A 72,089-nucleotide genomic window follows, 5' to 3' on the forward strand; every position below is an offset into this window, starting at 1 on the left:
TGCACTCTTTCATAAGAGTTGGGAAATTTTCAACCATTTTTTCCTTAAATATTCTTTCTGCTGCTCTTCCATTTTTGTCTCCTTCTGGAATTCTCATGACATGTATGTTGGTGTGCTTCATGGTATCATTCAATTCCCTGAGCCCCTACTCAATTTTTTTCCCCATTCTTTCTTTATCCATCTTCTGTCTTTTCAATTTCAAATGTTCTGTTTCCTAATTCACTGATTCACTCTCCTGCCATTTCAAATCTCTTGTTATGTTTCTAATATATTTTTTAATATACTTTTATATATTTTTAAAAAGATGCATAGATTACATAAATGTTACAAAAAAAACATAGGCGATTCCTATATGCCCGTATACAGGAATATAAAAAATATAGGAGATTCCTATATGTCCACATATAGGAATATACCCCTCCCACATTTTCCCACATTAACAACATCCTTCATTAGTGTGGTACATTTGTTACAATTGATGAACACATTTTGGAACATTGCCACTGAGTGTGGATTATAGTTTACCTTGTAGTTTACACTCTCTCCCACATAATTTTGTAAGTTATGCAAGATATATAATGGCCTTTATCTGTCATTATAATATCATTCAGGACAATTCCCAAATCCCAAAAATGCCCCCATATTACACATTTTCCCTCTCCCTCCCCTCAGAACCTCCAGTGGCCATGGCCATGGCCCCGCATCAGTGATATAAGTTCTTCTATTGCTGGAATAAGTAAAATATTGGTAAAATACCAATAAGTCTACTTTATTCAATCATTCATTCCCTAGTCCTGAGGATTCTGGGTTGGTGATGCCCACTCCACCTCTAATTAAGAGGGAGCTAATTAGACCCCATGGGGCAGATAGGTGGGACTACCTTGCTTGCAGTTGCAGACTCTCTCTGTTCCTTGAAATGGTCATTGTCCATCATCATCTCCTTGCTAGTTGTCCTGGGTGAGTCTGATTGGTCAAGCTTCACAGTTCAAACTTGCCAATCTGAGGTCACTCTTGTCCAAGGAGGAAACAAATCACTGTTCCCCTCTGTGCCAGTGGTAGCCAATCCCAGTCAGTAAGGAGGGTACTTGAGAAGGCAGGATATGTTACGTTCTCTGCTGGCTTCCAGGTGGAAACAATAGTATGGCCGCACCCAGCCAGGATGGGTGGAAACCATGGGACAGAGGACCAAAATTGCCAGGCAAAAGCTGGATCAGCATTGGACTGTGTCCCTCTCTTTTCCCATTCTTAGGGGAGTGGACCCTGCAGCCCTCTCAGTCTGTGGTAACATGCCAGGGATCAGACTACGCAAAGATGTCTGCCCTGAGAGTGGAGTTTGGGTACCAGCAGCAGTAGTGGCCTCAGTTGCTCATAGTTCCTCACTGCAGAGTCTCATTCTCTTTGTCCCACTCTTTTCTGGGTACTGCCCAGCACTTCCCTGGTCCCCAGAGCCCTAGAATAGTTATTGCAGAGTTTTTGCCTGTCCTTTAGCTATTTTTCTGGAAGACAGTATGACTATTTGAAACTGGGTGGACCTCAGAAGATCATATTCTTAGAGCTAATCCATTCCTATGCACATAAACCTATTATAGGTGAGATCTTTTGATTAAATTACCCCTGCTAAGGACCTTTGATTAAATTGCCTGACTCAAGGTGGATCTTAATCCTCTTTTTGGAGTCCCTCATAAATTGAGGAATAAAGGTCACAGACACAGAAAGAAGGCCATAGAGACAGAGAAAATCCTCCAGAAGTTGACTAATCCAGGAAAGAGAAAGCTCACAGAAGAAGCAGCCTGACACTGCAGGCAATGAGTCTGGGTGGAGAAGGCAGAAACCAAGACTAGCAAATGCAATCATTGTGCCTGGCCATAAAGGAATCCAAGACCAACAGTAGTTGGTCCTTGAAAAACAGTACCTGATAAAGTCTTGATCTGGACATTTCCACAGCCTCAGAAATGTAAGCTTTTAACCTAATAACTTCCCATTGTAAAAGCCAACCCATTTCTGGTATATTGCTCCTAGCAACTTTTAGCAAACTAAAACAAGAAGAGAGTCCTGTAATTTTCTTTTTTTTTTTTTTAAGATTTATTTCATTTATTTCTCTCCCATTGTCTGCTCTTTATGTCCATTCGCTATGTGTTCTTCTGTGTCTGCTTGTATTATCATTAGGTGACTCTGGGAACCGATCCTGGGACCTTCTGGAGTGGGAGAGAAGTGGTTACTCTCTTGTGCCACTTCAGCTCCCCTGTTCTGCAACGTCTTCTTATTCTCTCTCCTCTTTGTCTCTTGTTGTGACATCTTGCTGTGCCACCTCTCTGCATCAGTGGCACTCCTGCACAGGGCAACTTTCCTGCACAAGGCTGCTTTTCCGAGCAGAGCCTCATTCCATGCAGGGTCACATTCCCGTGTGGGCCAGCATTCCATGTGGGTCATCTTGCCATGTGGGCCAGCTTGCACTCACCAGGAGTTCTTGGGCATCAAACCCTGGACCTCCTATATGGTAGACAGGAACCTGATTTGTTGAGCCACATCCATTTTCCTCCTGCAACTTTCTAATCCTACATCTCCCTGAAAGTCTCCGCTGTTGGAATTTTGATTGAATCTGTAAATCAGTTTGGAATCTGTAAATCGATTTGGATAGATTTAACATCTTAACAATATTTAGTCTTCCAACACATTTATCTAGGTCTTTTTTGATTTATTTTAGCAATGTTTTGTAGTTTGCTGTGTAAAGTACTTTGCATTCTTGGTTTGATTTTTTCCTACTTATTTGATTCTTTTAGTTGCTGTTGTAAATGGAATTCCTTTCTATATTTGCTCTTCAGATTGTTCATTACTAATGTATAAAAACAGTACTTTTTGGGGGTTTTGATCTTGTATTGCCACATTGCTGAATTCATTTATTAGTTATAGAGAATTGTTGCAGATTTTAAAGGATTTTCTGTTTATAGAAACATGCCATCTGCAAATAGGGACAGTATCATTTCTTCCTTTCCAATTCAGATGTCTTATATTTCTTTTTCTTATCTAACTGTTCTAGCTAGACCTTCCAGCACCATGTTGAACAACAGCAGTTACAATGGGTATCCCTGTTTTGCTTCTGATAGAGGAAAATCTTTCAATGTTTCACAATTGAGTATGATGTTAACTGTGGACTTTTCATGTAAGTCATTTATCATATTGAGGAAGTTTCCTTCTATTCTTAGGTTTCTAAGCATTTTTATCAAGAAGGGGTACTGGATTTGTCAAATACATTATCTGGATCATTTGAGATGTTCATATGGCTTTTTAAAACAATTTCATTCTGCTAATGTACTGTATCACATAAGTTGATTTTCTTATTCTGAAACACTTTCTCATACTTGATATATATCCCACTTGAACATGGTATATTATTCCTGTACTATGAGGTTGGATTTGTCTTGCCAGCATTTTCCTGAGGATTTTTGCACCTATCTTCAAAAGAGATATTGGTGTGTAATTTTCTTTTCTTGCAGTATCTTTGTATGGTTTGAGATTGAGGGTGATTATGTCATAGAATAAGTCAGGAAGTGTTCTCTTTAATTTTTGGAAGAATTTAAACAGGATTAGTATTAATTTTTTTTGGAAAGTTTTATAAATTTGCCACGTGAAGCTGTTTGGTCCTGGGGCTTTCTTTGTTGGGAAGTTTTTTATTACTGATTGTGGTGATTAAGAGCTGTGTATACACCAGAAAAACATGTTCTTAAATGTTATCCATTCCTCCAAATGGGAATCCACTGTAAATAGGACTTTTTGATGAGGTTATTTCAGTTAAAGTATGGCCCACCTCAATCAGAATGGGTATTACTGGAGTTCTTAATAAGAAGAAAGAAACTCAGACAGAGAAAAATCTTCAGAGGGAGAAAAAGACAGAGAGGGAGCAGCCAGAAGCTGAACATCAATGGAACCTGGAAAAGAAGGGAAATACTAGGAGACATCATCATGTGCTTTGCCATGTGACAAGCTGAAGACCAAGGATCACTAGCAGCAGGCCAAGAATACCAGTTTTTGAGGAGAAAGTGTTGTGTTGATGTTGCCTTGATTTGTACTTCTATCTTAGCCTAAAAACCATGAGCTAATAAATTTCCATTGTTAAAGACAAACCATTGCATGGTGCTTGCTTGATCAACCAAGGAAACTAAAGCAGATTTTGTTCTTAGGAACATAAGATGCTGCTATTGCACACAGCAAAAAATGTGGAAATGGCTTTGGAATTGGGTGATTGGTAAAGCCTGGAAGTATTGTAACATTCTTGATAGAAACAGCATAGATTGCTTTCAACTGACTGAGGGTAGAAATATAGATACTAAAGGTGCTTCCCATAAGGCCTTAGAAGGAAATGACGACTTTGTTATTGGAAACAAAAGAAAAGTCAATCCTTGTCTTAAAGTGCCAGAAACTTGGCAAAATTGAGTTCAGATGTCAGGTGGAAGGCAAAACTTGAAAGTGATGAAATTGAATGTTTAGTTGAGGAGATTTCAAAGCTAACTGTGAAGTACAACCTGGTTACTCCTTGCAGATTATAGTAAAATGTGAGAGAAAATGTACAAGCTTAGAACTGAATTTTTGGGTACAGTGAAAACAGGAACTGATAGTTTAGAAAATTTTGTGCTTTCAGAAAGTGAGTCACCAGAGACTAGTGCTCCATGTGAGGGTTTAACTGAACAAGAAACTTTCAACCATTTCAGGGCAAGTGAAGATTGGAAATGCAGTTGTGTAGGAAAGATCTATGGAAGGCTCTGTTGTCTGGTAGTGGACCTCTGTGGACTACATGCAAAACTGACAAGCTAAGTGCTAAGGATTGTTGGCAACCAGCCCCAGAATGCTGTAGTATTTTGGGAGAATGCATCACCTTGATGCATTGATTTGGAATTTCTCTTAACCTCAAAACCATGAGCAAATAAATTCTCATAATTTAAGCTGAACAATTGCGTGTTCTTTGCTTGAGCAGCCAAGGAACTAAAACATAGCAAGGAAAATTTAGGGCTATTTGCTAAGTTTGTCCATTTTGTAGGTATCCTACTGGACTAAAGGTACAATTTCAGCAACTAGACTCTTCTACTCAAGCACAAAATTTACAACTATTAAAATTGATACTAAGCCATGATAGGTGTCAAGGAATAGCTTCTTCCATGTTTACAGTAATTATAAGTTTTCAACTACTATTTTAGGGGTTTGATAGTCAATGATTTGCTGTAAAGCAGGAAAAGAAAGATATTAATAAATATTATTACCAATATGAAGATAAAAAATACGATACAGAGAGAGTGAAAGTCATGGCCAGTTTCACCCAATCATCAGTGAATGTGTCAGCACAGGATGCACATCATTTTTTTCCACTGTGTAAGCTACAGCAGTTCCAAATCAGGACATAAGAAGAAGGACTGAGGTAGGTATATAAGGTTTCTCCAGTGAAACAGAACTCAGAGGAGATATGTGTATGTATATAAATATCATGAAATTTATTAGAGGAATTGGCTCATGTGACAGTGGGGATTGGCAACTCTGAATTCCCCAGAAATGAGTTGGCTGAAGTAGAATTAGATATTCTTTCTAACAGCTGAAATCATCAGGTCTCACTTTAAGACCTTCAATTGATTGAATGAGACTTTTCTCATTGCTGAAGGCAATTTCTTTTTCTGATTTTAAATGTAATCAGCAATCGATGCAATCAACTGATTGATGATTAAACCCACAAAATGTCCATATAGTAGCAATCAGGCCAGTACTTGCTTGGCCAAGCAACTGGAGACCCTAACTTAGGCAAGTTGACACATGAGCTTAGACATCACAATAGTTGTGAGATAAAGGGGAAAAATAGTAAATACTATATTTATGGCTGTAATTTATTTTGACTTTTATAAGTTTGTGTTTCCAAACTATAACAGTCAATTGTCTCATAAAAATGAGAAGTCTTCAATATGTCTATTCTAAAAACAAAACACATCACTATTTTTCTTAAATAAAAGATCAAAATTTAAATGCCATTCCTATGTTTATAATTCTCTTAGAAATTAATAAAGGGCTTGCCTTAAGCAAAATATATTATAAATATTACAAATCACTTTAGTAAATGAAATAACTTCTAGGATGATGGATAGTACATATTACATGTTATGAACTCAAAGAAAGCTCCTCTTCCTACTGAATTACCTGAACGATGACGTATTAAATCTTAACTTCACATTAACATTTTCATCAGACTATTGTTTTTCCCAGTCACTGACAATTTCACACCAGCCATTTTCTGATCAGAAGGAATATATGTCTTCATCTTACAGAAGTATGTATGCCATAAATGTACTTCCTGGTTTTAATAAATTCTTGTCATTATTTTTATATTGGAGACATTCTTTAAAAGATGTGGAACAAGTTGCTACATGGTGCATCATGGGAACACAGGCTCAGGCACAACAGAAACTTTCAACAAAGACCACTTTATCATTTACAAAGAGTCCAAAAGAGCAGGGAAAGAGATCCCATGGTGGCCATTATCCAAGGGAGGCCTACTGTTCAGATCCGAGTTGTGGTGGATGGCAGCTCTGCATGTTCCACTTCACTGTGAAGAGGAGAGACAAATCTGTGCTGCTCAAGGGCAGTGGTATTTATGCAAGCCAGTGAGAGGGGACACTGTCACTATTTCCCACCTTTATAAGCAGCTAGGGCTGCTTGTTTCCAATTTCTGGGTTTAAGGTATGGTCAGGCCTTTTTATTAGATCCAATATCTCTCCCAGGTTATGGAATGGAAATACCTGTACACAACAGAAAAGCAGGTGTGGGAGTAGGAGAGGCCTGGGAAATGGGTACTAATTGTGTCTATGACTACTCTAGCACAAAGCCTTCTTACTTTCTCTTCTTATTTAGACTCTCTTCTTCAGCTTAGAGTACTTTTCTTTCATTATTTTTCAAATGGGTTCCTTTCTTTCACTCTTCCTTTTCACTAATAAAATTACTATTAGATGGGTCTTGACTTTTCTAGATCTATATTGTGTGTTGCTTTGCTCTTATATTTTTTCAACTTTTTGTCTTTTTTGTTTTTTATTATATATTTGCTCACATATTCTTCTGGAATACTAGTTTAGCATAAACCAAATTCTGACACTTATATTTTAACTTTTATTTTTAAAGACTTATTTTTATTTATTTCTTTTCCCTTCCCCTCATTGTCTGCTGTCTGATTCACTGTGTGTTTTTCTGCATCTGCTTGCATTTCCTGGCAGCACAGGGAAACTGCATTTCTTTTTTGTTGCATCATCTTGCTGCATCAGCTCTCCATGTGCTTGGAGCCACTCTTGGGTGGGCTGCATTTTTTTTCACACAGTATTGCTCTCCTTGTGGGGTGCACTCCTTACATGTGGAGCACCCCTATGCAGGGGTGTCCCTTCATGGCACAGCACTCCTTGTGCGTGGCAGCAGCACTTCACATGAGCCAGCTCACCACACAGGTCAGGGGGTCCTCAAGACTGAACCCTGAACCCTCCATATGGTAGACGGGTGCTCTATCATGGCTGAGCCATGTACACTTCCCTCATATTTTAACTTAAATGTCTTTTTTGTATTATGATTCCTCCTTTTTCATAGTAGCCTTAATTTGGTTTGTAGATTCAATAATTTAGTGAACTTCACTGAGATTTTTGTTGTTGTTTTGACATCGTTTTACAGCTTATTGTTTTCCATTTCTTCTGGGATCACTTTTCCCTTTGTTCATCTCTTCTCTTTCATGATCCTTGGGTTGTTTCATTCTTATTTTTGAAGAACCAAAGTTATTAATGAAACCATCATAGGATTTTTCCCCCTGTATTTGTTTGAGTATGTCCACTAACAGGATTCTTGTGTTGAATGGAAGAATGAACTGTCTATTCTGTGATCGAGTTTGGTGTAATGATGACAATTAAGATTTCATCTGGAGCATTTGGCAGAAAACAGACAAGTTGGAAGAACCCTGACAATGATCAAAGTAAGGAGAATTATTATGGGAGAGAAGTGTAATTCCCTGAGCCACCTTTCCTTAATTATTCTTTCCATGCCCTTTGAAAGACCCAGTTAGATCAAATTTAGCTCTGTTCCTGTATTTAGACCAACAGTCAAACTGTGAACCTTACCTAGAAAGATCTTTCTCTATATTTAAATGTCTCGAGGTTAAATGTCTCTTCTGCTTGCTATACTACATACTTTGAGAAGTTGAATTGTCTACTTGTTCTTCTATATGGGAAGTGAATTTTAATTGATTGCTTTAAAAATTGGCCCTCTATCCATTTCTTTTTTTTTTTCTTGTTTTGGAACTGTTGCCACTGAGACTCTTTTTCTCCAAGGAAAGAACAGCTCATATATCTAGAGTGATTTTGTGATTTTCTGTTATGCTTCTTATACCTTTTTTTTTCATTATTTCACTTCAACCTCATTTCAGTCTTTGAGCCATGTCACGCCTTCTTATTTTCAACTTTATACTATATTTACTCTAAGGAAGTGTCCTGAAGATGAGGCAGTAAATGCATGTGCTAAGTTTACCCTTTTGAACTATTCATTGTATAAACTACTTTTGTAATTGCTGAGGATAGCTAATTTTCTGTTAAGAGTCAATTATTTTATTAACATCAAGAGTAACACATTAGGGTGTATTTTTAAATTAATGCCTGTTGCGGTGTTTAATGTACTTCACCCCTGTTTTCTCTTTAATGTGGAAATCCTAAACATACCGTCTTTTTACCTCCCAATTTTCCAAAAAAGTCTGAATCAACGTTTTCTTCTTTTTTTTAAGTCAGTGAATTTAAATAAGATATTTTCAGAATGCAATGGTCACTTATACCAAGATGCTTTTAAGAGAGTCTAACCTCAGTTATAAAGAGATTTAATGCAAGACTCCAGTTAAACTTGAAGGACTGAGTCACCCCTGTAATAACATGTTTCTCTGAACCACCGCAGGGCATTCTTTGCCATTCAACCTCTACTTTGCATCAGGTGACTAAAGGACCAGCAGGAAACAAAAGCAAAGGTAAAATACACTTTTTGTTTTATTTGAAATTTTAAGAACTGTTTTTAGAAATATCTTTCTTAGGGGAATGAAAAGAAAACTTTTTTTTTTTTAATTTCTTGATACACCACAATTTCTTTTCTAGCACATCTTACTTTATTTACTTTTCAAAAATGGCATTGTTCTAATGTGAGATTGCTTTTGTGAACCTAGCACCCTAAAAATACATTTGTTACCGAGAGTTATAAATTAAATTTCAGATACTTTTTTATTTATTATACACTTGTATTTAAAAATTATTCTTACTTTAATGACTATTCAAGGCATGTCTCATTTCTTTTCTTCTACATACACCGTTTCTTTGATAAGCAGTTTCTTAAACTATGATGGATATTCATAATCTAATACTTACTTTGTAATAGCATCAAAATGTATTCTCTGAAGAAGGCTAGTAAACCAGCTATAAATAAGCAATAAGAACACTGGACTTTATGACAGAATTATATCATTAATATGTTTCATAATTGATGATATGAAATTCTTCAAGCTAATTTTGTAGACATAAATGTTGTCCATTAACTTATAAGTGCATTTCTTTATTTGATCAATATTTTTGCCTAATCTGCAATGAAGTATGTTTTAAAAGATGTGTTCCATAGTTGTTATTCCTACTCTGATGGGTAGTGTTAGGACTGTCATTTAGAACAAACATTGTCGATTTTAGGAAGCATGTAACATTTTTCACAGATGTTCAGAAAATGGATATTTTATAATAAATGTAGGTTTTAATTTTTTCCAAATATTAATATAAGTGTTTAGAGATGAGAGTCAACAGGCACCTCAAATCAGAACATTTCTAAGACACCAGGAAAAAGAGATAGATTAGGTAGATTAGATAGATAGATAGATAGATAGATAGATAGATGTAGGTTGAAATTTAGATTTTCAGAAAATAAAGAATAAATACTAAAGCAATGTGAACAAGGTAAAAATCATTTAATTCAATGGAGAGAGAATATATTAGTCAAGAAATTTTCTTAATTATAAGGAAAACACCTGTCCACCTGTACATATATCAAAGATTATTAGTTGAATAATAGTGTTTGGACAGTGAAACTTAATATCTCTAACTTTGTAGAAAGATCCAGAGTAACTAATTTTGATCTGTAGACTTATTTTTTTTCCAGTTTCCTCACAATAAATATACAACAAGACAATAACCTCCCAGGAAAAAACTAATATCTCCCTCTATAATTATGTTGAGTCTTTATTTCACCTGTTTACATAAAACCTCTCTTCCTATACTTCTTGCCTGTTTTCTCTTTTATAGCAGCATGAAAACCTCTTACTGGTCATTCAGGTCAAATTAGAAAAGAATGATACTAGGTTGCTTCATGGCTTTTTAAAATTCCTCGAGTAAATTTGATATACATTAGCACTGTTATTACTTGGAATACTTATCTTACTAACATACACTATGTGACAGTAGAAATATCTAAGAGAGATTAGTCACAGGAATTATTTCAGTCTTATTTTTAAGTTAAAATTCATTTTGATGATGGCAGGAAGATCTGCTGAAGTATCACAGATTCTTAATGTTTAAGTAGAGTCATGGGTAAAGAGTTGAAAAGGTGCTAAATGGAGAAAGTTAATCTAAGAAGTAAAAAACAACTGTACATGATTCACATGCAGAGATTGAAAGTTCATGTTCTTTATAATTTAAAAAAAATTTTTAAAAATTTTTTATTTATTCCCTCCCCTTGTGACTTGCTGGTTGTTTGCTCTCTGTGTCCATTTGCTGTGTGTTCTCCTGTGTCTGCTTGTCTCCCTTTTGTTGGGTCATCTTGCTGCACCAGCTCTCCATGGGTGCCAGCCATCAGTCTCCATGGGCATAGGCCGTCAGATCTCTGTGGACATGGGCCATCAGCTCTCCGTGGCACACGGGCCATCAGCTCTGGCGCGTGGGCCAGCTTGCCTTCACAAGGAGGCCCCGGGACTCGAACCCCGGGCCTCCATATGGTAGATGGGAGCCCAATCAATTGAGCCACAGCAGCTTCCCTTCTTTATAATTTTTGAGAATCATAATCATAATACACTTCTTAGCAAGTAAGCTTCTATGTGAATCTGATTCTTTCTCAGAAAGAGCTTTAGAAAATTCAATAATTAAAGTTATATTTATACTTGACTAGCATCTATAATCACTTGTCTTTGCATTACTTTGGCACATTCCTTGAATTTTTCTGTGTATGCTAGAATTGCAGATGCTATGAATTTCTAACAGGAACCATCTCCTTTCTTTCTCTATTTGTCTTTCTCTTTCTTTTTCCCTTTCTCCCTTTCTTCCTTTTTTCTTCAAAATAAAGACTCTTAACCATAATGACAAGTCCAGTGTTCATAATAGATCCAAGTAAATGAAACTCTTATGTATATTTGAAAAGAGTCCCATTATTTAGAAAGCAGTATTTCCTAGACAGTGTGTTGCATGGTTCAAGTAATGGCTAGTGTTCTATGCTGGGACTGCTTCTGCAACCTTTATTGCAGTATTATCCCAACCCAGAATCAGTGATAGGAATATCTCAGAATGTCATATAAGGGGACCCTCCCAAGGCTTACATTTAGAAATTAAAATCTATTTCAAAATATTTTCAAATTATATGGCTTGTGTATGTAGATTGCATTTAATTAAAAGACTTGCACAGTCTTGAACAAATGAACTTATGTTTAAGGAATTAAAATGTATTTCACTTTCATGGTTAGTATATGTTATTATAACTGATGCAAAAACTCAACTTTTTTTTTTACTATCCAAGGGCAGCAGAGTTCTTTTATTGAGTAAAAGGGCAACTAAATGCAGAAGTTCTCTAATGATCTTTTTAAAATTCATACATATTAATGATAAGTCAATATGTATATTTGGCATTTTAAAAAGTTATTTTTTAAGGGAAGTTGCAGCATAATTCACTTTACTACATGATAATCTATACTATTTGTTATTAAAACTGAAGGAAATCAGACTGATTCAACTGCAATATCAAGAGTTTCTTTAATTACCCAGCCCTGTAACTGAAATAGAAGCTTAGTACCTTAGAAGGAGAAACAAAATACCTGCGTCACTAGTGACAGAACATAAATTCAAAAGGGAAGGACAACACATGCCAACACAATTTCGACAGCTCTTTCTTTATGTGCCACATTTTAAAAATTATTTTATTTTGATAGTCTTGACTATTCAGGTTTACTGAAAGCTGATAAGGATATTTCAGGTAGTTTAATTTAGGTATTTGCTTCATGAGTGTGAACTAAGTGGACATAGAACATTGGCTGTCAGTCCTAGCTACACATTAAATTTAGTCAGGGAGCTTTGTGGAAAATGCCGATACCTAGGAAGTAGGGGGTCAAGTGGCCTGACATGGGCTGTTGGGTTCTGAGTGGTGAGGAGGGTGCCATGCAGGGTGTGTGTGGGTGAGGAGAGTGTCTCTGTGGCCAGCACAGAATGTCAGAGCCCCAGAAGCATGACAAAGGCATCTGCATGGGTGGTAGGAGATACAGTGCCAGGGATGGAAAAGTTGTTACACAGAACAACTGATCAAAAATGTAAATATACAGAGAGTAATGGAGCCCAAGTTCACCCTATTGGAGGGGGGAGTAATATATATATTTATGTAATGTTTATATATGTGTGTGGATATATGTGCTCCATGTGCATGTATGTATATGTTTATTTCTATACATGTACATGTATATATATACATGTGTGTATCTATATGTATGTGTGTGTGAAAAGATTTACAAAATAAAGTGTAAAGAGAGAAACAATAAAAGAAAATAAAAATAGTATCATAAAAATTGAAGAATAAAAAACAAGATCAGAAGTAAATGCTCATTTAAAAGGTATAATTGGGTGAAATACAAAGATATTGAAGGGCTTAAAAAATCCAAGAAAAAATCGTCTGAAATTGAACAAGTTTATTCAGTTCCAGCTCCTGAGTTATTTATAATTAGGTTAGATAAGAGGTTTTGAGGGGAGGAAGACGGAAGTACAGGTATAACATGGGGCATTTTGGGGACACTGGACTTGTTCTGCATGACATTGCAGTGATGGATACAGGCCAGTATATATTTTGTCAAAATCTATAAAATTGGGCAGTGCAAAGCATAAACCATAATGTAAACTAAAGATGATGGTTAGTAGCAATGCTTCCATATTTTTTCAACAATTGTAACAAATGTACCACACTAATGATAAATGTTATTAATAGGGGAAAATGTGAAAGGGGGAAGGGATGAGGTATATGGGAATCATCTACATTTTCGATGAAACTTTGATGTAATCTAAATCTTCTTTAAAAATAAAGAAAAACAATAGATTAGATAAGTCACTAAAAACTTACAAGTTAGGGAAATGAGAAAGAACAACCAATGCAGCTTTTTCATATCTAATTCCTCCATAAGTTTTCATCTGTTGTATCCAGAGTTTTGTTACATTTTACAATCAAAAGGCTTATTCTACAGCATATTTTTCCACTTGTTATAAATAATGTATGGTATTGTGCACTACAATTTGAGGTGTTTAATTATATTCATCAATTTCTTTAAGCCTATCTTCAGTGTCACTGCTGAATACTTGCTAAACCATTAACCACTGTTAGTTTACTTTAGCATTGATAATCATCCAACCCATAATTAGCTGCTAATACCCTTCTGTCAGAATAAAGCTCTAAATTAAAGCTCTGGCTGGTGCTGTTCACTTCCAATTAAAAAAAAAACAAAACAACAAACAAACAAAACAACAACAGCAGCAGCAGCAAAAATCCCAAACCCAAAACAAAACAAAAAACCTTCTTATTTCATTAAAAGGACTTTTTATTGCCAGGTGGTAGAAAAGCAATAGCATTAAAGAAATTATTTTTGTAACAAATCCAACTCAGGTGTTAGCTTTGCTAGGAAGCCAGGCCTGATTCTCTATATAGTCAGAGTCAATTTGTATCTTCCTTTGGTTTTCAAAGAACTTTATTAGTTTTTTAAATTAAATTAATTTTTGAGTTGATACTACATCAACAAAAAAGAACACCTCCCGAGGAAATCTCCCTGTATTAGTCTCCTAGGGCTGCCATTACAAAGTACCACAAACTATGTGGTTTAAAGTAATGGAAATTTTTTCCCTCACAGTTTTGGAGACTAGAAGTTCGAAATCAAGGTATTGGCCAGCTAGGCTCCCTCTGAGGTTCTAGGGAAGAATCTGTTGCATGTTTCTTTCCTGGCTTCTGGCAATCCTTGGTGTCCTTTAGATATCATCAAATTATATCTGTCAAGACCCTATTTCCAAATAAGGCCACATTCACAGGTACAAGGGGGTAGGGCTTGAACAAATCTTTTGGTGGACACAAGTCGACCCACAGCAGGCCCCAACCCCTGCCCACTTCTCTCCCCTAGTCACCTGTTTCTCCTCAAAACAAGGGGATGGTAAGCCGAATTCACTATGGCAGGCTGCAAGTAAAGAACTCTGATGAAAGGAAAGATGAAATCCCCGAGAGAACCTGGCTGGCTGAAGTAGTGAGAGAATTTCTGCTTTCTGACTGCTGAAATAATCAGGTCTCCCTTAAGACCTGTAACTGATTGGATGAAACTTTTCTCATTGCTAGAGACAGTCTCTTTTGTTGTCTGGAGAAGTAATCAGCCAAAACAGATGTGATCAACTGACTGATGATTTAAATCCATGAAATGCCCTCACAGTCACAATCAGACCAGTGCTTTCTTGACCAAACAACTTGATATAGCCTAGCCAAGTTGGCAAATGAACTTAACCATCACAGTCCTTAGAAAACGGCAGCATCCTCACACATCTTACTTTTATAACTTCCTAAAATTTGAAGTTTAGGTACACGCGTAAAAAACAAATATATAATTTAAAGAATAATTGTAATATCTGCTGAATATACATATCAGTATGTAAAGACAAACTCATCCTTTGTTACAGCTGCAGAGTATGCCATTGAGTAGGACAACATAATTTATTTAACCAAGTTCTTAGTTCTAGACATGTTTCCAGTCTTGCCAATCACAGCAAGTACTGCAGTGAATAATAGAAAGGCAGAATTTCTAGATGAAATATTTTGTGCCTTTGTAATTTAGAAAGAAATTTTCAATTTGCTCTGTATAAAGAATGTACCTTATAAATGCTAGCTTCTAGTATTATTTAATTTTCCCAATAACACCATGAGGTGGTCCTCACTCTACAAATGAGGAAACTGAGGAGGTATGTAGCCATTTGATATAACCAGTAGATGACAGGAGTGAGATTTGAAACCAGAGTCATCTCATTCCCAAGTCTTTTTTCTTTCCACAGGGCTAAAATTCTGGCTTTTTCAAAGGGTTCCAGGCTTAGGAACCTGCCTCTCACTTAGACCTTAAGTGGCCCAAACTCCATAGAGTCTTCCAAACTGGGGTATGAAAGTCCTAGACCACCCCAGGTACCTTGGGGTTGGGAGTATCTTTGGGTTTTTAAAAAATAGACTACACTAGTTTGCATCCCCATCAGTAATGTAGTTCTTTACACTTTCTTCTTTGTAAACAGTGTGAAGTCAATCCCTGTACATTTTACCTGCTCATGCCTTGTTCCAATATATATGCCGATACTGAAATATTGCTGCCATTTGCAAAACCAGGTCAACTTTAGTTTCCAAGCCAATCCAGTTAGGACCAAGGCAGAATTTCAAATTAAGCATGTTTATATAAAATAAGACAATGTGATCTGGACACAACTTTTGTCTCTCACGTGTCTTCCCACCCATCCTAGTCTTTTACACTAATATTCAGATCCAGGATCTCTGGCTCCAGAATCAAATTCTCCAGCTCTCAAGCCTGAGCTTCAGCCTCAACTACTCATCCCAATGGATGGGGTCATTATAGGTGGAGGAGAAGGGTGTTGTAAATTATAGTTTTGACAATAGACTTTGAAAAGGATTAAGTAACTTTTCACATACCATTAGATTGTTTCATAGTTCACAGATTTTAATTAGAAAGCTGAAGGCTTAAATCAATTAAATATTATTTTTAAGAGCTTAGTTATAAACAGATTGACAGAGGGAACGTTTTGTTAGAAATGTGATCCTAAGACTTTGTGTGATCTTCCAAGAAAGCTATTGATCTTGGCTGCAAAAAATTTCAAGTCCAGAATGAGAAGTAATAATAACTTTTGACAAAGACTAAGTACATACAGTGTTATAAAAAGACAATTATACAATTACATTTCTTGACAATGCTTCTGTTCTTGCTTCATAAAAATGCAGCCTTTCACAATGAATAACAGTGAATTTTCCATTAGCACAAGTGACAATGAAATAGTCATTTTCATATATTTACAAACTTCACCTTACTCTAAGAAGATTAGAAAGGAAGTAGTTTTCACAATCAAGTCAACACTGTAGATTCAAAATTTGTTCAGATGGAGTGACACCAGTGTTCTTTGCTAATGGCATAAATAGATCTGTTATAAAACATAGTAACTAATGACAAATTGTGGGATTCAAAGAGATATTACAGTGGATTATATTGTAAACCAATGGGCATTGAGCTTTTAAGAGAAATTTAATTGAAAAACTTCTACCATTAAAATATATAAAAATATGTTTGTTTTTTTTCCCTTCTGGGATACTTGGAGAAGAAGGTAAGAACCATCAGGATAGGACTTCGATTAACAATTACACTAACACAGTAAGAGTAATCAGAGAGGGAGAAACAAAGGCTGCCCAGTTGTTATTTTAAAACAATTTTTATTAAAGAGCAGGTTAACAATTTATTCTGCAAAATTGAGGGAACTACTTTGACCTTGATGGCTTTGCTCTTCCATTCTGATGAATATTTATGTGTATATTTTTATTATTGCCACAAAATATCACATTGGTCAGTACTTAACTTGAGAGTTTGGAGATAAAACATTACACTGACTGACTTCCTTCAGAATCACGACCTTCAGAATACATTCTTAAGTCCTTATGGACTTAGGAGCACAGTATTTGCATTTTAAACTTTTTAAAACAAAATCCTAATATCATGAACAAAAGAGACAAAAAAGATATAGGTTAGGAAAATTAATTCCTCCTACTAGAACAGTAATATTAAGAGATATGTATGTGTTTAAAAGCCTGTCAATACCTTGAAGCTCAGTATGGATCACCACGCGCATGAATTAAAAAACTACACTGCATGCACAAGAACAGAAATTAGAGTTACACTCAAAACGAAAATACAGCTATTGTGATAAATTTACTTACTTACAATATTGTTGTTTTTTGGATGGTAATAGTTAAAAATATTATGAATTTCTTCTAAATAACTGGTCCAAGCCACTCTCATCTCTGCCTGGATGATTGCGAGAGCCTCCTTGTTGCCTTCCTGCTCCTCTCATGTGCCTCTTCAAGTGTGCCTCAACCAGTAGTCAGAGTCAGATCATGTCATTCTTCTCTTCAAACCCTCCAACCTTTCCCATCTCATTCAGAGTGAAAGTTGGAGTCTCTACAAGGTCCCAAGAGACCCTCCCACTTACCTCTCTGTCTCCCTTTACTTAGTTACAGCCTCTTTGAAGTTCCTCAAACATGGCAGGCATGCTCCTGCCTCAGTACCTTTGCACCTGCTCTGCCCTACCTTCTCCACACATCCTCCAGGCTCACTCTTCACTGCCTTCAGATCAGTGGGGCCTTCCCAGGCCATTCCTTCTAAAAATGAAACCTACTTTATTTTTCTTCTTTACTATTATCACTTTCCAATGTGCTATATGTGTAATTTATTAATCTTGTTTATTGTCTCTCTCCCCTACAAAAATGTACACTCACTAAGGGCAGAAATTTTTGTTTGTTTTGTTCCTTATTGTTTGGGAGCCTGGCACATAGAAGGCACTCAATAAAAACATCCTGAGTTCACGTATGAACAAGCACAATGTACCACTGCCTTTACAGTACCAATGCCCCAGAGGCTACTAGCAACACACCTGTAGATAGACGAGCTGTGGTCACTTCTTGTTGCAGTGAGGGAGAACCCTCACCCTGAAGAACGCTGGAGTGTCTCTGTAAGAGGATATTAGGATTAGGGTTTGTGCTGTGTGATTTAGGGGAGGGTTTAAGAAAGCTGGGGTTTGCTATAGATTGGCTGCTGTTAGAAAGCAGGGGCAATTCTATGATTGGGTAAAGAAGACACATTCCTTCATTTAGCAAACAAGAGCACTGTTTGGTATTCCATGGGTTGCACAGAGACCTTGCTTTTGTTTGTGCATAGGCAAAATTATGGTAAGGCCTTGCTTTGTCTCATTTTTATCATGACCTCAGAGTAACCTTGTCAGCGGTTGTTCTGTAAGGTGGTTTATATCAAGTAGAGGACAACTTGACATAGTTGTGAAGTCTGGCTACTTTTTCAATGCCAAGGGCTACATTTTGTTTTTGTTTTTGTTTTTACACCAAAGCAATAAACTTTGGTGAGGCAGGAATGAGAGCTGGGATTAGGAATAATCAGTGTTAGAGATTTCACTCCAGACTCTTGTCTCTGTACATGACAGGCCTGCGTCCCCCAGGGGAACCCCATACCGACTTAACCAGCTCCTTCACAATCAGAACGGAAGAACCACAATGATGTGAATAAGGTTGCTTGGAATAAGGCAGTCCTTACCTTCTGCTGCTTTTTGATGAGCCCCTGTCAGTTGAGCAATGGGATCAGAACTGTTGAAGTCAAGTGCAGCAGGCTAAGCCTTCCTCCCTGTGACTCTTCCTTCCAACAGAAGGGGGGATATGAGGAGAAATCTCCTTCCCTTTAATCTCTGGCTTTCACAGTTGTGTCATTTCGCTGGGATTCTTTTAGTCCAGAGCCATTAAAAATGTCTTTACAGAAGTGTCCCTGTTGAGGCAAGGGAATTGGTCCTTCATATAAGTCCCCCAAAGAAACCTTATTGCTTAGGAGAGAAAATTGGTGGATAAAATTTGGGACAAGTGTAGATTAAACTTCTGATTCATCCCCACATCCAATATTGTGCCAACACTAACTAAAATTTGATCACTTCAGAGATTTGTTCAGAGGATCAAACCTTGTGTGAATTTATGAAGGGAGGAAGGGAAGAATGAAAGGGAAGTTTGCTCCTGGTGACCTGTGAGTAAGTGTGTGGATAGTTGTACAACTGAGATGCTACAAGATACAAGTAGTGCTCAGCAGTGGGGATTTTGATGGTGTAGGTGAGGTGAGGAAAGTGGGTCTAGAGGAAATTCTTGAGCAGAGGGGACTATTGGAAGAGCAGGCCCGGGTTGGTTCCTGCTGAAGGAGGAGGGGAGAAGCAGACAACTAGAGACTGCATGGGGGAGTGAGGCTTGGGGGCTGAGGAGTGTCTGGGAGGTGCCAGGTGAAGGCCTCCCAGAAAGCCGTGCTGTGCTTGGAGAGCAGCAGAGGGCACACCAGCAGCAGGGACCTGCCTGCGTGGGAAGCAGAAACCTGAGCCCCAGACAACAGATGACAGGGGCACAGAAATTTACTTGTTTATTTTGCCTGCCTTTACTGTGCACCCAGGCATTGTGTCAGGAACTATGCCAGCAACCTTGCTTGTAACAGGCACCTCCAGGTAACAGGAATAAGGAGAAGAGTAACTTTCCAGGCTAGGGGTAAAGAATCACTTGGAAACACAAGGAAGTTCCACTGCAGTGATAAGGGGTCAAGACCAAAGGGGAAACAATAAACAGTGAAACCTGTTTTGAATAAATCCATAAGCAAGAAGCGTTCTGATAGAAAAGAGTTTTTTGGTACATAATAAGGCTAAGAAAGTCTGAACTTAGGCTTAAAGAAAAGCCTTTTCCCCCCTGTCCTAACATCGCAGCTATTTGCTGCAATTTTTCTTATTTTGAGGCAGCATATAATTGATAATCAAAGATTAAAGAGCAGTATTGTGGACCACATTTTCTTCTACTTGTAAAATTAGAATCCATTGGAAATACTTTTCCTCAGACCATAATCTTTTTTATCTTTGTGTTTTGGAGAAATACAGATATTTATTGAATAAATGAATCAAGAAAATACCTATCTCCATAGTTCCTCAAAACTGGCGTTTAATATATATCAATCAAGACTTCTTAAAAGTCTTTGAATAATTTTTAAAAAATTCCTTAAAATTTTTTATTTACTTCGTTCAGAGGCCTATACCTCCAAGTGCTATGAAGTTAGGCTGGTGACATCTGGTGTTTAAAACTAATAACTGCATGTTGGAGGCTTTGTAAAGGAGGAGATATTCACAACCCACAGATTCCATGGAAAGAGTCTGTATCAATCAAAGTTCCTGGTTGTAAGCAACCAAACCAAACCTTGCTGACTTTAGCATAAAAACACTCTTATAGACAAAACTTCCTCTACACATTAGCACCCTGGGCACCAGCTTTGCGCCACCCCCCCCTACTTCCCCCCTATATACTTCTCCTTCTGGACACTGGAATTACTGTCCCCACTAGCACCATCACTCCTCATCCTCTTTAATGCTCAGGAATCCAAACCAAAGTCTCGAGTAGGGGACATCTAAACCGCCTGGCCAAGATCACATATCAGTACCCTCTTTATAGGAAGGCTGAGAAAGTACATGTATATTTTGGTTTATTTAATCAAATATGAGATCTATCTTCCAACAACATTCATGTGGTAGAGAATTCATTACAGAGGAAAAGAATCCGTCCCCTGTGCACTCAGCCAAAGGACAAATGTCTTCTGTACACCCTAACTTCATAGGCATAAGCAGAATGAATTTCAATTAATGGTGTAGAAGACAGCAAAGGTTTTCTGCTAATAAACCCTTTAACAAGTGTAATCAAAAATAATTAATTTGGAGTAGTTTATTCAAATAGATGACTAGAAAGGAAACTTGACAAAGAAGTGTCTATCTTCTTCCCTTTCTTACCTTCCAAGCTCATACCTGTCTTCTTGTCTCAACTCAGATGTCACATCTTCTCTGCAGCATTCCTTGGCAATTTTTTCTTTCCATTTACTCCATATCCCCAGAAGTAATTCTTTAAATAAATTTTCCCAAAGCACTCATTATGCATTTTGATTGTGACAATTTTTCTCTGCTTCTCTTTTATGCAATGTGACTTCAGGCCTGCCCCTTCATCTCCCTAGGTCTCAGTTTCCTCATTTGTAAAATGGAGATGTAATTATAACTACCTTACACAACTATTATATGAGTAAATGAGGTAAATATTTATAAAGAACTTAAACACAGTGTCTGGGATTTGAGGAGTTTCCCAAAATGTTTGTGAATATCATTTTACATCTTTTATTTGACCAAGAGCACTTTGAGCGCAAAGGCCACATCTTATTAATTTTCTCTTTTTGGTCACAGGATTTGATGCATGAGTGTTTGTTAAATTGCATTGTTGGGTTCCAAATAGAAGCTAGGATACTACACTTGCTACTATCTCATTTTATTTTTAGGCTTCTTTAAGACCTTTAAATAAAATATACTTCATAAAATGCTAAAATAATGATTATAATAATATCCATTCAATATTTGAGGCTTTGTTCTCAAAATTATAATAACAGAAAATATGTCTCCACAGGTCTTCTATGTGCATTAAGACAGAAGATAACGTGAGATTTTTATCTTATCATGAAAATATTATCTGAAGGACAATTAAGGCTTTGTGTTGTTCAGCTGATTCCTCTCACATCATGGCTGTTCATATTTTTAATTCTGAAGTCTATCTCTTCTCTAAAACCTGCCCGGCTTCCAATTCACCAAAAGAAGCCATTTATAGCGGCTTGGAATGCTCCAACAGATCAGTGCTTAAGAAAATATAATATAAAAATAAATTTGAAAATGTTCCAGGTGATTGGAAGCCCTCTGGCCAAGGCCAGGGGGCAAAATGTCACTATATTTTATTTCAACAGATTGGGATACTATCCATGGTATACATCGCAGGGGGTTCCCATTAATGGGGGCCTTCCCCAGAACATGAGTTTGCAAGTACATCTGGAAAAGGCTGACCAAGATGTTAACTATTACATCCCTGCTGAAGATTTCAGTGGGCTTGCTGTTATAGACTGGGAATACTGGAGACCCCAGTGGGCCCGGAACTGGAACTCAAAAGAGGTCTACAGACAGAAGTCCAGAAAGCTTGTTTCTGAAATGCAAGAGAATGTATCAGCTACTGACATTGAATATTTGGCCAAAGCAGCCTTTGAAGAAAGTGCAAAAGCTTTCATGAAGGAAACCATCCAATTGGGAATTAAGAGCCGACCCAAGGGTCTTTGGGGTTATTATTTATATCCTGATTGCCACAACTATAATGTATATGCCCCAAACTATACTGGGATATGCCCAGAAGAGGAAGTTTTGAGGAACAATGAGCTCTCTTGGCTCTGGAATAGCAGCGCTGCTTTATACCCTTCTATTGGTGTCAGGAAACCCCTTGGCGTCAGTGAGAACATTTTGCTCTTCTCACAATTCCGGGTGCATGAATCCATGAGGATCTCTGCCATGACATGCCATGATTATGCTCTGCCTGTATTTGTGTACACAAGGCTAGGATACAGAGACGAACCTTCATTTTTTCTTTCTACGGTAAGAAGCTCTTAGCCTAATGGTGGGGTGTTTCATTTGTATCCCAAAAGAGACATTCCTTTGTTAAGTATAACGTTTGAAGAATTTCCATTTAATAGTCTGCTAAATAGGGAAATAATTTTTTCTTTTACGGAAATAATTTCTCTTTTCTTTAGTCATCCACTAAGACTTCACTTATACAATCTGATTTCTGATTATTTTATTTATTGTATTCCTTTTAAGAAGGAAGGAGGAAAGGGGTTTAAAGTATGTAATCAGCAACTACCATACTTTCTGCTCCCCTACTTTGATTGTGCTCCCTTACTGCCCATTTTGAGAAGTCATTACAATGGTTGAGGGTATGCGGTTTACAGAACCAGAGAGGATGTTGTGAAATGGATTCATTTGCATTTGTTCTTACATGAGGGAGTGGATTTGAAGACATTCCTGCTTCTAGGCTCACCATCTCAAATATTAAGAGAAGTAAAATATAAATGTTTTATTTTTTAATTAACTTATTTTTTATTAGAGAAGTTGTAGGTTTACAGAAAAATCGTGCAGAAACTAAAGAGTACTCAGAGAGCTCTCTTACCAACTCAATTTTCCCTAGAGTTAACAAATTGAATGTTTGTTACAATTGTTGAAACAATATTATTATGATTAATCTATTCTGTTAACTCCATTCCATAAGATTCACTGTTTATGTTGTAACATCCCATTGTTTTTTAAAAATTATTCCAGAAACATATGTACAATTTAAAATATCCTCCTGTAACCCACATTCAGACGTACAGACCAGTGCTTAATTATATGCATAGTTGTGCCACCATCACCACGATCCATTAACAAAACTTTTCTATCATCCCAAGCAGACTCTGTACCTATTAAGCATCAACTCCCATTCCCTAAGCCCCATCCCTAGTCACTAGTAAATCTAGGAATTCACTTATTCTAAATATTTCATATCAGTGAAATCATGCAAAATTGCCCTTTTGTGTCACTCATCATATTGTCTTCAAGTCTCATCCATGTTGCACATATCGGAAATCCATTCATTTTTATAGCCAAATAATAGTACACTGTATGTATATACCACATTTTGTTTACCAATTCAAATGTTGATGGACACTTGTGCTGCTTCCATTTTTTGGAAATTGTGAATAATGTCACAGGAACTTGGTGTGCAAATATCTCTTCAAGTCCCTGCTTTCAATTCTTTTTGGTATACACCTAGAAATGGGATTGCCAAGTCATTCTATACTTAACTTACTGAGGAACCTATAAACTGTTTTCTATAGTACCTGCACCATTTGACATTTCCAACACCAATGAACCAGTGTTCCTATTTCCCATATCTTTCCAAAACTTTTCATTTTATGTTTTTTTTCTTTTTCTTAATAATAGACATTCTAATGTGTGTGCAATCATATCTCATGTGTGGCTAATGATGTTGAGCATCTTTTCATGCGCTTACTGGCCTTTTGTTTGGAGAAATGTCTCTACAAATCTTTTGTCAATTTTTTAATGAGTTGTTTTTCTTTTTGTTGTTGATTTGTAAGATTACTTTATAATTTCTGGATTTTAAACCCTTATAAGATATGTAGTTTCCAAATATTTTCTCCCATTCAGTAGGCTGTCTTTTCACGTTCATGACAAACTACTTTGATGTACAAAAATTTTTAATTTTGATGAAGTTTCATTTATCTAGTTATTCTTTTGTTGCTTGAATTCCTAAGAAACCATTGCCTAACACAAGGCTCTGAAGATGCTTTCCTATGATTTATTCTAGGATTTTTATGCTTTTTTGTTCTTGTATTTAGCTTTTTGATACATTTGAGTTGATTTTTGTATATAAGGGTGGTAATTGTCCACATTCATCTTTTGCCTGTGGATATCCAATTTTCCGTTTGTTAAAAGTACTATTTGTTTTAATTTATCAAAAGGCTGCTGATGAAAGTACCAGAAATGGATTAGATTTTATAAAGGTGATTTACTTGGGGTAAAAGCTTACAATTCCAAGACCATGAAAAGTCCAACTCAAGGCACCATAAGAGGTGCTCTCTCACCAAAATCAGCTGCCACATATTGAAGCAAGAAGGCAGGTGATCTCTGCCTGGTCTCTGTCTTCCCCTTTAGGCTGTACTGTCTCCTGGAGCTCAGCTGTGGGCAACCAAGCATGGGACTTGTCCTTTACCATGCCTCCTCTCCCAGGCTTGGCTGCTCTGCTTATATCCTGAGTTCAGCTGCAAGCTGTCAGGCATATAGCTCCTATATCGTTGGCCTCAGCTGTTAAGCCTCTCCTTTCTCTCACATGGCAGGCTCAAATACAGCAGAGCTCACTTTTCCCATGTATTTCAGTTTATGTCAGACCCAGTAAGAGGGCAGAGACTCAACCTGAGTCACGCCTCACTGACAGTACAATTGAAAGGATCTCACATTCACAGGAATGAATTTAGTCCACAATTATAATCTTTCTATTTTTTGGATTGATAAAATAATTTCAAACCACCACACTATTCTTTCCCACATTAGAAGGACTTTGCACACATGTCAAAAATCAATTGGCCATAGATGTGGGGGTTTATTTCTGAACTCTGAGTTGAATACCATTAATCTATGTATCAGACCTTGTGCCAGTACCATACCGTTTTGATTACTGTTGCTTTGCAGTAAGTTTTGTCCCCCTGAGATGTCTCTCTCATCTGTTTGCTTGTTGTTTTTGCTCATTGTTTGCATTTATTATCTGTTCACTGTCTGCACATTGCCTGCTTGTTGTCTTTTGCTTGTTGTCTGATCATTGTCTGTTTTTTATATTTTGTTTTTTTGTTTTCTTTAGGAGACACTGGGAACTCCCATGTGGGAGGTGGGCACTCAACTGCTTGATCCATAGCCCCTCCCTGCTCTTTTTTTGTTTGTTTTTGCTCATTGTTTTGCTAGTTGTCTTGCTAGTTGTTTTGCTAATTGCTTTGCTATTCTTTTTTGCCCATTGTCTGCTTGTTGTTTATCTTCTTTAGGAGGCACCAGAAACCAAACCTGCATACACTCAACTGCTTGAGTCACATCCACTCCACTCCCTACAATAAGTTTTAAAGTTGAGAAGTTTCAGTCCTGTAAGTTTACTCTTATTTTCAGGTAAATAAATTCTATTTCCTGGCTTTTCCATTTCTGCAAAGAGGGTTGTTGGAATTTTAGGGGAATTGCATTGAATCCATAACTCTCTTTGGGTAGAATTAACGTCTTGACAATATTTAACGTTCAATCCACACTCACAGAATGCCCTTCCATTTATCTAGGTCTTCTTTTAGCAATCATTTTGTAGTTTTCTGTTTATAAGTTCTTTACTGCCTAGTTTAAATTTGTCTACATATTTTATTCTGTGAGTTGTTATTGTAAATGGATTTTTTCCTTGGTTGCAACATTACTAGTATATAGAAACACTACTGGTTTTTGTGTATTCATCTTGTACCCTGCAACTTTGTTTAATTTGTTTAGTAGCTCTATTAGCTTCTTTATGGATTTTTTAAAGGATTTTCTCTATATAGCATCATGTAATCTGCAAATAGTGAATATTTTACTTCTTCTTTTCCAATTTGAATTCCTTTTATTTCTTTTTATTCTGACCTAATTGCTCTGGGTAGAACTTCCAGTGCAATGGTGAATAACTGTGGTGACATTGAGTAGCCTTCTCTTTCTCCTGATCTTAGAAGGAAAGCTTTCAGTCTCTTACCACTGAGTATGATGTGGGTTTTGCATATATGCCTTTTAAGGTGAGGAAGATTCCTTCTATTTCTTGTTTCCTAAGTGTTTTAATCAAGAAGCAGTGCTAGATATTGTCAAATGCCTTTTCTGTACCAGTTGATATGATCATGTACTTCTTCCCCCATTCTATCTATGTGTTGTATTAAATTATTAATAATTGTTTTTCTTATGGGGAACCATGCTTACATTCCTGGGATAAAGCCCACTTGATCAAGGTGAGGGATTATTTTAATGTCTTATTGGATTGTCTTTGCTGGCATATTAATCTATATTCATAAGGGATATTGGTATATAATTTTCTTGTGATATCTTTACTGGTATTATATATAAGGATGATATTGGGCTTAAAATGAATGGGTTAGGGTGTGTTCTGTCTTCTTCAATATTTGGAAGAGTTTGAGCAGGAGTGGTTTAATTTACGTTGGAATGTTTAGTAACTTCTCCTGTGAAGCCATCTGGTCCTGGGCTTTTCTTTAATGTGGGGTTTTCATTCTTGATTCAGTCTTTTACTTGTTATTTTTTCTAGAGATCTTCTATTTCTTCTGAGTCAGATAATTTGTTTGTTTCTAGGAATTTGTCCATTTCATCCGTTCCCTTATTTGTTGGGGTACAGTTGTTCATAGTATCCTATTACAATCCTTTTTAATTATATTGGGTAGATAGTAATGTCCCCCAATTTTATTTCTGATTTTAATTGTATCATTTAATTGTATCATCTCTCTCATTTTCTTTGTCACTGTAGATAAAGATATATTGATTTTTTTAGTCTTTTCATAGAACAATCTTCTGGTTTTCTTGAGTCTCTGTATTTCTGTGTTTTTTTTTTCCACCTTTATTTAATTTATCTCCAGTCTAATCTTTGTTATTTACTTCCTTCTGATTGCTCTTGCTTAAGTTTTCTCTTCTTTTTCTAGATCCTCCGGTTATGAGTTTTAGGTGCCTGAAGGGCTCTTTCTTCTTTTTTAATATAAGCAGTTAGAGACTGTCTCATCCACTACCATTTCTGTATCACATAAGTTTTGTTTTGTTGTACTTTCTTTTTAATTTGCCTCAAGATATTTCCTAATTTCCTGTTATTTCTTCTTTGATAAATTGGTTGTTTAAAAGTGTGCTGCTAAATGTCCACGTATTTGTGAATTTTCCTATTTTTCTTGTTATTGATTTCTAGGTTCATTCCTTTGTGGTTGGAGAGATACATTGTATGATTTCAATATTTTTAATTTTATTGAGACTTATTTTGTGAACTAATACATGATCTATCCTGGTTAATTACCTATGTGCACTAGAGAAAACTGGATACTTTGTTGCTCTTGGGTTAAGTGTGCTATATATGTGCTTTAGGACTAGTTGTTTTATGGTATCATTCATTCATCTAGGACTTTCATACAGGAGTTTTTCTGCCATTTTAGCTATTTGGTCTTTGTAAGTCTTATATGTTTTTATTCCTCTTTTGTTAATTTCACAATTGTTTGATTCTTGGTATCGTCCCATTCTGAGTATCTTTTCATTACCTTTTATATATTTTTCGATTACTTTCTTTGTGGTTAACTTGGGGCTTAAAGTAACATTTAAAATCTATAATCATCTGTTTTATTTGATACCAACATAACTTAAATAACATACAGAAATACTATTCCTATTCCTTTCCATCCCCCACCTTTTTGTTTTACTTGCTATAAATTATATTTTTATATATTTTATTATGAAAACGATATACTTAACATTCCTATTTATGCTGCTGCATTTTAGAAACTGCAAGAAGTAACAAATGGAGTTACATAACAAAAAATACAATAATACTGCATTTATAGTTAACTATACCTTTATGTCTCTTTGATACACAATTTAGTGTCTTTTCCTTTCAGTCTGAAGGACTCCCTTTAGCATTGCTCATAGGGAATCTCTAGTGCTGACAAACATACTCAGCTTTTGTTTATTGGCAAATATCTTAATTTCTCCCTCATTATTAAATGCTGTGTTGCAGATTTAAAATAGCTGGTTGCAAATTGTTTTCTTAAATAACTCATCCCACTGCCTTTTTGCTTCCATAATTTCTGGTGAGAAATGGGTACTTAATCTTATTTGGGCTCTCTTTACATTAAATTTTGCTTTTCTCTTAAGGCTTTCAGAATGGGCTTTTTTTTGTTGTTGCATTCTTGAATATATATATATATATTAATGTCTCTCATTAAATTTGGGAAATTATCTGCCATTATTTCTTTGAATATTCCTTATGTCCTTTTTTATCTTCTCCTTAAGGGACCCTCATAATATGCATATTGGTACATTTAATGGTGATTTGTTTGTTTTCTTTTTTATTTTATTTTAAATTTTATTGAAGTATATAATTCATACCTGAACATACACAAAAAATAAGTGTATTGTAAAAGTTGTGAACTTACAAAACAAACATCATAACATCATATAGGAGTCCCATACATCAACCCACCAACAACAACTTGCATTGTTGTGAGACATTTGTTACAAATTATGAAAGAATATCATCAAAATCTTATTATTAACTATAGTCCATATCTTACATTTGGTGTATTCCCCCCCAAGCCACCCTATTATTTTTTTTAAATATACTTTTATTATGGAACTTATGAACTCATAAAATAATCCTGCACATGTTCAGAATTTCCATACAACACCCCTTTACCAACATACCACACCGTGGTGGAACACTGTTACAGATTATGAATATCATCAGACTATTAACACCAACCATGGTCCATAGTGTACATGGTACAATTTTTCCATACTCTCCCATTATCAACAAAGTACATCTTTGGCATAGATGCATGAATATTACAAGTATTGCTATTGATTGCACTCCATAGGTTACAGCAGTTGTATTTTTCTCATGCTTCTTCACAGTCCCACCACCCTAAAATAGTGACGTACATCTACTCTAGCTCATAGAAGGACACATTTGCATCTGGACCATCAACTACAGTCTTCATCTACCACTTGGTTCACTGTGTAATTCAGTCCCTAGATTATTCTCTAGTTTTCTTTCAGTTGACATTTACATCCCTAGACAACACTTTCCAGCCTCATTCCCATTTATAAACCAGCTGCTGCTCACTATAATGTGTTACCATCAACTCCATACATTATACCCTTTTACAGTAAAGTTAATTAAAACTTCTACATACAGTCCTCTTCTTATCTCCTAATAACCTATATTCTAGGTTTTAACTCCATGCATTTATTATTTGTAATGAGTTCATATTAATGAAACCATGCAGTATTTTTCCTTTTGTATCTGGCTTACCTATCATATTTCAAGCTTCATCCATGTTATTATATGTGTCCCACTTTCATTTCTTCTTACTGCAGCATAGTATTCCATCATATGTACATGCCACATTTTTTTTATCCATTCATTGGTTGATGGACACTTGGGTTGTTTCCATCTTTTGGCAATTATGAATAATGTCACTATGAACACTGGTGTGCAGATGTTTGTTTGTGTCACAGTTTTCAATTCTTCTGAACATATGCCTAGTAGAGGAATTGCTGGATCATATGGCATTTCTATATTTAGCTTCCTGAGGAATCACCAAACTGTCTTCCACAGAGGCTGCACCATTTTACAATACCATGAAACAGAAGGAGTGTTCCTTTTTCTCCACATCCTACTCAGCACTAATTTTTAAAAAATAGTGGCCATTCTATGAGGTGGGAGGTGATATCTCATTGTAGTTTTAATTTGCATTTCCCTAAAAGCTAATGATATAGAACATTTTTTCATGTGCTTTCTGGCCATTTGTATTTCCACTTTGGGAAAATGTCTATTTAAATCTTTTGCCCATATTTTAAATTGGATTACTTGCTCTTTTACTGTTGAGTTGTATGATCTCTTTATATAGAATAGAAATCAAATCCTTTTCAGATATGTGGTTTCCAAATATTTTCTCCCATTGAATGGGCTTCTTTTTCAACTTCTTGATGAATTCCTTCAAATCACAAAAATGTTTAAGTTTGAAAGGGTCCCATTTATCCATGTTTTCTTTCCTTCCTTGTGCTTTGATGTAAGGTTTAAGAACGCACCACGTACCACCACCAGTTCTTGAAAATGTTTTCCTACATTTTCTTCTAGGAGTGAAGACAGGAAAGTGTTTGATTCCTCTATGTTTTTGGCTAAGATGCACAAATGAATTTAAGAACATGCCAGTTTTGTTACACCAGTAAAAAGAATTTATTGGGAAATAGGGAAAAGAACAGAACTTGCTGAGAAATGGGAGAGAAAGAAATACACATCAAGATTTGGTGCAAGCTTTTTTAGGCAGAAAGAGTGAGCTCTGCATTTTGTGGTTACCTTTTAAACTTTTAATTATTTCTCACCCTTGCTAATGCTAAGGGGATGGGCCCCAGCTGTTATTGGTTACACTACCAATGGTGGGGGCTAATGGTGAGGCCTGTTTGGAATATCCAGGACCAAGGGGAGGTCCCAGAAAGGGAAACTAGGACCTCATGGTTAAACTCAAGGTCTCAGCAAGGTCTTGCAGCTATGTTGCCTGTCAGCCATGTTGTCTGTTGGCCATATTGTCTGTCAGCCATGTTGCAGCTCATCTTCTCCTTCATTTCCCTCTACTAACCTGCCTCAATTCCCCCTCAGAGAGTTCACACCCTTATTCTTAAGGGGTTGCTGAGGAACAATGATCATTCTTCTGTAGTTACTTTCTGCTGGTTAGGGCAGTAGTCTCTGCCTGAGAGGATGTAATCCTCTCTGGTTATTCTATTGAAGTTGAGGGAATATAGGTCCAATACTGTGGTTAAAACTGTTTGAAATCCCCACATGACTAATACCTTGTTTTGGAAGATGTTGATTCTGGAAGAAATAAATTTAGTTAGAAATTTGAGGATACATGGTCACACTAAAAGGATAAAGAAATGGTGGTAAGTGGGCCCAAAAAGTGGGCCAGTTGTGACATACTGGACCACAAGACTGAGAGAGGCCAGGTGCCTTCAGAGGCTGCATCCTCCGGAAGTTGGTGGGCTTCATCTTGCAGGTTTTGAATGCTGTCTAGGACTGTTCTGGAGCAATTTATATAAAAACAGCATTTTCCTTGAGAAATGGCATGTCTTCCCCTTGCTGCCATTAGCATGTTAAGTTCCCTGTGATTTTGCAGTACCACAGCAGTAAGAGAGTCTATTTGTTGTCTAAGAGCTTCTGAGGCATGGCTAGTTTCTTCTGTGCTGTTAGTTAGCTCGAGGAAGAGCATGTAATAGATAATAGGGTTTGATATAAATTGCCAATCCCAGTTTTTCATGGTGGTGGTTATGTTTAGGACAGGTAAGAGGGGGATGAGAAAAGGCATTTCCCTTTTAGTTATTGTATGGGGAGAAACTACAGGAAATGAAAACAGACAAGATTTCTTAAGGGGTATCTGGCTTGCCTTCCCCCTAGCAATGGGTGTTTGGGCTAGAGTTACAGGGAACAGCTGGCTTTGATACAGAAACTACTTAGCTGTGTCTCTTGAAGAGGTATTTCAGGCCATCCAATGACTGGCACTCATACATCCCATCAGTTGCTTCTGGTGAGCTGGTACTTCCTTGGGAAGCTGGTTTCACTTGGGATAAGTTCACCTAGCTGACAATTTCTTTAATTTTAATAGCTGCAGGAGTGATCAGAACCACACAGTAAGGTCCCTATATTTTGGGTTTAATTGAGAGTGAGGCCTGTTCTCCTGACAGGTTTTGATCAGAACCTGGTTTCCAGCTCCTGGGTGAGGAAAGTTTACCCACAGACCATCTTGAAGGGGCCAAGTTGAAGTGGATCCTAGCCACTTCATTTCCTATTTCCCTTCTGGTGTGAAAATGCTTAGCCATGGCAGGATGGCATGTGGGTCTGCCAGTCCTCCCCAGGATATGAGTGGGACAGGTTTTGGAATAAGGGCTAGGAAGAAGAGCTGGGTTAAGCACAATCATTAACTACTTAGAAAATGAAGTTTACCAGGATTTTTAACATGTTCAGTATTCCTCTGCATATGATTTAGAATAGAAAAGATATCATCATAATCATCAGGCACATAGATAGAGTACTTAATACTAATAAATGCACTAACCAATGCATAAGGTTCTCTTTGAGCTGCAATTAATATACTTAAGCTCCCAGTTCACAATACCATACATGTTATCTCTCCATGGGAGCAGGCCATAATGCCAATTGTGTTTAAGTTCTACCTACATTGCTTTGGTAATCATTGCTCCGTTTGGTATGCCCTCTGCACAGCCAGCAAGCTGCAGTACTGTTGGCCCTAAAGAAAGGCTAGAAAACTAGGTTCCAGTATTCTACCCACCTGTGCATACCAATATTCCACTCTCCTGGTGCACTATGAAACAGTGCCAGTTTGGAGGCAATATCCACTGTGCATCTGGTCACATTGAGCCATTGCTGGCTGCTGCAGGAGTTTGAAACTCCATTTTACTCTCCATCCACTTCAGGAGCATAACCAGAGATATAGTAGATACCTTTATTGTTTTAGGGGTCAGTGACCAACCTAGCCAATAACTCAAAAAGAGAGGCCAAGTGCAGTGTATTGAAGGCCTGGTTTAAATGTATAAGAGAGTTTGACAATACTTAAGTCTATTTCTTTTGATTTTTGTATACTTTCTAAACATTTCCACTGCAGTTTATAACATATTGAATGAACTTAACTGTTTTAGTACTTTGCCTTTTACTTCTATACCTTTAACATGATGACATTAATTACACAGATATTTTACTTTGGCAATACAGGAAAAATTACTTTCTCAATTATTTTATGAAAACTGAAGATTCCCAATGGAATCAAGAGTATCTTTCCTTACAACCACTTTAACAAGCAAATTGAGGTGGCCTTTGAGAGGTTTCCCTGTTATAAAGTTACTTTTTGTTATTAATATCAATTTTGGTCTCTAATAATGGCTTCTTGGAATTAGCCATTTAAATTCTTCCATTTAGAAGATATTTTTACAAACTCTTTGTAATTAACTATAACACCACATAGACTCTTTACCTTAAATATACATTTAAAAATATTAGCAATCAATGAAATTTACTTTATCCTTTTAAGAGAGGGCAAATTGACATTTCCTTCTTTAGCCTAATTTCATTAAACATGAACTTACAACTTCATTATTTGCGGCGGCTTGCTCGGTCGGTAGAGGTGGGGTCTGGCTGCGGACGAGGGGTCGGTCCAGCTCTGGACGAGGGGTCGGTCCCGCTTGGGACGAGGGGTCGGTCCGGCAGCAGACGAGGGGTCGGTCTCACAGGGGTTGCGCGGTTCGGCTGACGGGGTCGCCCGGCAAAGCCGGCGACGAAGGGGTCACCCGGAGAAGCAGGCGACGAACTGGGGACAAGGGAGGCCAGGCCCTTGTCGGGGGCTCTCAGGACTGGAGGGCGCACGGCAGAAGAACTACCGCGGAGACAAGGTAAACGCGCAAGTCCACCTTACTGAGGGAGAGGCAACAGTTTTATAGGGGCTGGGGAAGGCTGATTGGTCGAAGCCACGCCCTGTTCTGATTGGTTGCCGGCGAAAGGTCAGTGGGCGGTACTGGACGGGGGAGGGGTGGTGGTTAGGGATTGGTTGTCGCTGTTGCTGGGGGAAGGGGCAGGGTTTAGGGATTGGTGGCTGCTGTTGCTGGGGTGGAGGGCAGACTGGATTTTTCCGCCCACGCCTGGCTGTTGCTGCTGTCGGGGGAGGGGAAAAGGGCAGACTGGAATTTTCCGCCCTGCGCCTGCGCAGGGAGAAAGAAGGCATCGTGTGGCGCTATCTGGGAGGAGGGGCGGCCGCGGAAGCATGGCTGCCGAGAAGGGGAGACCCGAGGGCACTCTGCGCCCATGCTGAGCTCCCTTCAGGGGTGGCGGTGAGTCCGACCAGCCACCCTATTATGGGGGCAGCGGCTTGGCCTGCCGCAGCTGCTCCCCTGCCAGGCCAGCAAACCACACTTCAGCCCGAGGGGTGACCGCAATTATTTAAAGATTTAATACATATAATGTTTACTTAATTGGTATCTTATTAACCTAGGGAGATAATACCTACGCTAATAAAATTGAAACCATTACTGTGTATGCAAGGAATGTTCTTTTCCTTCCTTTACAGGAGACTAAAACCTTTTTTCTTTAATCAAATTCTAAAACTATGAATAATCTTAAAAGTGTCCTGACTGCTAGGTTCTGGAATATATTACAACTATTTATTTTGTTTTAATTATCATTTAGAAAAGATATTTTCATAGCTTTGAAGGACTTTTCCTTTACTTACTGAAATTTGGTAATAGAATTATTAACCATCCTAATTTTAAGATTGTTGAAAGGTTTTTACATTGGGGATTTACAGGACAAACTATGATTCTTTATTTTTTCCACCTTTTTTTTTTATTTTTTAAAAGATATTTCAATTACATAAATGTTACAGGGAATATTTAGGGGCAAACTATGTTTCTTAATTCCCCAGCCTAGAAGATAAAGTTTTAATCTGCCACACAGAGGCCCTCCCTCAGAGCTCTTGCAAAGAGAAGGCCCTGGGAGCTGGGTAACTCAAAGAGTTCAGGAAAATCTTTTCCCCTTCCTTAACAGTTCCTATATTAAGATTTATATATGACTTTTCCATCCTGCTTAGACTAATTTGGGGCCCAGGAACATTCACTCACATATACAACAGCATATTTAATTTTTGACAATTTGAATAGAGCTCTTTTAAGAATTTATATTTGTTAATTTTATATTACCATCCTGATATATGAAGATATACACTGAGCAAATAGACACAAATAGAAAGTTAGACACAGAAACACAACTCACTAGAGTTACTTAAAACTTTCATTCTTTTACAAAATAAGTTTATCTATAAAATAACATTTAAAAGATTTCTTTGAAGGTTATTTCTAATTAATCTAATTTACACTGTGACTATGTAGTTGTTGTTTTTTTAAACTATTTTCAACCACTTTGAGGCTGCTGTTTGCACATTAGCAGGTCTGTTCTTTTTTTTTTTTTTTAATATATTTCTATTCCCTTCCCTGCCCTCCCCACCCCAGTTGTCTGCTCTCAGGGTCCATTTGTTGTGTGTTCTTCTGTGTTCACTTGTATTCTTGTCAGTGGCACCCGAAATCTGTGTCACGTTTTGTTGCATCATCTTGCTGCGTCAGCTCTCCATGTGTGCAGTGCCACTCCTGGGCAGGTTGCACTTTTTTCACACTGGGCAGCTCTCCTTACGGGGTGGGTGCACTCCTTGTGCGTGGGGTTCCCCTACATGGGTGACACCCCTGAATTATTTAATTATGGACTTACAACCAAAAAGTCCCCAATGCTTTAAAATACAGTTTACAACATTTTCCTTTACTTCAGAGCTTTGCTTATTTCCCATTTTGACTTTGGCAGACCTTGGTTGAACAAGAATATATTCCAGTATATACTCACTGAGGTCATTGAAGCCTCAGAGAAACTTGTTTCTCTCATGAATTGCTGCTTTTAGGAATCCTAATATTCAGAAGTGGGAGGTCCACCTCCCTAGTCCTTGGATATAACAGGACTCTGGCGGCCACTGGACTAGAAGATTGGATGTTCAACCCCAAGGGTTGAGAATTACACCAGGCAACAATTTAGTCCACTTGGAGCCACGAGAGAAAGCAGGGTCACTAATACCAGTGGAAGGACAGGAGTCAGGGGTGTCTCAAGATTGCTTTCCCCTGAGCAAAAGGAGGCAGAAGCTGTCATGAAATAACCATAAGCAAAGACAAGGGGTTAGGCTAGAGCTGAAGTAACCATAAACAAAGGCAAACTCAGTTTATAATTACTCTCATAGTAGTTGATGTCTAAGGGATTGGGATAGTTAGTTACAAAATAATCATAATCAAAGGTAAGTTTAGTTTAAGATTACCATTACAGTAACTAAAGTATAGGCTACATCCACCCAGTTATAATGATCTCATGAAGGGAAAGCTGGCCCAGCTGAAATTCAAGCCATGAGACTCGCCTTGGAAGGGACGGGACTATGAGTAAACTCTAGACCCTACAGGCCCTTGAGTAAACTCAGGGATAGCCCTCGAGAGCGCTGAGTCACTGGCCGAGAATAGTACACATGCACCAAGCTGGCCGAGAATAGTACACATGCTGGCCGAGAATAGTACACATGCGCCAAGCTGCCTTTGTGCCTCCCCCTCCCAACCTAACCAAGTAATCATAAAGGCCACCTTATATGGACATGTCACAGTCCCAACCAATCAAGTAATGTTTCCGCGTTAGCCCTATATAATTCCTGCTCACCACCCCCTCCCTGGACAGTGCGCATGCGCCGAGCAGCCGTTTCATCTCCTTCTGCCATTTTTGTCTAGTAAATCTATAGTTACCATATATAGACATATTGCTGTCCCAACCAATCAGATAATGTTTCCGCGTTCACCCTATATAACTCCCGTCCACTGCCCCCTCCCCGGACTCGCTTGCAGATCACGCATAAGCCCACGTGCCCTGGCTCCCCTGCTTCTGCCAATAAAGCTGTCTACTTCTCCTGGCCAGTGGCTTGCGTGGGTTTGTAGCGCGGTCCCCCTTCGCTGACTAGCAGCCCCGGCCAGCAGTCCCTGGCGCACTGCTGGTGAGGTGCGTCGACAACCCGCTGCTCACGAGGGCGGCTTGAGGAAGGCTTTGCCTCCCACCCCAGCGGCAGGGAGCGACGGCCGCAATCTCAGATATTATCTTTCTGCTGTTTTATAATGTAAAGGCATCGGTATAATTATCTTAACTTTTAGTTACAGTCTCTGTAAGTTTTCACTTAAAAACAATTTGAGCATTTCTGTTAATTAATCAACTAAAACAATTTTATTAGTAACAACTTTGCTAAGTTTTTCTGCTTTCCCCACAGTTGAATTAATTCCACTTGTGACTTCTTATACATCAACTTTAATTGCAAGATGGTATTGACATTTAAGGACTCATTTTTTTAGGTTATCTTTCACCATTATCCAATTTGTAACAGGAGAACCCCAAATCTAATTTATGAGTTCCTAGGCATGAGTAGACTAACAAAGTTAAAGCAAGTACAGATTAGAACAGAAGAGAGAATTTTACACACTTAGCTTAGCTTAGGGAAAGACTTGACTTTAGATTCACCTGGACACAAAGCTCCCAGTGTCTGTCCATGGCAGAAACTTAGTGCAGGACCTTCCAGCTTTATTCCTCCAGAAAAATCCCTGGGCAGCTGCAAGGTATGGAGCTAAAGTATCTGGAGAAGCCCTGCCCCCAATGAGACATGAATTGGGGCTGCTCTAGGGGCCACATCCCATTAGTTACTTCCCGCAAGGGATAAAACCCTGCAAGCCTTTTTCTGAAAGGATTGGAGTGTTACAAGGAAATAGGGAGCTAGGAAAGCCAGGAACCTTTTAATCATAATTGATGGCACATGAGGAGTTTCCTTATTCTACAAGGGAGAGGTTTGGTAATTGGAGTGCATTTCCTCACCCCTTTAAGGCAGGGGAGGTTAACCTATTGTTTGTTCCACAGAACTTTTGTTAAGAACTCTGCTTTAAGGAGATATGACCACATGGTCCCTGGCCCTCAGATCCATCTGTCCTCTCCTCTCTCACACAAGTTCAACTGGAATTCAGGGTCCCACACAGAATCCATTTTCAGCTGCACTGTGGCCATGTGGTGTGGCAGGAATAGATTAGACTAGGCAGGTTGTCCCAGTTTAAGAAGTGCGCATTAATCTAGGGGAGGATAACACATTTGTCAGTCTGGGGGCATCCCACCATTAGATCTGATTGAACAGATTGCTTGCTGAGCCAGCATTCTGGAAATGGGGGAGCTCTGCTTGCTGTCCCATATTCTGGGGCTCAGGAGCTTTGTCTCTGGAAGTCCCCAGAGCCTTAGAGGTCTTGGGGCATCTGGGTCTGGTTCCCAAACCTTAACCCTCAAGTGGGCTTTCCTGCTAGGAAAGGGGCTAGCTAGGTATCTTTAAATGCTTTTGCTTACTTTGCAGCAGTCTTAGAAACTGTCTATGAGTGAGCTCACTCCATAGCCACTCCCAGGGGTCAAGTTACTCAGTTAAATCCCATAGGAGAACTAGAGGCTAGTTGCCCTGTATCTTGCCAGCAAAAACCATTAGGGACCATACCCCCAACTCAGACAATCTCTGGTCCACTCTAGGGTGGAGAAGGAGCAAAGCCTCAGGGTACCGCTGAAGGTAGGGCTTATGCCTCCCTAACAAATGCATTTTCAGTTTTTAAGGCATTCTAAAGCATCTCACAGACCCAGAATGAGTACAGCTATAGTTGAAAGATCTGGTGTCAAGGGAAATTTGGCCTGCCATCAGAACTTCCTTGGATCTACATGGCATGGGGACTAGTCCCTACCACCTCCCCAGAGGGAGCTGGAAGTCTGGGCAGGCTGATTTTATTTCTTCAGGAGCTTATCCAGGAACCCCCTAGCCATTAACCCCCTTTAAAATGGCAGAACCATAAGAGGTCACAGACAGATATTAAAACTTACCGATCTCCAGTGGGGGTCAGAGAGTACCACTCACTTACCTTTCTCATGGTTGGCTCACCGAATGAAGAGGAGGAAGTATTGGATTTCTCTAGGTCCTTGGCTATGTTGCATAAATGAATTTAAGAACATGCTGGTTTAGATAGGCCAGTAAAAAGAACTTTTTGGGATATGGGGGAAAGGACAGAGCTTGCTGAGAAAGGGGAGAGAAAGAAATATACATCAAGATTTGGTGTGAGCTTCTTTAGGCAAAAGACAGAGTTCTGCATTTTGTGGTTACCTTTTAAACTTTTAATTATTCCTCCCCCTTGCTAATGCTAAGGGGATGGGCCCCAGCTGTTATTGGTTACCCTGTCAATGGTGGGGGCCAATGGTGAGGCTTGTTAGGAATATCCAGGACCAAGGGGAGGTCCCAGAGAGAGAAACTGGGACCTCAAGGTTAAACTCAAGGTCTCAGCAAGGTCTTACAGCCATATTGTCTGTCAGTCATATTGTCTGATGGTTGTCTTATTGTCTGTTGTCTGTCAGTCATGTTGTCTGTCAGCCATGTTGTGGCTCATCTTTTTCATTTCCCTGTACTAACCTGCTTTAACCTGCCTCAGGAGGTTGATGGTTCTTGCTTTTATATTTATGTCTTTGATCCATTTTGAGTTAATTTTTGTATGAGATGTGAAATAGGGGTCATCTTTCTTTTGGATATGTATATCCAGTTCTCATAGCACCATTTTTTGAATAGATTGTTCTTACCCAGCATGTTGGGTATGATAGGTTTGTCAAAACCACTTGCCCATAGATATGAGGGTCTGTTTCTGAATTAGCAGTTCAGTTCAATTAGTATGTGTGTTATCTTTATGCCAGTACCATGCTGGTTTTTTTTTTTAACCACTGAAGCTAGGTAATATGATTTAAAGTCCGAAAGTAAGAGTCCTCCAACTTTGTTTTTTCTTTTTTAAGGGACCTCTTATCTATCCAAATAAATTTGATAATTGTGTTTTCCATTTTTTTAAAAAAATGCTCATGGAATTTTAATTGGGATTGCATGGAATCTGTTTATCAATTTTGGTAGAATTGACAACTTAATGATATTTAGTCTTTCAATCCATGAGCATGGACTGTTCTTCCAATTATTTAGGTCTTTTAAAATTTCTTTTAGCAATTTATTGTACTTTTCTTAATACAAGTGCTTTACATCCTTGGATAAGTTTGTTCCTAAATATTTGATTATTTTACTGGCTTTAGCAGTTTGATATAGTTACGAATTCCAAAAATAGATATTGGTTTATGTTTGTAAACTGGTATGGTCCTGGGTATAATTAAGTTGTGGTTAGGGCTTTGATTGGGCCACATTCTTAGGGTGTTGAGTCCCCATACCTTGGTGGGTGGGAACTCACAGATAAAAGGCATGGCAAAGGACAGAGTTGGAGTTTTGATGACAGAATTTTGAGCTGGAGCCTAGGAAGTGAACACCCAAGAGAAGAACACAGAGGACTAGAGACAGCCCTTTAGATATGGCAGAAGCCCCAGAGAGAGAAACAGAGCTATTTACTTGAAAGTCTACAACTGGCCTTGTGGAGAGGCAAAGCCTAGAGAGCCTCATAGTCTACAGCTGACCTTGTCAGGATAACAGAGAAACTGAGCCCAGAAAGAGGCAAACTCTGGGAAGAGAGGAACCTAGGAAGCCTAAGTCCTGGCAGATATCAGCAGCCATCATCCTCCAACAGATGGCAAAAGATTTTGGTGAGGGAAGTAACTTACACTTTATGGCATGGTAACTGTAAGCTTCTACACCAAATAAATACCCTTCATAAAAGCCAACTTATTTCTGTATTTTGGATCAGCACCACTTTGGCTGACTAATACACTGGTTATTATAAATGAAATTTGTTTCCTGACTTCCTCCTCAGATTGTGCAATACTAGTATAGAGAAACATTATGGATTTTTGCATGTTGATCTTGTATTCTGACATTCTACAGAAATTGTTTCTTAGCTCATTAGCTCTGTTGTAGATTTTTCTGGACTCTCTAGGTATAGGAATATGTCATCTGCAATTAGCAAAAATTTTACTTCTTCCTTTCTTATTTGGATGCCTTTTATTTCTTTTTCTTCCCTGATTGTTCTAGCTAGAACCTCTAGCTCTATATTGAACAGTGGTGACACAGTGACACTGGGAATCCATGTCTTGCTCCTGATCTCAATGGGAAAGTTTTCAAGCTTTCACAATTGAGTACAATGTTAGTTGTGGGTTTTTCATATGTGGCCTTTCTCATGTTGAGAAAGTTTCCTTCAATTCCTATCTTTGTAATATTTTTATCAAGAAAGGATGCAATATTTTGTTGCTGCATCAATTGATAGGATCATGTGATTGACTTTTCTTTGATTTATTAATGTGGTGTGTTATGCTAATGGATTTTTTTGTGTTGAACCACTGTTGTATGCCTGGTATAATATCCACTTGATCATGATGAATAATTCTTTTAATATGTTGTTGAATTTGATAAACAAATATTTTGTTGAGGATTTTTGCATCTGCATTAATGAGGGAAATGAGTGTAATTTTCTTTTTCTGTAATATTTTTATCTGGCTTTATTATTGGGGTATTATTGGGATATTGGCTTTATAGAATGAGTATGGTAGCATTCCTTCTTGTTCAATTTTTTGGAAGAGTTTGGGTAATAAGATTTGTATTAAATCTTATTTGAATGCTTGGTAGAATTCACCAGTTGAACTGGTCATTGGCTCTTCATTTTGGGGAATTGTTTGATGACTGTTTCAATCTCTTTATTTGTGATTGGTTTGTTGAGGTCTTCTATTACTTTCAGGGTAATTGTAGGCTGTAAATTCCTAGGAATTTTTCCCATTTCATCTACATTGTCTAGTGTTTTGGCATACAGTTGTTCAGAGTCTCCTCTATGATCTATTTTTTATTTCTCTTGGGTCAGTAGTGATGCCCCATTTTAATTTTTCATTTCATTTATTTGCATCTTCTTTTTTTATTTGTCATCCTAGCTAAGCATTTGTCAATTTTATTTAACTTCTCAAAGAACAAACTTTTGGTTTTGTTAGTTCTTGCTACTGTTTTGTTGTTGTTGTTGTTGTTGTTGTTGTTCTCAATTTCATTTCTGTCTGAACACTTTTTGTTTCATTCCTTCTATTTGCATTGGGATTAGTTTGCTGATTTTTTTCTAGTTCTCCCACTGTGTATTAGGTCTTTGATTTTAGCTCTTTTTCTTTTTTAAATGTAAGCTTTGAGGGCTCTAAGTTTCCCTCTCATCACTGCCTTAGCTGCATCCCATAGGTTCTGATATACTGTGCTCTCCTTTTCATTTGCCTCAAGATATTTATTGATTTCTCTTCAAGTTTCTTCTTTGACCCACTGATTATTGAAAAATGTGGTTTTTAATCTCCATATGTTTGTGAATTTTCCCTTTTTCTGCCTCTTGTTGATTTCCAACTTTATTTCATTATAATCAGAGGAAGTGTTTTGTATAATTTCAATCTCATTGAATTTATTGAGATCTTCTTTGTAACACAACATATGGTCCATCCTAAAGAAAGATCCATGAGCACTTGAAAAGAATGTATATCTTGCTGTTTTGGGGTGCAATGTTCTGTATATGTCTATTAGATTTAGTCCGATTATCATATTATTCAAGGTGTCTGTTTATTTATCTACTGTCCAGATGTTCTATACTGAGAGTGGCGTATTGAAGTCTCCAGCTATTATTGTAAGACATTCTATTTTTCCCTTCAATTTTTCCAGTGTTTGCCTCATGTATCTTGGGGCATCTGGTTAGTTGCATATACCTTTCTGATTGTTATTTTTTCCTGGTTGAACTGCCCCTTTCATTAATATAAAATGTCCTTTGTCCTTCCTTGTCTCTAATAGCAGTTATATATTATGCTTTGATTCTCTCTTGCTGCTCTCAGAATTCTCTCTTCGTCTTTGACATTTGACTTTTTCATGAGTATGTGTCTCAGAGTTGGCCTATTCAGATTTATTTGGATGAAAGTACATTGTGCTTTTTGGACATGGATATCTATGTTATTTAATAGGGTTGGGAAATTTTCGGCCATCATTCTTCAAATATTCTTTCTGCTCCTTTTCCCTTCTCTTCTTCTGGGACACTCATGACACATATGTTTGCATGTTTCTTGCTGTCATTTAGTCCTCTTTCATGGTATGGATTGTAATTTTTTTGTTGATGTCTTGGCATCTGACTTACTAGTGTATTTATTCTGTGTGCAGTTGCTCTTTAGTTTAGGGCTTTTTTTGCCCTTTCTTCCTTGCTGGTTGTGTAGTGGGAGCTGAAGATATGGTTGGTGCTGTAAGCTGGGGAGGCTGAAGCTGCCTGCATTGTCCCAGGGACCAATGAAGCTTCTCCCACCTTTCTCCTTTCATAGGGACAGAGCCACAGCATGTGTAATAATCTAAGTTGTGCAAGCCATGACCATCTGTAGTTGCCCGGAGTGACTGATGAAGCTTCCTGCCCCTTCCTCCCCTTCCTGGGCTGATAATGAAGCTGCAGGTATGGATAGCAATTTATGCTATGAGGGTCCAAAATGACTGCAGTTGCCCATATAGAGTGATGTAGCACCACCAGGGTTATGGTGGACCCACATTCTATTGCATTTGGGCTCAATGTCCCTACAGTTGCCTTGAGAGACTGAAGGAATACTGTCCCTTCTGCCCTTTAGGGGGTGGGAATGGAACTGCCCAACAGTTCAGTCTATATAGGCTGAAAGTCACTGCTGTTGCCCAAAGAGGCTGAGGAAACACCAGCCCCCTCCTATCCTATTGGGTGGTGGGGGTAGAACACAGGAACCTGACAGTCCCTATAGGCCAAATGTACCAGCTATTGTCTGGAGAGGCTGAAGATACACTTGCCTCCTCCTAACCTATTGGGGGTTGGGTGTGGATCCCTGGTACCCACCAGTCCAGAACATGCATGCCAAAAGTGCCTGCTGTTGCTTAGAATGGCTGAGGAAACACAGATCCCCTTCTACCTTACTTGGGGGCAGGGATGGAGCTATAGGTGCCTGAGTATCCAGTCTGTGTGTGCTGAAAATGCCTGCAGTTATCCAGAGAGGCTGAGGAAACACAGCTCCTCTCCTATCTTATTGGAGTGCAGGAAGGAAGCCTCAGTTGTCCAACTAGTCAGTCTGTGCCTGCTCAATGTACCTGCAGTTACCCATAGAAGTTGGTGCATGTCCTGCCAGCTTCCTCCATTCCAGAGGTGGGTCTGGAGCTTAGGCCAGAGCTGCAGTCCAATCTTGGTGGAAAGAAGTCAGTTCCTACTATCACTTATTTTCAATCAGACTGGCTTGCCTTCATCCTGGGGGTAGAGACAAAGTGACAGCTACTGGCCTCTTTCCAAATTAGATAGGTTCAAACTTTAGCTGTTCTTAGGGTTATATTTTTTAGCCAGCCAAATTTACTAATTGGTAGCTGAAATTGGTGGCCAACCATCTCTTCCTCCCCTATATTTGGGAAATGCAGCTTCCAACTCCAAACACAGAACAGTTCCTGAGGTAGCTTGTGCCACCAGAGTAGGATGAGCACCAGCTTCTGTGATGTTGCCTGTAGTTTCTTGGAGAGGTTTGTGCAGTTCTCCTTAGCTTTTTCCCTGCCAGGGGTGGGGCTGGCACTTATACTAGAGCTGCAGTACAATCTGGGTGGATAGAAGCTGGTCCCTACCAGCACTGTGATTTTCAGTCAACCTGGCTTCCCCTCATGTTGGGGGCAGTGTTAAAATGGAGACTACTAGCCTCTTTCTGATTTGGGCAGGTTCAAACTTTAGCTGCTCTTAGGATTATACTTTAGTCACCAAAATTTACTAATCAGTAGTGGAGTTGGTGCCCAACTGTCTTTTTCTCCCCCATTTTTGGGAAATGGGGCTTTCAATTCTAGCCACAGAATATTTCCCAAGGTGACTTCTGCCACCAGTGGAGTATGGGTACCAGCTTCCTTGGTGTGGAGTGCTCTACTCACAAATCTCTGCAGATAGGCAGTGTCCTCCTTCCATTCTTTCAAGGATGTTTCAGGATGCTCCTCTGGCCTCCTGGAGCCCCCAAACCGGTGCTTTAGATAACTCTGGATGATTACTAATTGCCCTGTACCATGACCTGACTTTTGGAAACTCTGCCACCATCTTTGTATTGCCCCCATTTGGCTCTTTTTAAAAATTTCTATATCTTTATTGATATTTTGGCAGTTTGATAATATTTATGAATTCCAAAAAGAGATATTGATTGTATTTGTAAACTGGTCTGTACCTCAGGGTATGATACACTTTGATTGTATTAGATTTATCTAAGATGGATTTGATTAAATTATGTTAAGATTAGGGCATTGATTCGACCACATCATTAGGACTGAATGCTGGCAGATGTTGCCTGACATCTTGTGTCAACACCCACCAACAGAATTTGGGTAAGAAAGTACTTCTTATGGTACCTTCAGTTGGACTCTTTAGGGCCTTGTGACTATAAGCTTCTACCCCAAATAAATACTCTTATAAAAATCAACAGATTCCTGGTACTTTGTATCAGCATACCTTCCTATAACCTTTAGTTCTTTATCTGTGTTTTCCTTCATCTCCTTGAATATATTGAAGATCGTTTTTCAAGGTCTTTGATATGTCCGATCATCTTTGTTAATGAATGGATTTTTGTCTTCTTCCTTTGAATTTATCATCATTTCCTTTTTCTCTGCCTTACATTTTTTCGTTGCCTGCTGTATTTTTTAATACTATAATGTGTTAATTCTGGGATTTAGTCCCTGAGCTGTCTATTCCTTAAGTTTGTATCCAGATAGTGATATAATTTATTTAAGTGCCAGGAGTTAACAACAACAATAACAACAACAACAAAACAACAACAAAATGGTAACCAACACAGAAAACACTGTTCACAGATTTGCAAATTGACTCTACATTGGTTGGTACTCTCCTTCAGAGTTTATCTTCCTATCAAGAAGATCAGCTTAATGTAAATGTTAAATGTTGCAGTGTGCATCCCATCTTTTCTAAGCCTACTTCTTGTACAGCACTTTTGCTTGCATGTGTCCTTTGGAATTCCCCTGTTTGCAGGTATCTGAAAGTCCTCTCTTCTCCCTGTGAAATAGACTTTACCTTACTCTTATGTATTCAAGTATATGACTTGTCACAGGTATTCCTTTGCTCTAGCCTTCTTTGACTTGTTCTTTATACTGCTTTAGTTGTCTGCAAGCTACTTCTAACCTCAGAGCAAGTAAAGGAGAGCAAGCCAGAGAAAAATTTCCTGATTCACTCTTTCTGGCTACCTCCTGATAGACTGGTCAGCAAACAGACATCCCAGTATGGAAACAAGGATTACTCTACTCCCTCTAGACCAGGGCATGGAACCCACAATGGGAGCTCAGGATGACTCCACACCATGCAGTAGGGACTGAGCAAGAGACCAGCAATAATGTCATAAGCTTTCCTATCTTTTAAAAAGCTGTCTGCTTTTGATTTGGAACCTGACCAATTACCTTTATACTGTTTTCTGGAATTTTGAGGAACTAGTTTTTGCTAGTTGCTAAAAAATCTGTGGGAGAACAGCACCCTGGAGTGTCTTATGCTGCCTTCTTGGTCAACCAGAAGCTTAAGTCAAAAGGTGTTTTCTTATATTTTTACCAGCTTTGGTAAAAGTATCATGGGAGAGGGAAAAGTTGTAAATCTTCTAGAAGTGTTTCCTTAATCTATAGATTCAGCTAGCTGTATTATTCTTCCCTTTACAATCACAACTAATGGACAGTAGGCATAGGGATGTGAGATTCTGAATTCAATTCTTAAATCACTATTAGATGGCATTTTTGCTGGGTAAAACCTTGTAAAGAGAAATTTTATTTTTTCTGTTCATTTTTACTCAGGTCATATATTCTGCCAAATACCTTATAGAAAGCAGGAAGGTATTTGCCATGGTTAGGCTTATGTGTCTTATTGGCCAGGAAATGGTGCCCAGTTGTCTGGTCAAGCAAGTACTAGCTAATTGTTACTGTGAGGGCATTTCATGGACTTAAATTATTAGTAAATTGATTGCATCTATGATTGATCACATCCTTAATCAACTGAGGAGATTGCCTTTAGAAATGAGATACATCTCATTCACTCTTTAAATGAAGTCTTTAAATGGAGAAATGATGATTTCAGCAGTAAGAAGAGAGAATTTCCATCTCTACTTCTGTTAGCCAGTTTCTCCTATAGAACTCATTGAAACTCTTCATTAGAGTTAACTTGTAGTTGTCAGCATGCATCCTGCCATATGGAATTTGGACTTATGTATACCCACAGTTGGGTGAGACGATTTAACAAAATCTTATAATACTTACAGAAATCTCCTGTCAGTTCTTTTTCCCTAGAGAACCCTGACTAATACAATACTTTTAAATTAGGTAGACTTTTAGTCAGATATCCTCTACTTTTCTCTCCTTTTGCTACTCTAGACATGAAAACAGAAACTTCTACAGAAAGTACCTGATTCTCCAATCTTTAAACTCAGATAATCATGGGTAAATATTCACTGTTTAGAAAACTTGAGAATTGCTCAGGCATTCATATTTATAATGTAGAGATATTTTAAGGTGATCCTGGATATCAGTAGCCTTCTTTAACTGAATCTTTGCCACTATACCAAATTTAATCTCACCAACAATTTTTAAAAAAGATTTATTTATTCCCTCCCCCTCGCCACTTGCACTTGCTGTCTGCTCTCTGCATCCATTCACCACATGTTCTTTTGTGTCTGCTTGTCTTCTCTTCTCATCTTTTATTTAGGAAGCACTGGGGACTGATCCTGGGTCCTTCAGATGTGGGAGAGAAGCACTTAGCTTCCTGATTGTTGTGTCTCTCATTGTCTTTCTTATGGTCTCTTTTTTCTTGTTTAATCTTGTTGCATCAGCTTGCCTTCACAAGGAAGCCCCAGGAATCAAACCCAGGGCCTCCCATATGGTAGATGGGAGCCCAATTGCTTGAGCCACATCCACTTCCCAACATTTATTAATATACAAAGAGTTTCTGAGTGTTATGCATCCAAAAAGAAAGAGCCTCAGGAAACACCATGGTAAGGGTTCTACCTTGACCAATAAGCACCTGTGATGCATATATAGATAAGGGTTACTCATCAGAGGGAGAAATAGCACACATGTCAGTTATTTTCTAGGTTGTATGTTAAAAGCTATAACTCTGAAACCATTAATAAGATGAGGATGGGAAAATATCTTAATTTAAACTGATTTTCAGGGAAGCGAACTTGGCCAAATGGATAGGGTGTCCACCTACCTCATGGGAGGTGTGTGGTTCAAGTCCTGGGCCTCCTTGACCCATGTGGAGCTGGCCCATGCGCAGTGCTGATGCGTGCAAGGAGTGCCGTGCTACACAGGGGTGTCCCCATGTAGGGGAGCCCCACGCGCAAGGAGTGCACCCATAAGGAGAGCCACCCAGTGCGAAAGAAAGTGCAACCTGCCCAGGAATGGCGCCGCACATGGAGAGCTGACACAAGATGACGCAACAAAAAGAAACAGATTCCTGGTGCTGCTGATAAGGATAGAAGCGGTCACAGAAGAACACACAGCGAATGGACACAGCAGACAACTGGGTGGGGGGTGGGGCAGGGAGGGAGAGAAATAAATCTTTAAAAAAAATAAAAAATAAAACAAACTGATTTTCATAGGACAAAGAATGAATAACAAATAATTCACTGTAGCTTGATGGGAAAGCAATACCACCTAGAAGGTTTGAAAGGTTACCTAAATCTTTATAAAATATTCTCAACTCTCGAATGAAATGTAAGTACTACTTCCTTCTATGGTACTTCTTTTTCTTTTCTAAATTTGGATCAAATACATTCTTTTCTTTAGTTACAATACATTTACTTTTGGAAGAAACAAACTTTCAGGAACAAAATCTACATCTCAAAACATTAATTTAGTCTACTTATACACTTTGCCCATTTTGCAAACCTAGGGTAAACTTCCTTCTTTAGTAACTACAGCTTTGGAAATGCTCCTATTTCCACCAAGGAAAGAAATAACAGTTAGGTTTTCCTCTGGAAGAAGTTTTTTATGTCTTTTCCAAGTTGTCATTCTGCATCCCTTTCTTTTTTATAAAACACACTATTTCCAAAAGTTTTAAACCATCAGTGCACCCAACATTGTACCTTATCCTCCATGAAAATCTGCTTACAAATATAAGTATTTGAATCTTGACATTCATTCATACATAATTGAATGAATAATGGGTTCCAAGCTTCCATTTCTAACTTTCCTAGGATGTCTACATTTGAAAATATATATGTATATTTTTCCTACTACCCAGAGTGTGTGTGTACATATGTGTGCAAATGTGTGTATATATGTGTATGTGTGTCTGTAATATACATACACATACAGTTAGAAGTAGAATAAAAAGATTTACCAAGAAGTAGCAAATTTCTTAACTTCCGTGGACCTTAGTGTCTTAATCCAAAAAATAAGGACATTCGCCTGCCCTATTCATCTGGCAGAAGTATGAAAATCAAATGAGAAAATACATAAGAACATTTGAAGCACCACAGAAACATATGTATTATGGCTATCTCGTTTTAACAGGAATAAAAGTGTTAATATAAACATGGACTATTTTTTAATGTAATGTCAGGCAGCAGCCATAGCTTGGAGGAAAATTGAGAGACACTAAAAACTCATCTCACACAGAAATCACCTATACTACACACTTTTAAACACAATTTAGATATAACCTGATGCTATGCTTTTGAAAAATAGTAGAAGTGTTGCGGGGCTGTTATGATTTAAATATGTTTATCCTCATAATTAATTAATGTTTCCTCTAAGATTATGCAAAGGGTGCTGCTGAGTGATGCTCCAGCTCCCCAGTGTGGGCACTTAATTATAGGCCCTGTGGTAAGCATCAAGGAATCTTACCTAGTGTGGAGGAGTCCTCTGAATACCTCTGCTCTCTACTTCTGAAACCTAATCTTTAGACTGAGGATCATGGATAATAGCAAGGCAGCCCTATACCATACTGGTACCTGGGAGATTTTTTTCACAGCATCTGGTTTGTTCCTTTTATTTCTTCTTTCATGTGCCACCATCCATGAGGCTGATGGTTTCAGGTGGTCCCAATCCACTCCCAGGGACACCTTACCTGTGACTTCGTCATTGGGTAGTGCCCTTGCTTTTCTGATCCACAAACTTGGGTGTTGTAGGAGTCACTCAGCTCTCTTCTCTCTGCTAGGTGACAGTGAACTAATCTGATAGAGAAGTCTGCATTAATATCTACTATTGCATTCCCAACTCCCTTGCCATTGTGAATCAGTCCCAATAACTTTCTCTCTGATAATAGTATTAAAGGACACATTGGTAAGAAACTAACATTTCCCCCTGATCTCAACATCAGAAGATGTGGCTTTCACCACAAATATGTATAGCATCTTACTTATGAATATGTATGGATAACCTATAAATACAAAATATAAATGCTATGCCTCCCTCCTCCCCCTGAAGACAATATCTCAACTCAGATGAATTCATGTGAGTCTGTTGGAGGCTTCCTTTCCTTCAGATCTCATCCTGTAAATATTACTTTGCTGCATTTAGGAAAGTTTCTGAGTGGATTGAGGAGCTTGGACCCTTATGCTTTCCCAAGATGGCCCAGATAGGCAACGGGTGTGGGACAAGCAGAGTCCCCAGTGTGGGTCCTGTATTAATAGCCCCCCCATATGCCCCTTATTCTTACCATTTATAATTTTCAAAGCTCTTCACTTACTCTATCTCATTTGAGCTTCGCAAAACCTCTTCTGCATCCTGTCATGCCAGCTTTATCTGTTCAGGTGGAACTATGTTTGTTGTACATGGAAATGAATGTGAGCCTGAAAAGGTAATAAGCTTGAACAAAAATCATTCCCTTTTTGGAAAAATCACTGGAAAAGGGCCAGAGAAAAATCTTCAAAAACTGAGATTTATAAGATTTATTTATCAAGAACTAATATAAAATGGCTGAGGCAAAATACTCTTTAAAATTTTGCTTTTATTTTCCATCAAATCACCCAATTACACTTCCTTGCAGTAAAATATGAATGCTCAGCATCCTGCAGAGTAAGGCAGTATATTATAATTTAACAAACCAGTTACCAACTGTGCATATCTAACTCTTAATTTCCCTCTCAAGTGACCTAGATCCATGATAATTTAACACTAAAAACAATAATCTTTTCTGATTACAAAGCCAAAACTCCCCCTGCTGAAATCTTCTTTTCATTTTATCTTAACCATTCATAGTGGTGGAAATCTGAGTAGCCTTACCATGGCTGACAGTATCATAAATAAAGTCCATTAAAACAGGTGTTTTGAAATTAAACATATAATTTCATGGGCCAATATAAAGGCTGGACCATATCAGAGCCCACAGGCCCTTAATACTGTGTTCCTTGTCCTTGGAATCCAAATAATACTCATCTGCCCAAGTTGTCGCAGAGTGAAGTTCTGCAGTGGAATGTTGTAAAATGAAAAGCAAATCTGACCTAGAAGAGTACAAGGCATTTAGAAAAGGAAAATTTTGGATTATGTTTTTGGGTCACATACATAAAACTGGCTTGTCAACTTTAATTAAACAGCTTTAGATTACTATTTACAAGCTAATTGTCCTGAAACTTATATCCTATTTGGCAAAATGTAAATTTTTCTTTAACAATATTTCATCTGTTTTTGCATGTGATTATAGTGAGGTTTTGAGTCTTGGTTGATTCAACATTTGTGTTACTCTAAGAATGTGGCAAATAGTTCCTTTGTGGAGCAGATGAGCTCTGCCCCAATCATTTTACATTGATTTTGGCTTGTAATCTCTGTTGGATTGTTTTATATCCAAATTAATGATGAACTCTGCTCTTTTCCTCTAGCAAGATCTAATCAGTACCATAGGAGAAAGTGCTGCCTTGGGAGCTGCAGGCTTTGTTATATGGGGAGACATGAATTTAACTTCATCAGTGGTAAGTCCGTACCTTGAAGGTACATTTAATAATTTTTCAAGCATTTTCTCTATTTTCCTATAGTGCTCACTCCAATCAAAGCTTTCATGTTCCCCATGGGAAAACAGCTTTTGAATACATGCCCAGATCAGTGCCTGGTACATAGAAGAAGCTCAATAAATATTATTAACTTTCGTTAAGATAATAATTATAACACTGACATTTGTTGAGCATTTACTAGATGCTAAGATTGTGCTAAGTGCTTTTTGGAGGGAGGTGGATTTGCTTACTTACTGGTCAAATAACAATATGAGGTAGAGACAACCAAACCTTTATAGTATAGGAAACAGTGAGGGGGGGCAGGGCGATAATTACTTAGAGCAAAAGCTACTTTGATTGGTTAGCAGTGGAACTAGAAAAAACCACAGGCAGTTTAACTCTGAAGTCCATATATTTATAACAACCATATACAATGAGTTTTATCCTATTTTGGGAAGTAGAAGCAGATGGTAACTTAATCTCCACATTGAGCTTATTTCCTCTCTCTGCAGAAATCAGCTGAAAATTAATAGGATTTATAAAAAAGTTTTATATATGTCTCTTCAAACTTCTCCCAGTTCAGATATTATTTACTCCAAGAAATCTTCCTAAATTTCTCCACTCGAAATTAATCACAATCTCCTAGGTCTTTCCATGTGTCATCTTTTATATCTCAATGGCTTAGCATATTTTGTCATGAATTTTAATACTTGTATCTTCCATACTTTTTCTCAAATTGAATTTTTTTGTAAGTTCATATACATAAAGCTGGATTGTCAACTTTAATTAAGCAGCTTTAGATTACTTATCTGATCTCATCCTTAGACTTTCACAGGCTCAATTTGCTGTTATCAAGATAAATAACTCATGGAACTCCTTAAGACAGTACAAGGTTAAGAATTTCCTCTGTTTCTGTAGAAAATTAGGTAGATAATGACAACAAATTAAGTAAAAACTGACAGAATTGTTTAAAGATTTCCACCGGTGATGTTTCCTCTCCACCCATGTGGCTCATGAGAGAAACTTTATCAGGGAGCTGGGTGCACAAACCTCCTGGCCTCTATTAGGAATCACAAATAAATGGCCTAGCAGACTTATAGGCATTCCTGCTTAAATTGTATTTAGAATTAGAACCCAGGGCAGATGATGTTTGAGCATAATTTTCAGGGAAATCCAGAATGGTACAGATTAATATTTTGACAACAATCATTGGCATATGATGATTCACATTCTAACAAAATCACGAAATGTACCACATACTTGAAAAGTGGCCACAGGATGGCAGATAATAGTGTTGCAGCAAAGCCAGAAGTTCTGAACCACAGAAAGACCCAAAACCGACTCTCAGGAGAAGTGGAGGAACAGATTTATTATGCGCGGGCCCAAAGGAGAGTCAATCTCCAAATTCTGAGCCCCGTTTTTCAGTTTTCATAGGTTTATATAGGATTTTATGTGGGATCAGCATGACTTTTGCTCATTGGCTAACGCACTGCTAGGCAAAATTTTACAAGCAGCGGGAGTTACAGAGGCAGAATGTAAGTGCAAGGTTGTGGGCTGATTTACAGAAGTGTGGGGGGGAAGTCACTCGTTTGATATCTTCCTACGAGGCCATGTTTTCACAGGCTGATTAAAAAAACAAGGGACAGGAGTTATTCATTTGACACTCTCCTGCAAGGCCATGTCCTCACAGGGTGATCCAAAGAAGCAGGGGCAGGAGTGACTTGTCAGATATTTTTGTAAGGTTATGCTGTTTAAGCAATAGCACAGCTTTGGCATAATTTCTAATTATGGGTTCCTAACTGGGTTCCTTCCTCTCTCTTTCACACCATTAACTTGGGACCTAGAAGGAGAAAAAGGTTATAAATTGCAAGAAAGGGATGTCTTTTATGTTGTATCAGGGGCCAGTTTGCAAGTTCTGTTGATAAGCTGACTCTAACCTATTCTCCATCTCCTGTCCAGCAGATCTTTTGCCCTCTTCTGATGTGGGACCCCGATGTTATAGCACCAAGGAGCCTAAGAGTTCACTAACTGGAACTGAGCCATCTGATTTCAGTAGTCAAGTCTAAATACTTGCCTGTGGGACTAGAGGCCCTAACCTTGTCACTTCCCCAAAGAAACACTAATGACTCTTCTTGTCTACCTTTCTAGGGTAACTGTACAAAGGTGAAGCAGTTTGTGAGTTCTGACTTAGGGAGCTACATAGTCAATGTGACAAGAGCCGCTGAGCTGTGCAGCCTGCACCTCTGCAGCAGTAACGGGCGATGCATCAGGAAGATGTGGAAAGCTCCCGACTACCTTCACTTGAACCCTGCAAGCTACCACATAGAGGCCTCTGAGGATGGAGACTTTATTGTAGAAGGAAAAGCATCTGATAGAGACTTGGAAGTGTTAGCCGAGAAATTTTCCTGTCATTGTTATCAGGGCTATGAAGGGACTGATTGTGGGGAAATGAAAACCGCTGAGGGCTGCTCCCCCATGTCTCCCTTTTCTGCCTCTCTGATAACTCTTTGTCTGCTAGTTGTAGCAGGTCATCTGAGCATTCAGTTGTGAGATAATTAAGTTTAAAGGGACCCATTCTCTAAAGGAGATGAAAATTATGTTTTTTTTTCTCTTTGGAACCTATTGGGAGTTATTATAAGTAGATATTATGTCACTGAACACAAACAGAAACAGGTTACTTAATTTGATTGACTCCAATTTCACTGTCAAACCAGATACATGATCATAAACAATGCACAATTCTTCCTTATTGAAATGCTTACGTTGTATTTTTGTATTTAAACTAAAGGTAGTGAATTTTATACCACGTATAAAGTAATGTATATATTTATTTGTATATGTACCTGTACATATTAAGTATTTAGGTACATATACATAAGAAACTATTAATTTCAAACACTGGTTTTCCAAGCTGCAGCTTCTTTTAAGGACAGATTACTAAGTAGTTCTCTGACTCAACAGAAGGTGGTCACCTCAGTGCAACCAAAGTGGACCAAATGCTGAGTTCTGTTTCAGGCTCAGGCTCACACCAGGCTTCTGCTCCCAATGCACGCAGGCTCACTGGGTTCAGAAGTGATTCCTGCCATGACTTCTCATGAGGGGCAGGGACTAGATGAAGGGAACCATTCCCAGCTCATTGCAAAGGCCCCTGTTCCAAAATGGTGCCTTTCTCACTGACCGTGAGTCCTTCCCTCACTGACCCTGGTAATCTGAGTTCTTTGAAAGCTTCAGTATAACATGCATGCTTGTCTAATGCTTGGATTGACACTTCTCTATGTCCTAGCAGAAGCTGGAACCATGGTTCATAAAAATAGGCTTGGTGTCCTTCGTAAGCAAAAATCATTATAAAAATATACATAAAAAATACTTAAGGGAGCCAGAAGCGCTGTTGTGATGGGAGCCTGTTAAGGAATACTGGATTTTTTTGGCTCCTACCTGTCAGTCTTGTGTGGTGGCTTTAGAGTCAGTTTGAATCTAACTTGAATCAAGGTTTCACTACTTCCTTGTTGTCTTGACCCTGGGTGATTTACCTACACTCCCCATCTTATTGTCTGAAAACATAATTCCAACCTCTGAGTTATTCTGAGGAATAAATGGAATAACATGTCCCTGGAATACTTTGGCTCTTAACGTGTATTGCTGATCCCCAACCATCTTCCCATGGTCACTGAAGTAAAGGAAAAACTTAAGATAAAATAGAGTCTTGGGCAATTTCCTCTTTCTGATATAATATAATATTCTATTTTTAATTACTTAATCACTGTCTTATTCTCTGATGTGCTTAACTGATAGGACTTCCTTCCCCTGGGGACAATCGACTTCAAAGATAATTTCAAGATAGGTATGATGCTGTTATAGAAGGAATGATAGTTGCTTCAACCTCCTTATACATTTCCTTTGTCTTTCTATGGAACATTTGCAATCCAGGTGTACTCTGCTTCACCTCTGGGTCCCTGCTTTTTAGAGGTTACTGATGTTAATGTCTAATTTCTAAATGTAAAGAAGAAAATGAAACAAAAACTTTTTTAATACCCTGAATGAGAGGTGGTATTACATAGATTAATTTTTTAAAAATTAACTTTATTTATGTAACAAAATTATATAATCACATTATATATAGAAAATTTGTAAAATACAAGAAATAACTAAGGAAATCACCAATAATCACTATAACCTATTCTGTCAGATTCTGGTATATTTTTTTCTGTATTTCTTTGAAAGACTTTTTGCCATGCATAACAACATTGGCATATTTTTAAATCTTGTGTTGAAGCTTAATCATATATTATAAGTAGTTTTATTGCTATTTTATAATCCTTATAATTATCATTTTTCAAAGCCACCTAATAGTCCATGAGCTGGATGTAGCAAAATTTAATGAGCATTTTTCCTTTTGTCAAGATTTTATTATTTAATCACCTCAACAGAGAAGACTTTTCAGACCACCCTCCCTATTCTTTCTTTCCTTCAATCATTAAACAATTCATTCCTTTATCAGTTTATTGAGCATTACTTTATATCAGGCCTGGTTCTAGGTTTTGGAATATATCTCTGAACAAAATGCACAAAAGCCCCTGCTTTCTCAGGAGACAGACTTAAAAATAAAAAGAAACAATTTATATGATATATTTGGAAGGAACAAGATATAAGGAAAGAAAATAGAGAGCAGAGTGGGTACAGGTGGAATTGTCCATGTTATTGGTCCTCATTGAGCAAATGTTGTTTGAAGAAAAGTTCAAGTAGGAGAGATAGCCTCGAGGATAGTTCAAGGAAGGGTGATCCCAGGCAGATGAAATCTGCTGGTGCAAAGTTGGGAGAGGGACTGCATTGTTCAAGAGACAGCAAAGAAGTCTCTGGGGCTGTAGTACTTCCTTTCCACATTAACTTCTCTTGTTTGTTTTTTCTGTAGCATTTATCACAGCACATATAAATAGTATTATATATTTGTTTATTTTCTGTATTTCCACACCAGAATGTAAATCCAGGAAAATGTGGACTTCAGTTTGTTCATTACTAGAACAGTGCTTTCTGCAGTGCCTAGCACATAGTAGGCACATAATAGATATTGCTAAATGAATGAATAAATGATTGATTCAGCAACCTGAATCAATGAAATGATAACTATGTTGCAAAGGTGTTTTATTTTCAGACTACACATTGAAAGTGAGTTATTATAAAGCCATTCACAAGCATTATTGTGCTGTTTCTCCTAGTCTCTGAAATCACAAAGTCCAACTTTCTTGAGAAGAGCTGAGGCCTGCAGAGAATAAATTTCTAGGCAAAGTTAAAGAGCCAATTTGTACAGGAACACAGTCTGGAATTTTACTTACCAAGTTTTCTTTCTACCATCTTATTGGCCACTGTTGAAGTTCATTACTTTGAAGTTCATTACTCTGAAGACTGGTAAGTAAAATGAAAGTATCAAGCATAAATTCTGTATCTATTCCTATATGAACTACACTGCAGAGTTCCAAAATTATTGAGGAGTTAAAGTTACTTTTAATTAAGGCCAATACATGAAGAATATACGACAACATTAGAGTATAACTATTTTGTAATTCCTAATGTATTAATGGATCTATGCAATGATCCTCAATGACATCAGAAAAATAGATAAAGTTAGGCATTTTAAGCCACATACTTGAAATATGACACCAGGTAAGAATTAATCCTTATAGAAATTAACCCAGAATCTGGTCAGGCTCTAAGATCTAACTACCAGTTCTCAGGAATCATAGGGAACAAGGAAAACTGCTGAACAATATTTCAGGGATGTAATCATCAAAATTCAGACTTTCAGAAAATCTATAGGAAAAATAGTCAGGTTTTATCAACAAATTGCAGGGCGAAAAAAGGGTAAATAACCCGTATGTATTCCCATGCTGCTGACAACAACAGAAGCGGACAAAGAAGATGCAGCAAATAGACACAGAGAACAGACAACCGGGGTGGGGTGGGGAGGGAAGAGGAGGGAAATAAATAAATAAATAAATAAATAAATCTTTAAAAAATTTTAAAAAAAGAACCCATATGTATATCAACATAGGACTAGTTAAAGAAATTACAGTACATCTGTACAATGAATAGTGTGCAGTTTTAAAAAGGAACGAGGAATTTCTATGTATTAGGTATATCAAAAGATATCCAAGACACAATTGTCTTGTTTAGATTTTGTTTTAACTATGATCTTATCATATTTTGGGAAACTCATTATCTTATTCATTTGAAATATATTTCTAATCAAATTCAGAAACACTTCCTGGAGATAGCTGAACTAATGTTTCTTAAGCATCTATTGGGGGTGAAACTCTAATGGATATAGAAATAAAAGCCCTAAGTAATTAACCAACCAAGCTCAAGGAAATGCATGAAATATAAATAATATATAATGCTATCAATTTTTAAAAGATTTTGCTTATTCTAAACTTTCATCAACATCACTATTATATTATAATCTTTAAATTATAGAATTTTTATTTAATATTTACAAAAGTAAGTATTGTAACAAAGTGATATACTAGTATTATACCTTTTGTTTATCTAAGAAAACTTAAATTTGTAAACTTATGGCTACTTTTGCCTTTAATGTGGATCAAAAGAACTTGTCAATTTCTAAATTTTACTGAGCATTCTTAAATGACCTTTATGCTTTATTCCTCTCATCTGGCTCAGGATCCATCAAATTTTCACTTCTAGTATCACTTTACTTGTGAAAACTTAGAATAAGGCACTTCTTTATCTGTGTCTGAAAGTAAAAATTCTTAGGTCACCATTAGGACCGCTTACTGCTTTTGTTCTACTAAGATGTTGACAGAAGTATTAATCTGCACTCAAATTTATTGCTATACAAAGGCAACTTACAATTCCTCTGTCAAGACAAAACAGATAGGAAAAGGTGTATTTCTAATATACTGTCTGCTGCACTATATGGATACACTAGGTGTAAGAGTACAGTTTATGATTTCAATTTGTGTGTATTATCTCAATATATATTGCCCTCTGGAGTTAGAAATTTTCTCCTTTCCCCTTTTAACAAATATTCATTATTGGATATTAGTCAGCCAAAGGGGTAGTGATGCAAGATACCAGAAATTGGTTGGTTTTTATAAAGGTTATTTATTTTGGGTAGAAGCTTACAGACACCAGGATAGAAAGCATAAATTATTTCACTCACCAAAGTCTATTTTCACATGTTGGAGCAAGATGGCTGCCGACGCCTGTGAGGGTTCAGGCTTCCTGTGTTACTCTGGGCTCAGCTCTTCTGTTTTCTCCACACGGTCAGCTATGGACCATGACCCTCTGCAGACTTTGCCTCCCTCCACAAGGTCAGCTATAGACTATCAGGTGAATGGTTCTGTCTCTCTCTTTCTGGGGCTCCAGCTTCAGCATCAAATGCCAACATCAAAACTCCAACATTAAAAACCCCTCAACTCTGTCTTTTGATATGCCTTTTATCTGTGAGTCCCCACCCCTTGGTGGCTGGGGAACTCAATGCCCTAATTACGTGGCCCAACCAAAGCCTTAATTATAACTTAATCATGCCCAGGTACAGACCAGATTCCAACATAATTCAATATCTATTTTTGGAATTTATAACCATGTCAAACTGCAACACCACCCCCCCATAAACATTTGAAGATAGATAAGACTTCCACAAAGAGTGACAAAGGATCATCCACTTTACGACTTAGTTATCCTAAGACGATGGATAGCATTCTCCATCAAATCAAAGGTCCAGGCAGGAGAATGGAGCAAAGAAGAAAAATAAAGCAAATGAAGCACAACAACTCTATTTTAATGAAGTTTCCTGAAACTGTAACATGATGTTTTAGATTACATCCTTTAGCAGAAATTGTTAAGCCCATCTATCTGCAAGAAACACTGGTAAATATGGTCTTTATTCCTGACAGCCATTTGGCCAGTTAAAAATCTATTACTACTAAAGAAAGGAAAAAGGTAGTGGGGAGAAATGAGCAATCTTTGCCACTACTATATCCTGCACAATGGACATTGTTTTCATTTCCATTTCTCATCCTACTCATTGAAAGTTCATGAGCAGCAAGGACTATCTTATTCACCACTGTATTCTCAGGCCAACTTCAGCTCAGGCACACAGGAGGCACTTGAAAAATGTTTGCTAGGCAAAACAGAGAATGACAATTCAGTTGTTCCTAATTGGCAGTGCACTTAAGGATCATTTGTGGAGCCATCTTAATATAAATGTTCCTGAGGCTACTACCTATTGCGGAATCAGGAATCTTGGACTGGCCTTTATATTTTGTAAAAGCTTACCAATTCTCTCTAAGATGCATTCCAAGTTAAGAAACAATGAAATAAATAATAATTTTAAAAAGTAATGTTATGTTTTTAAAGACCAGTAATTGGAATTGTGGTTCACATCCAGAACTAGAGTGGCAGAAAGAATTGAATTGTCCTCGGGAATCACGAAATCCATGTTAGGGAAGTCACTGACATCTGTTAAGCAGCCCAGACCTCACCTACCCCCACCTTCTTCTCTGGTGATGTTATAACTGCTACCCCACCTTTTCTACTGTGTGCCATTCAGCAATCTGTGGAAATGTGTAGTCTATTAAAAAAGGCCCTCTCAGAACTTAAGTCTGGAAGCTAGGAACAAGCAGCCCCACACACTTATTAGATGGATACGAGCCACACTCAAAAAGTATAGATTGATTTCTCTTCTCCAGCATGAAGTAGGGTGTGTAGAGCTGCTATCTATCGACCCTGACTTGAAGCAGTTTTCAGCCACCCAGGGAAATTAGCCATGATGAGACTTCTTCTTCTACTCTTTTGGGCTATGTAAACCACAGAGAGATTTGCCCTTTTTGGACTCTATTCTGTATGATAAAGGAATCATTTGCTGAAAGTTTCTATTTTGCCTTGAATCTGTGTTACCATGACTCAACTAGCTCCACAAACCATAACAGAAGAATGATTTTTCCTTCTTTATTTCATCGCTCCCTCCCTCCATCCCTTCCTCCCTCCTTCTTTCCTCCCTTCCTTCTTTCCTCCCTTCCTTATTTTCTTCCAGTTAAATTGCAATTCTGTCCAGTACTTTAATTTTTTTTCTTTTTGTACCCCTCAAATTAACCATTATTTTATTGTTTATAGACAAAGTTTTCTTAGATTTGACTACACTTTACCTTTTAACCCCTTTCCTTCCTTCTTTTTATATATCAAAACTTCTATACAGAAGCATTTTTCTTCTTCCTGAATGTCATGATTAGAGTTCCATTAGTGAAAGTACGCTGGGGGAGAACTCTGTTTTTGATGTGAGGAGTCATTAATTTTTCCCTTACATTAGAAAGATAGCTTTGATGCGTGTAAAAGTTTAGCTCGATACCTATTTTTTTCTTAGCATTTTTCAGATCTTTGTCATGATTTTCAGCAGGAAATTATGTACATATTAGCAGTCACTATCCATTTCTCTCCAATCCCCCAAGCCCTAGACAGCCACTAATTGACTTTCTATATATCAAATTACCTATACTGTATATTTCATGTAAATGGAGTCTTATAATATATGGTCTTCTTTCATGCAGCAGTCTTTTCAAGGTTCATCCATATTGTAGCATTATCAGTACTACATTTCTATTTGTTTTTGAATAACAATATGTTGTATGGCTATATCACTTTTATTTATCTGAACATTTGTATACAGTTTGTTTTTTTGTTGTTTGTTTGCTTTTTTTGTATAGGCATACATTTTATTTCTCTTGAGTATCCAACCAGGAATAGGATTGTTGAATCATATGGAAACTTTATGGTTAACATTTGAGGAACTTTTACATTATTTTCCAAAGAGTCTACAGAATTTTGGATTCCCACCAGCAGTAATGAATATATTGCATTCTCCCCATTTCCTCCAACTCTTGTTGTTGTCTGTCTTTTTTATTATAGCCATCCTAGTTTTTATAAGATGGTGTATTAGTAAGCCAAAGGGGTGCTGACACAAAATACCAGAAATCTGTTGGCTTTTATAAAGGGTATTTATTTGGGGCAAAACCCCACAGTTACCAGGCCATAAAGCATTAAGTTACTTCCCTCATCAAAGTCTATTGCCATGTATTGGAGTAAGATGGCTGCTGACATCTATAAGGGTTCAGGCTTCCTGGGTTCCTCTCTTCCTGGGTCTTGCTTCTCTCCAGGCTCAGGTCCTTTGCTATTTCCACAAGGCTAGTTGTAGAATATCAGGCAAACAGATTGCTTCTCTTCCCAGGGCCCTTTCCCTTTCCTCACAACCAAGCTCCTCTGTGTGCTTACTTCCTGGGGCTTCAGTTCAAAACCCCAACTTCCCTTCTCTACCATGCAGTTTCTCTGTGAGTCCTGCCCACCAAGGGGACAGGGATGCAAAGTCCTACTGACACGGCCCAATTAAAGACTTAATCATTATTTAATCAAGTAAAGTAAAAACCTCTGAATTCAATACACTCTAATATGTCCAGACACAAGTTTACAAACATAATTCAATATTTATTTCTGGAATTCATCAATAATATCAAACAGCTACAGGTGGTATCTCATTATGGTTTTGATTTGCATTTCCCTGATGGTTAATATGGTAGTTCTAAACATAACTTCCTGATGAACCACCAAACTATCTACCACAGCAGCTGCAAAGTCTTTTGAAACATAAAGTTTAATTTTTGTGAGGTCCCATTTATTTATTTTACTTTTGTTGCTTGTGTTTTGTGTGTAAAATCTAAGAAACTATTGCTTAACACAGGGTCATGAAGATGCTTTCCTATGTTTTCTTCAAGGAATTTTATAATACTAGCTCTTATATTAAGGTCTTTGACCCTTTTGAGATGATTTTTGGATAAGGCATGAGGTATGGGTCCTCCTTTTGCATGGCAAATGGAGATTAAGTTTTCCCAGTACCAGTACCATTTGTTGAAGAGACCATTTTATCCCAATTGAGTGGTCTTTAACACTGTCAAAAATCAATGGTCCATAAATATAAGAGTTGATTTCTGAGCTCTCAATTCCATTCCATTGGTCTCTATATCTGTCCTTGTGCCAGTACCATGCTGTTTTGATTACTATGACTTTGTTAGCAGTTGTGGGGTGTTTGTTTGTTTGTTTGTTTGTTTGTTTGTTTGTTTTTGAGGTACTGAGAGCCAGGGATTGAATCTGGGACCTTGTATGTGATAACCCAGCATTCAACCACTTAGCCACATTGCTTTCCCTGGGTTGGTTTTATTGTTTGTTTTGCTTGTTTGTTTTTGTTTTTTCAGGAGGCACAGGGAACCAAAGTCAGTACCTCCCATGTGGGAGGCAGGTGTTCAAAAATGCTTGAGCCACATCCACTCCCTGTAGTGAATTTTAAGATAAAAAAATGTGAGTTTCCAATTTCATTCTTTTCTGGCTGATTTTAGCTATTTCCATTTCTGGAAAGAAGGTTCTTGGAATTTTGATAGGGATTACATTGAAGCTATAAATTGCTTTGGGTATGAGTAATATCTTAACAATATTGTCTCTCAGTGCATGACTAAAGAATATCTTTCCATTTATTTGTCTTATTTGATTTCTTTTAGCAATCTTATTTAGTTTTCTGTAAACAAGTCCTATACACACTTGATTAGATTTATTCCTAGATATTTGATTCTTTTATTTCCTATTGTGAATGGAATTCTTTTTTAGTTTCTTCCAATTGTTCTGCTTGTGTATAGAAACACTACCAATTTTGAGTTATTGATGTTATAACACGCCACTTTTCTGAATTAATTTATTTTCTCTAGGAGCTTTGTTGTGAATTTTTCATGATTTTCCACATATAAGATCATATCATCTATATATAGGGAAATTTTTACTTCTTTCTTTCCAATTTGGATGCCTTTTATTTATTTTTCTTGCCTAATTGCTATGGCAAGGACCATCAGTCTTGTTCCTGATCTTAGAGGGAAAACTTTCAGTCTTTCACCATTAAGTAGGATGTCAGTTGTGAACCTTTCATATATGCCCTTTAACATGTTAAAGAAGTTTCCTTCTATTCCTAGTGTTCTAAATGTTTTTACCAAGAAGGGGTGCTTTATTTTGTCAAATGATTTTTCTGAATTTATTGAGATGATCATGTGATTTTTCCTTCATTCTGTTAATGTAATGCATTAAATTAATTGATTTTCTTATGTTGAATCAACCATCCATACCAGGGATGAATCCTACTTGATTATGATGTATAATTCTTTTAATATGTTGTTGGATTCAGTTTGCTAGTATTTTGTTGGGGACTTTTACATCTATAGTCATAAGAGATATTACTCTGTAGTTTCTTTACTTGTGCTATCTTTATCTGCCTTCTGTGTGAGAGTTATGTTGGCCTCATAGGATGAGGGACTATTCCCTCATCTTCAATGCTTAAGAACAGTTTGAGCATAATTGTAGTTAAGTCTTCTTGGAATGTTTGGTAGAATTCCCCTGCAAAGTCATCTGTTCTTTCTTTACTGGGGGGTTTTTGATAACTGATTCCTTGTTGCCCGTAGGAGGTAACATTTAGGCAATATATGTTATTCAGCCAAGGTTCAATTTCACAAGAACAAGATTCCTAAGTACAAGCATCAATATCATCAATATCAAGGGCCTGGAGCATTGATTCGCACTCTTTTGCTCAGCACTACCCAAGTACTACTCTGAGAGAATGTAGCAGGATACTCATCAGTATGGGAATTCAACATTCTATAAGTTATTCCTTGGGTCTCCATCCACTGACACAATACCTCATGGCCACATGAACACATGAACACACTCATACTCCAAAGAAGCATGCACCAGGTGCACCACCCATACACATATCCCCCTCCACTGACACCCTGGACCAGTGACCCTCCCCTACCACAGCTGCAACCCCTCTGCAACCCAAAACAAAGCCAACAAAAAAACACAATAATACAATTTAAAAATTAAACAAAAACAAAAAAATAAATAAAATTTTTTGCATTGTGCCTTTCATCTCTGTAAGATCTATCTTTCAAGTATATTGACTATTATTTCTGTAAGTTCACCAAATGTCTTAGTTTTTTTTTTTTTTTTACTTTGTTTTATGAGAAGCTTAGGTTACAGAAAAGTTACATAGAAAATACAGGGAATTTCTATTAACCCAACTCCCTATTTGTAATAGTCAATGAACAAATATTGAAGCATTTCTACTAACCATGGTCTGTGGTTTACATTATGGTTTACCATTTGCACCATATGATTTTATAGTTTCTGACAAATGGTATAATCGCCTGTATCCCTCATTGCAAGATCATGCAGAACAACTCCAATGTCCCAAAGATGCCCCATGTTCCAGCCATTCTTCCTTCACCCTCCCCTTGGAACCTATGGTAACCACTTAGTTTTAATTTTTGAACAATAAGGTTCATAGTTACATGCATTAATACTGAGGGCTTGACATTGTGGTGTGCTTTATTTTATTAGGTACTGCCTAGGTACTCGAAATGCTCTTGCCTCTCTATTTGAGAATGTAGCAGGACTTCTCAGGATGTGAGTTTAATATTTTCTTGTTTGTTGTGTGGGTCTCCACCCACTGAGATAAGACCCTTTGCCAAGAAGAACACATTCATATTCTATAGGAGTATGTGCCAGGTGCACCCTAACCCACATACTCCCCACCACCAATGCCATGCACCAGTGGCTCTCTCCTGCCATATTTGCCAAAATAAGTTTCTACCATTGTAGTTTCAACCACAGAACTACAAACCCCAGAATTCACCTGTTCCTTCCTCCAGTACTCCCCCCAGTTCCATAGAAAGTCTGTTCCAACACCCGATTCTTCTCACCCTCACATTCCAGCACCATCGACCCCTCTCACATCCCTGCAGCACTGTCACCCCCATCCACTGCCAAGCCATCTCCCTTTCACCTTATCATAGGTTTTGCCCAGACTAAGCATTGGCTCACTACACTCTATTACCTTTCTGTCTCTTGATAACCTATCTTTCAGATTCTAGGTCTGTAAACTGATTTACTTATGCCATGTAAGTGAGGATAGGTAATATTTATCCTTTAGTGATTGGCTTGCTTCACTCAACATAAGGTCTTCAAGATTCATCCATGTTGTCCCATATGTCAATACTTTATTCCTTCTTAGAGCTGAATAATTCTCCATTGTATGTATATGCCACAAATTGTTTATCCATTCATCTCTTGATGGACACTTGGGTTGCTTCCAACTTTTGGCAAGAGTGAATATATTTTTTTAAAATTTTGTTTTATTTATTCATTTTTAAAAAAATATTACATTAAAAAAATATGAGGTCCCCATTCACCCCCACCGCCCCCACCCCACCACTTCCCCCACAGTAACACTCTCCCTCATCATCATGACACATCCCTTGCATCGGGTGAGTACATCTCTGGGTATCGCTGCACCCCATGGCCTGTGGTCTACACCATAGCCCACACTCTCCCACGTTCCATCCAGTGGGCCATGGGAGGACATACAATGTCCGGCAATTGTCCCTGCAGCACCACTCAGGACAACTCCAAGTCCCGAAAATGCTTCCACATCTCATCTCTTCCTCCCATTCCCCGCACCCAGCAGGCACCATGGCCACTTTTTCCACACCAATGCCACATTTTCTCGATTATTAACCACAATAGTTCATGAATAGAATATCATTAAGTCCACTCTAACCCTTACTGTATTCCTTCCTGTGGACCTTGGCTTGGTTGTGTCCATTCCACATCTATGTCAAGAGGGGGCTTAGATTCCACATGGATACTGGATGCAATCCTCCTGCTTTCAGTTGTAGGGACTCTAGGCTCCATGGTGTGGTGGTTGACATTCTTCAACTCCATGTTAGCTGAGTGGGGTAAGTCCAATAAATCAGAGTGTAGGAGCTGAAGTCTGTTGAGGCTCAGGGCCTGGCTATCATATTGTCAGTCCAGAGATTCAAATTCCCTAGATATATCTGAAAACCCAGCACCAACTAAAATTCCAGTAAAGTAGCATGAAAGGCTTGTGAAAAGAGATCACATCTGAGTCCAGCTCCATCATGCAGAAACACCAGCTCCAAAGAAGGGCCAACTGACATGGCAGTGAACTCCATCTGCCATGACCATAGAACCTGTGGGTCTCTTTAGCCCTCCGAAGAACCAATACCTGGAGTTGTATCTACTTTATCTGTCTCTGAGACTCTGCTCAGGTGTGCATAAGGGCAATCCTTCTGACAACCTCCACACTCTTTTTTAGAGACTCATAGCCATATAAACTCATATTCTATATCTTCGTATTATTTGAGTTCCCCTGAAAAAATATGAAGGCTGTAGAAAAGGAAAGAAAAAAGAAGAACAAAATAATAATAATGATGATGATGATGATGATAAAAGAGCACAGGCACAAAATGGTAAATGAACCTTAAAAGAACCAGGAAGAAAAGAAAAAAATAAACAATAAGAGTGAAAAATCACACAAAATAAAGAGGATTAAGAATAAAAAATGTGTAGTTAAAAAAAAGAAAGCCAAAAGATAGAATAAAAGACCAGAAAGATGAGAAGAAAGACAATGAGGATCTAACACGAGAAGGTAGAATGAAACAAACATAATGGGAGAGAGAAAAAAATGAAAGAAAGGAGAGAAATAAACTAAGGAGAAACAGAAAAAGAAAGGCGGAAAAAAGCAAAAAAGCAAACAAACAGAAAAAAAAAGCTTTCCTCTCAGACTACTTGCAAACATCTCAAGCTGCCAGGGCTCACCAATTTCCTTGCAAGCCTGCCATCCCCATGTAAGGTATAGAGAAAGAAATAAGAATTTTAAAAAAATAATAATAAATAATCTTAAAAAAGAAAACCTTAGTCTAAATTCCCTGTCCTGAGGCTCCTTGTCTTTCAATTCCTGCTCCCTGCAGCTCCTGGGGTGTCTCTCCCCACCCCCTTCATTACTTGAGCCAATTAGGCTTGTTTTATTTTATTATTATATTTTATTTTACTATTTTATTTTATTTTATTGGAATTCTTGAACCGGGATGTTGTATATGTGAAGCAAGAGCCTAACCACTGAGCTCCACCAGCTTCACCAGTCAAGTTAGGCTTCTGAAGACTGCTAAAGGCTTTTCCTCTGGCCCTGCCTGCCCTTTTTTACTTCAGGCCAGTTAGGCTTCTAATGTTTTGGCGTTTGCCACTGCAGGCTTCCCACTCTCCGGGTCTTTTATCCACCAGTCAGCCTGCAGTTCACTGACCCATTTCCTCTCTCTTCCAAGATGGGTTGGTGTGGCAGCCTGCCTGCTCAGTTCCCATCTCCCCTCTCCCTGGAGCTGTTTCAGAGCTGGCTGATGTCTTTTTTTTTCCAGGTCCTCCCGCCTTATCTCCCCTCCCACATACACATCTCTCCCCATGTCAGCTGTATGCCGGACCCCCACATTTGTTTGCCCTGCAGCCCCCACCTCAAAAGCCTGTTGGATACCAGGATGCTCCCCTTGTCACTCTAGGCGTGGAGGACCACTCACTCTATGAGCTGGCTGAGTGTTGGTCTTCCAGGCAGATCTCTTGCCTGGCTTCCTTAACCTCTTGAGCTGGCTTGATTGTCCTTTTTCTTATGGGTTCCCTTTCCCCCTGGCCAGCTAGGTCTCCCTTCTCTAGTCACCTTCTCCAATTGCCCCTGTGGTCCCACAGTTTCCTTTCTGCCAGGTAAACCTGCCTACTTTCCCACAGTTTCTGGAGGAAAATTACAACTTGCGGATCCCTATTTTGTCATCGTGGGTCTCCACCCCCTCACCACCATTTTTTGTACTTGTTACCACTTTTGTCTCCATTCATTGTATTCCAAAACCATATATTTAAAATTATTTTTTATGTATTTGCATTTTATACGAAGAAGTGGAGTTACATACCAAAGAATATTATACAGTAATACTTGCATTGATAATTAGTCAAATGGTTACTTTTACTGATGTGGGCTATGGGTGGAAGGCTCTTTGTCTCTTCAGAAATAACTAAGTTGTTTGACTTGTGGGTGTGGAACGGTAAGAGGCTGCAGTCCTGCCCTTAGGGACGGTGACAGCAGGCTCCAGTCCCAGGAAATGTTTAACAAAGCAAGGGCTATAAACTTTAAGTATTTAGGGGAAATGCAAAAACCAAGGCTTATCTAAAATGTCTGGAGTCCTTGCTAAAAGCTTACCTAAGATGTGAAAGAGATATATGCTAATTGAAGCCTATTGAGAACTGAAACAAAGGGACCATTTGGCCTTTCCTCTCTGTATAAAAGACGTTTGAAAATCTTGTTCGGGGCTCGGGATTCAAACAGAAAGCTCCCGAGTCCGGCCGGCCGTCAATAAACCATTTTTTCCTTCTCAAAATCATTCCTGAGTCCTGGCCTCTCTATACTCAAATAATTGAACTTCTCTTAAATTCCACAACATTAATGGCGACCACGAAGGGACAAAAATGAAGGCCAGAGACGGTAGCATTTTGCTGCCCCTTCCAAATCCCCGAGGAAGCCGGGAGGACTCGGGTGAACCCCAAATCTGGGCGCCCCTGGATTAAATTTAATCCAGAAAAGATGTGGGCTCCACCAGAATCTTCCCGACAAAATCGAGGGGCAATGGAAGGTCTGAAGAGAAAGATTCTGGGAACGAAAAAGAACTCCGAACATGGAAGAAGGTAAGACTCCCCGGGTGAGCAGAGTCTGGAAGGCCCTAGCTTTAATTGCTAGGAAGGGGAGGCTGATCACCTCCCGAGAGAACCCTAGTAGCCCCAGAAGGCTGGGGGGAAGCCGTTCTCTCTAGGCTTGGGAAAAGGAGGAAAACCGGGGAAAAGCCCTGGTGTTTTGGGTTTGTCTAACTGCATGTTAGAATCTGGTACTGGTCTTATATCCACTAAAGGAGTGGAGTCTCGATTTTAATAGGAAGGGCATTTATAGGTTCGAGTCCTAATGTCCTGGAAATTGGTCTAGATTAAGGAAAACAAAACTTGGTTACAGGAAAATGGATCGGCTTTTCTGGTGGAGCTTGGTCTGGGTGTAAAGTTTAAACAGTGGAAAAGTCTAGCTGAAATCTTTTGTTATGGTGCTAATTTGTGAATGAATTTGCTTTATACCAAATGTTAAGTGTTCTGAGGTTTGTGATGGCTGTGGGGTCAGCCGTGGTGAAAATAAATATATAAACTTGTGAGTCAGATTAGTGACCTTTGTGCTTCTGTCTGTGTCAGCTCAATGTTAGTGTTGGAGTTGTGTCCTTACATGAAGTAGAATTACAGCTGAGCTGGAGCCCTCCCTTGCCATTGGCAAGGGGGTGAAATGATTCTGGGGCAAAAGCTGAGGAGTCTAGATGTTTGTGCATGTTCTGGTGTCTTGTCTCTGGTCTGGCCCTTTGCCCCGGCTTGGAGGCCATCTGTGTCCGCGCCAAGCACCCAAGTCTGTTGGGAATGTCCCAGTCAGGGCGGCTGGGTTCCTGGGAGAGTTGCCAAATTTGAGTAGGTTCTATCTGCCCATTTTGGCTGAGAGCTGGAAAGGGGGGAGCGGCTTGCCCCTTTCCAGTGAGTCCACCCTTCTATTCATAAGCCGCATTCCTGTTTGTTGTGCACCCGACTGCCTGGAAGGGGGGGAAGTGAAGGAGGTGAAAAGCAGAATCAGAATAAATGCAGTAAAGTTCCCTCCTTAGGGTGTCAAAGCCAAAATACGTTTGCATTCTGCTCAGGTTCTTAGAAGGTATTGTAGTAACCTTAAGTAAGAGAATGTGTTCTGTGAAGGTAAACTTTGTCTTAAGGGTATAAATATAAAGTTTTACAAAGCATTGTTTAAGGTATTTAAGTGGCTAATTGCAGAAAGTCATTATTTAACAAAACTGAATTGATAATAATAATAATAAAAGGCAATTTTATAACAAACTTATTCGGCAGCCAATCTCCCCTGCCAACTTGCTTCCAAAAAAACTGTTTCTGGTATTACATGCTACTAAGTATTTAAAGTGAAGAAAAGTTCATTATTTTAACAAACTTGTTTAGTATTAATGGCAATTATATGTTGTAAGAAGTTTGCCTGGTAATTTAGTATGTGGGATATATGGAATGTGTTTTTATTGTTAAGGAAACAGAAGATGATTTTGTCCTAAGATAAAATGATTGATTATTGGAAAGAGTAGAGTGTGGGACAGAACCTGAATGAATACTGAAAGTGTAGAAGGTTTGTGGAAGGGAAATTTTTATGATTAAATTGAGTAAGATCAATATATAAAGAAAATCATTTATCAATAGCTTCTTGTGCTTTAACCTCATCATATCCTCAATGTTTGAAGAAGAGTCTTACCTCTTTTAAAAGAACATTTTATGTTCTAGAAATCAAATCCTGAAAAGTAGCCTTTTATTTCAAACTAACTGCAAGAGATTTATTCTTTCACTTTAAAGGAAAAATTAAAGTAATGGTTAAGTTCATTTAATATGTTATAAGTTGAATGAAAGGTATTTAAAGGTGTTATAAAATTAATAGGTTTTAAAAAATTAATAAAAACTGTAACTAAGAGTTAAAATCATTTATAAATGCATTTATATTATAAAACAGTGGAAAGACAATAACTGAGATTATAGCTGGGTGAATTTAGCCTGAAACTATTATTTAAGTGTAAATTCTACACTAACCTTTCCTTTGTTTATGGTTACTTCAAGCCTAACCTCACCCTTTGCCTTTGCCTACGGTTATTTCATAATTGAGAAGAGCTGGGACATCACTGTCTCCTCTTCTGGTATTAGTAACCCTTTCTCTCATGAATTCAAGTGTAAACTAAATAAATTGCTGCCTGATAGAATAAGGTTAAATGACCACTGGAGTTTTATTATCTCCAAAACCAAAAGGGGGGTGGAGGGGGAGAAGTCTCCTGCCTTGACGGTCAGTGTTCCTAAGAGTGGCAATTCATGAGAGAAAGCAGTCTGTCTCCCTGAGGCTTCAAATAGCCTCAGTAAATATATATAAAATTAATCTTGTTACTTATCCAAAATTCTGCTAATTTCAAAGTAAAATATAAAGTTCTAAAACAAAATGGTGCTAAGGCATTGAGAACATTTTGGTTATTACAATCCATTAAGTAAGAAAGAAAATTCTTGTGGTAAACTGCATGGTCATAGTGCAAATTAAGAAGAGTTTCAAAAGTCTTTGAAAAGTTTAAAGTAACTAAAGTCATGTTGTTGTGTCAAACTATTCATGTCTGCCTATTTGCTCAAATTGTTAAAAATTAAATATGCAGTTATATTATAAATATTCTTAAAGCCCAAATTGAACTAAGCAGGATGAAAAAGTCATAGAAATCTGATTATGGAAACAATTGGGAAAGGGCCTCCTC

The 72,089-nt window shown here is 38.0% G+C and overlaps 1 protein-coding gene across 1 annotated transcript; it reads left to right on the forward strand.

Moving 5' to 3' along the window:
- Positions 1-21,608: 21,608 nt before the first annotated feature.
- Positions 21,609-54,351, forward strand: LOC101416849 (hyaluronidase-4). The gene is made up of 3 exons (XM_004478249.2): positions 21,609-22,562; positions 51,694-51,783; positions 53,950-54,351. The coding sequence occupies exons 1-3, from the start codon at positions 21,609-21,611 to the stop codon at positions 54,349-54,351; spliced, it is 1,446 nt and encodes a 481-aa protein (XP_004478306.2).
- Positions 54,352-72,089: the final 17,738 nt, after the last annotated feature.

Source organism: Dasypus novemcinctus, chromosome 5 (genome assembly GCF_030445035.2).
Source record: "Dasypus novemcinctus isolate mDasNov1 chromosome 5, mDasNov1.1.hap2, whole genome shotgun sequence".
Classification (NCBI taxonomy): Eukaryota; Metazoa; Chordata; class Mammalia; order Cingulata; family Dasypodidae; genus Dasypus; species Dasypus novemcinctus.

What these genes read in the sequence shown, in the direction of transcription:
- LOC101416849 (XM_004478249.2), top strand. Translation starts at nt 21,609, where the DNA reads ATGAAAATATTATCTGAAGGACAATTAAGGCTTTGTGTTGTTCAGCTG. An exon ending in CTTCATTTTTTCTTTCTACG is followed by an intron (nt 22,563 to 51,693) that starts GTAAGAAGCTCT and finishes CTTTTCCTCTAG; the next exon opens with CAAGATCTAATCAGTACCAT. An exon ending in TGAATTTAACTTCATCAGTG is followed by an intron (nt 51,784 to 53,949) that starts GTAAGTCCGTAC and finishes CTACCTTTCTAG; the next exon opens with GGTAACTGTACAAAGGTGAA.